At 39.8% G+C, this 72089-nt stretch overlaps 1 protein-coding gene across 1 annotated transcript; it reads right to left on the bottom strand.

Annotated features, from left to right (window-relative positions):
- Window positions 1-11412: 11412 nt before the first annotated feature.
- On the bottom strand, window positions 11413-14271 carry LOC147609024 (uncharacterized). Its single transcript, XM_086788606.1, has 2 exons — window positions 12924-14271; window positions 11413-12618 (listed from the first exon to the last, which is right to left on the bottom strand). The coding sequence occupies exons 1-2, from the start codon at window positions 13251-13253 to the stop codon at window positions 11818-11820; spliced, it is 1131 nt and encodes a 376-aa protein (XP_086644732.1). The 5' UTR covers window positions 13254-14271; the 3' UTR covers window positions 11413-11817.
- Window positions 14272-72089: the final 57818 nt, after the last annotated feature.

A 72089-nucleotide genomic window follows, 5' to 3' on the forward strand; every position in this document is an offset into this window, starting at 1 on the left:
TGAGGGTTTTTGGCCCATGTGGCTTGTCTTGGGGAGTCTCAGTCAGTTTGGGTGGTCGAGAGGGCATTAACTGACTTGGTTGTGGGGTCGAGGAAGTTTCCTTTTGTTTTCCCTTATTTAGGTACTCGCTTGATTCTCCTTCATTGAGCTCCCGAGTGGGTTCCTCCCTTAAGGTAGTGGCTTTGGTCCCCATGGTTTCTATTGAATCAGAATCATCTTCAGGATCATTCATATACACGGGGTCGTCTCCTGTCCCTATGTTAGTCTTTGAACTGGGCTTGGAGCTCGTGGCATTAAGCGATCTCTTTCGCCGTGTTTTCTTTTTCTTTGCCTGAGCGATTGATGCAGTATCCCTCTCTTCAAGAATGTAGTTTTGATTTTGAATCATTGACCGTGTAACTACATTCGCGGGTACAACAGGTGTGGTTCCTCGTGCTTGGTTGGTGACCTCAACCAAATTCAATGGCGTAATCTTGGGCGCATTAGGATTATGTGGACATTGAGCGATCAAATGATCTATGCCACAACGATTACATGTAAGTACCGGCATTCCCGATGTGCTCGCTTGATTTGGTTGCATCTGAGTAGAGATCTTCTGTAGCCTATTAGGGCACTCTGCTACACGATGTGGTCCACCACACTCGTAGCATTGAAGAGGTGGTCTCCTTGCCATGGTATTAAGGTTTTGCCCTCTAGTGGCGAGAGCAGCCGCTTGATATACAGGCTTGACTTGTCCGAAATGATCCTCCATGTAGTACTGGGGAATCATTTCAAACGTATCAATCCCGTATGGAGCAGTAGGGTCTATCTCCTCTTCATAATCCCCACATGCACTATGTGACTCACAACCCATCTGGTTTATTGGGGTAATCCTTGGATGTGGAGGTTGTGGTCCTAGCACTGGCGGTGGTAACGGCACAGGCTGGACTACATTCGGATTCCTTGGAACTATGTGCTGTGACGGTTGCTCGATAGGTTGTGCAGGCATTAGCGCGGGTACTTGAGGTGTGTTTGACCAAGCTAGTGGTGCCTGGTTTGCCAACATTCGCTTAAGTGTTAGGCAATCTTTAGATTGATGGCCATACTTACCACATGCATTGCAATTCCCATTGAATTTGACTCTGAATGTGGGACATTCACTCGTGCTATGTGGTCCTAAGCACACCGAACACCATTGTTGCTCTCTCCTTGGGTACATATGGCTATTCTGAGGAGCTCGATTACCCCTAAAGTATTCTTGGAGAGCCTTGGTAAGGTCGGTCACAGACATTTCAGATATCTTGGGCTCCTTTGCAATAGGTTTTACCGTCATTGGCTCGTGCCCAGATACTTGCGAACTAACGGATTTTGTCTCCGAAGACACCTTTTTACCTGCAATCATCAAGTTGTCTTCTAACTGGATTGCATTGGCAGTGACTGCTTCCCACGTTGTAAGACCTCTAATGACTAGGCCATTGTAAATGTCCTCGTGGCGCAATCCTCGGATGAATCTATCGAGGAGTTGGTTGTTATTGAAGCGTTCATCGGGAGTGCAGCGAGAATTTAGATGTTTCAATCGACTTATAAAGTCTCTCACTGACTCCCCTTCCTCGCGTTCAGCTTTTTGGAGTTGAGATGCTACCCCCCAAAGCACACCCTCACGTATGTATTCTTTCAAGAACAATCTCTTGAGAGTGGGGTAGTGAGTGCGCTCTTCAACCCTTAAGGTTCGATACCAATCTCCGGCCTTCCCACTCAAGGTTAAGCCTAAGGCTTTACACTTGTGCAGCTCATTGTGCTCTTCCAAGGAATCACACACGTGTTCAAAGACTTCAATGTGCTTCCTAACATCCTCGTTACCACTGAAGTTTTGAGTGAGCTTAGCCACTTGTACTGCCTTGCTTCTAGGTTCTCTCTCAGGCATACCCCGCATGTTTTCTGCAATGGATCGTCCGATCGTCTGAGCAAATGCTGCGAGATCACCTAAGTGAGCAGGCATAGTTGGTGGAGGCACTTCTGGGATAGCCTGGCTGATAGGAGTTGGCATTGGTCTGAGTAGGTTGGCAAATGACGTAGGATATGATATGTGGCTAGGTCTAGCTCCTCTTGGATAATGGTTATGATAAAGCGGTCTTGGAGCATACGCCATTGGCATACTAGGAGGCGTAGGAGCTACCTGAGCATGAGTAGCGATAGGTACATAGGGTCGATAGGCACTGGCACGCATTGTTGTAGGTACTGTTCCACTAGGTAGCGGCGTCGTACTAACTACAGCGGTAACAGGTGCACTTTCAGCTATGCTCATCATTGGGGTAGGCATTGCGGGTTCCCTAATGGAAAGTTGAGCCAAGGTTGGAAAGCTAAAGTTACTACTCGTGGGCTCAACCTGCATTGAGACTCCAGGCGAAACAACATATGAAGGGTCTATGGGACTCACCGAGGGAGTCTCCATTTGTGATAGGGTTGGTTGTTTGGCCTTGCCCGTATCCAAAAACCTCATAGGGCCAGTGGAAACTAAGTTCACTCCCCTATTTTGCCTCTCAATTTGGATAATTCTATGAATCACCTCACATATCATGTGTTGTTGCTCCTCTAGATTAGTGGCGCTAGATGTAGATCGTAGGACTTCTAACCAACCTACATGGTATGTGTAACCTGTGTATAGGTCAGTTAGAGTCTCTGTGTGTAGATCATATTCCCAATTTTCATTGAGAAATATCCCATCTAGACTTGGTGTGCCAAACGGCTCTCTTGAAGTGGACGCAATGTCACTTCTTATGGGTTGGCTTCTAGGGACCTCTACTTTAGGAAGAGCATCGGAAGTTGGTAGATCAGTAGGGCCCTCATTAAACGAAGTAGGTAGAATATCCACATGGACACTCTTTGGGAAGGTAGGGTCCACATAAGATGTGAATGGCGAATCTACTACCCCTCCTTCTTCATTTACTTCGCTTGCCGCATGTTCAGAGCGTGTAGCTCTACTAAAGGTCTCTATTAGACGACTAAACATGCTAGATCCGGGTTGTGGGGCCCACACTGGCATGTTTTGGCTTGTCTCCTCAGGGTTCTTGGTAGGGTGCCCTTCCATGGCTTCTGAGTCAGAGGACGAGTCACTATCCACTATTCGTGGATCTTGGGTTGCACTCCCTTGGGTTCCAGCCGAAGGCCAAGATGCCAACGTGGAGGGATGGTGTGAGCCTGCGTAAACTGAAACGCTTTCTAGTGGCTCAGGCTCTAGTACCCGACCAGAACGTAGATGCATGTGACGTGGGTACCCTACGTGCGTTGGTAACTACCCTTGAAACTCACACAAGTGGTTTCTTAGGTGTTTCGCACCCCGTTTTTACTTGTTTTTGTGTTGTTTTTAACCCGTTTTTGACCCCCTTACTTACGGTCGAACTTGGACTAGGGCGTATGATAGCTCGAAACGAGCGTATCGTTCAAAGGATCCTAGTGTGCTTTACAGCACCGCGTTCGCCTATCTAGAGCTCCTGTAGTCCTCAAAACAGTCCGTTTCCCTTGGGGGGAAAGGGCAAAAGCCTATTTGCTTGTGGAGGAAAGGGTGAGGGCTTTATCCCACATACTCACTTTACTCCTTGGGGAGTGGGCTACATATAGGGCACAACTTCCCATAAGCTCTCACTTGAGAGAAAGCTATGGAGGCTCACTCTCCTATATATATATATATCAAAAGACCGAGACCGAGGCCGGGGCCGGGGTCGTGGGTCGAGGGTCGAGGGTCGAGGGTCGATTGGGGTTCTTTCTTTTCAAAAATTTTTTCTCCAATTAGAAAATCTTTCCTCTCCACATGTTCGGTTCTTTCTTTGAAAATAAAATTTAATTTTTTGTTTTTTATTTTTTATAATTTTTTTTATTTTTTATTTTCTGTTTTTTTTTTGTGAGATAAGTTTTCTAGGGTTTCCTTAGGGTTCAGCCTTGGCCGCGGTGCAGTTCGCACACACAGCACAGATCTGGGAATTCAGAAATCCCTCTCACACGCGGAAACCAGATAACAGAATGCACGCCCACACACGGAGCGGAAAAATAACAAAAAAGAAACAGAAATGCAGAAGACAACTTGCAGAAACAGAGATTGAAAACCACAGAAACACCACAACAGCAACACAGACGCCTTTCTTACAGTAGTGTAAATTAAACTTCACGCAGCAGCAGCCGAGCTGCAAACTGGAGCTTGGTGCAGGGCAGCTCCCCGGCAGCGGCGCCAAAAATGTGCGCTTTTGCCGCACAGGTCGTAGCTGGGGACTTGCCGAACACCGTATGCGAGCCACGAATGGCTGCAAGCATACAACCAGGAAGGCAAGCTCAAAACAGAATGCAAAAGGTGTGTCACTCACCGCTTAACTGCCGCCTTGAAGGATTCCCGCGTCGCAGCCGTGAAGGAGGAGCCGCCGTCGCCGCTCTACCGCCTCTCCGCCGCCTCGCCGTGCCGCTACACAGTGCGCTCGATCGCTCTCTCACTCTCTCTCTCTCTCTCTCTCTCACACGCAGGAGAAGGAAACAAGGAGATAAGGCAAGAGCACTCTTCTATTCACAACACATGAGAATGAGGATTTTAGGGTTACATTTGACTCATATAGGTGACTTGGCCGTTCACACTTGGGTGCCCATACATGGCCGGCCGACCTTAACCCTTATCCTACTGATATCCAAGGTGCGCCTCTCATCGGCGATCACCCAATCCCTTTATCCTTAACATATGGTGCCGACAAGCCCGGCCCATGACTCAGAATATTTAAATTAATGACGTAAAACATAGTGCGTCCGCCATGGGTTAACAGATATTCACCCAGCCCAATCTCAACATGAGGCAAAGGAGGTGGATTGAGATTCTGCAAGAGTTTGATTTTGATATCAAATTTCGTCCTGGAAAGGATAATGTTGTAGCAGATGCCCTCAGTCGTCGCAAGTCCTTCCTAAGTGCAATCTCTATGCCAAATAATCCCGTCCTAGAGAAGGTAAAGCAGGTTTCACTTCATGACCCTGATTACCAAAAGTTAGTAAGCCTAGTTCACAAGGAGGCACCCACAGAAAAGGAAAATATATTGATCAAGGGATACACCCTCGATGATGAATGCCTCTACTTCATGCATAGGTTATGTATTCCCAAAGATCTTGCACTGAAGAAGATGATCTTGTATGAAGCTCATGATAGCCCCGTAGAGCAGGACATCCAGGTTATGCAAAAACCTTGAATGCCTTAAGGAGAAGTTACTTTTGGCCTGGAATGAAGAGAGATATCCTTCAATACATCAGACAATGCCTTTCATGTCAAAGGATTAAAGCTGAAAGAATCAAAATGCCCGGGAAACTCCAACCTCTGGACATTCCTCAGATGAAGTGGGAATGTATCAGTATGGATTTTGTCACAAGTCTTCCCACAACACAAGGAGGGTATGATTCTATTTTAGTGGTTGTGGATATGCTTACCAAAGTGACCCATATTATCCCAGTAAAGAAGACATTTAAATCTTCTGATATTGCCCGCCTTTTCATCAAGGAAATCTTTAGGCTTCATGGATTACCAAAAAGAATAGTCAGTGAAACCGGGACTCTGACTTCACTTCAAAGTTCTGGACATCATTATTCCAGGCTATTGGAACACAACTTTGTTTCAGTACAGCTTACCACCCAGAAACAGATGGTCAAACTGAGAGAGTTAATCAGGTTATAGAAGACATCCTAAGAGCCTATTGTGGGCGTGAACCAAAGAAGTGGATTCAGTATCTCCCTCTAGTGGAATTCTCTTACAATACATCCTATCACCAAAGCATAGGGATGTCACCATTCAAAGCTCTTTATGGTCAGGAATGTTTGTCTCCCCTAAATTTCTCTGACCCCACATTTAAGGTTGAAGCCTCCAGGATAATGCTTGAAGAAATGGAAGAACAAACCAAAGCTATTCGTAAGGATATTAAAGCCGCCCAGGATCGACAGAAGCATTATGTTGATACCAAAAGATCTGAAAGAATTTTTCAGCAACAAGGAGACAAAGTTTTTCTTCGAGTGCGGCCAAAGAGAAGTTCTTTATCTCTTGGAAAATTTAGGAAACTGAGTCCAAGGTATTGTGGGCCTTATGAAGTCATCAAATGTTTGGGAAAACATGCCTACAAACTTCGCCTCCCAACCCACCTCAAAATCCATGATGTATTCCATGTAAGCTTACTAAAGCCATATGTGCCTCATCCTGATCATGTTCTTAATGATGAACAAATTGTAATGCCAACTCAGGGAGTCCTTGAAATGAGACCTAATAGAATCATCGACTCTAGAGAAAGAGTGCTTCGCAATAGAATCCTTCGGGAACATTTAGTGGAATGGAAAGATTACCCTGAGGAGGATGCCACTTGGGAGGAAGAGTCAACCCTCCAAAAGAATTACCCAGAGTTCGTGCCGAGATGAGGACATCTCGAGTTCTTTTAGTAGGGAAGGATGTAACATACCCATTGTAAATAACAATGTACTTGCTTCAGAGTTAAAAAATATAACTTAGTTTGTCATTTTTACGATCAAAAAACTTCTATTTTTGGAAAATGAGCCATTTTTGCTTAGAAATTTATAATTTTGAATCCAAATTTGAAATCTACGCGTAATTTTACGCTTAAAATAGTTTTTTCTGAACTAAAAACGGGCACCCGGAATGGGTTTAATTAAGCTTTTAAGCCTTTAATCTGCGAACTTCCGACCAAAAATAGTAACTATCCAGGCGTCTAATCAACGAACGGAACACGCCCCCATGGTCACGGGGCAAGGCCGGACATTTCCGTCAAAAAATATTTTTGACCCCCCCGGACGACGGACGACGGCCGGCGTGGGCCCCACCACTTGCGCCGCCCGTGAAAAAAACCGACAATCCGCCCGAGACACCCAAGCGTGTACACGACCTAGACGCACCCTCCAGCACACCCCTACACGTACCCCCTCCTCCCAGAACCCTCTATCCACGGTGTCGCGCTCTCTCTCTCTTGGGGACACCTCCACCCCCATGTGTCACACTTTCTCTCTCCTCGAGACACCTCCACCCCCAGGTGTCTCACGCCCACACTCTCTCCCGGACACCTACACCGCCCAGGTGTCACCTTCTCGCACCCGGACGTCCACCCTCCAACACCTATAAAAGGACCCTCCCAGCCCCCTTCTCCAGACAAGCCCCCAGCAAGCCCCTACGCGCCAGCCCTCTCTCAAGCTCTAGGACATGTCCTACACTCTTCTCCCCCCCCGTGTGAATAGACTTAAAGTGTGCCTCTCCTCCAACCCTTGCCTTACTCTTCCCTAGGCCTCCCTAGACGTACACTCTTCTCAAGAGCTCTCCAAGTTAAGGACACCCTCTCAATTCCCCCCCCCCCATATGCGGCGACTTAAACTTAGGATAAGAGGTCGTTCCTGCCCATAAGCCCAACAAGCTTTTCCTACCCCAAACGGACTCCGTTTTCGAATCCGTTTGAACCAGTAGAATTCTCTCTTTTCTCTCCACGCTCCCAACCTCTTATATTCACCTCGTTTTCTCTCTATCCTCTTAAAACTCTAGTGCTCCTATGGCGCCGAAACGTCGTCGAATTGAAGAACCACGCGCTGCCCAAGGAGGGAATGAAGCGAATCGCGTCCCTGCAATCGACTTCGCCCCTCTTGAAGTGAATAGGCATGAAAACGATAACCAGGTTGGTCATTTAACAAGTTTAAGTAAAATTCTCTCTTATGAAGCTTAACGCAAAGATTCGAAATAATAGGAAAGGAACCAAGGTTAAACCCCTAGTATAGATGGCCTAAAGTACCTTATGGTTACTTTAAGTACCTTATGGTTACTTTTAAGTAAAGTTATAGGAAAATAATCTTGCTTTTGAATCATTGTCTTTCCAAAACGATGGTTTTTGTTAATGTGTGAATTCATTGAATAAAGGCTATGTCTCTTTTTATTGGATATACTGCTGGTTTATTGCTAACATGCAGGTACAGCTTCTCCCCCCCCTTAGCTAACTCCGTGCTTACCTGTGTAGCCGGGCGGAGGATATAGCGAGTCCGGGAGTCGGCCCAAGGCAATCCCCTCCTATGCCACTGGGAATTGGTTTTCACCACCAGGGTGATGTATATATGATGCCTAGTTCTGTGGGTCCAGGCTAGTGCGGTGACTTAACCCCCACCTCATGAGGAGACATCCCCTCCGAAGAGCGAGAGGGTTTGGTACAAGCGTCAGTACCTGAGGGGGTGACAGGACGGCTTGGCCCTCGTCGGCTCGCTGACGACGAGGGGAGACGGTCCGTGAGGTTTACCCAGCTGGTTGAGGCTGGAAGATCGAATTCTAGATCATCGATGTGGTTGTGGTTGTGACTGTGATTGGATTGTGGTTATGGTTATGGTTATGGTTTGGACATGAAGTTTGGATTGGGATATCGGCCCGGTTTCAGGGTCTTTGTAAATATTTTTCACTGTAAGTATGCTCGTTGATTTCAATGTTGTGCTAAGGAAGATTTTCTTTAAGGAATCAAGTGCAATTAATTAACAAAGGAATTTGTTTTTAAGTGTTTCACAGTGTGGTAGGACTTAATTAGGAAACAATTGAACGGGTGAGTGTGTGGAAAGTGGGAGAATGGATGCCCTGACGGTACCATTCTAAGGATGGGTGGACCCGATCAGTCGGGTAGCTTTCTACTAGTCGTAACCTACAATACTTAGGGAATAGTAGAGTCACGAACAAGACTTGTTTTAGGGGACCGAGCCAGTGGCCGTGCCTCATGAATACGGGGGAAAAAGGCGTTGGCTTCCTTGAACCAAGTGTGGGTCTTGTTCCATCTCTACGCACATTTCGTGCTGGGGATTAGAATTTCCTTTAGAATGACTACGCTTCCCTTGCGAGATAGAGTTAGGTCCGTCCGTTTGCTCGTAACCTCGTATTTCTACGAGATCGAGGTGACGTCAATCGGAAAATAACATGAGACTTGACCGCCTATCAAAAGGATTCCCCCGTCCTATGGGTCGAGGGCCTTACACGCCAGAGGTCTTCTTGTTAATAGTAATCTGCACATTGCTGCCATGCACCCAATTAGTTGAGTAGCTCTACTTTTTGAAGAGCTTCTTGTTGTCTTTCCTTGCCTTGCACCCAATTAGTTGAGTAGCTCCTGAAGAGCTTCCTGATGTCTTTCCTTGCCTTGCATAGTAAATGCGTAATCAACGTGACACTTGAGCAGCAGAACACACGCGTGAATGCATGCAAAGTACAAAAGTGGACATTCTTGAGTTCGAATGGAATAACAAGATTCCATTCGAGATCTCTCAAATGCCTGTTTGGCTCAGCTAGCATGTTAGCAGACAAGACACCACCAACCCAAGTGCCATCATTATCATTCATTGTGTCATTCTCATCATCTTGATTCTCTAGCTTCCTCTTCCTTCCTACCTTTTTCAATTTCTTTTCTCTCACCATTCTCATGCACCATGGACAAGGAGTTGGGGTGTTAGCACCTTGTGGACACCCAAGAAGGCACTTTATTGTCTTCAAGTCACCTCCTAAATGCCAGTTTATTGTATAAGTGTCCTTACCCTCCACTTCTAATTTTTTCTCCTGAATCTGTGCTTTGATGACATTGGTAATCCATGGTATCCTATCAAACATCCAAGCCATCACTTCATGTGTCTCCTTCGGTACTTTTAATGTCCCAAGCCATCATATCTCTCTCTCAGATTGGACACTAAAAGAGAGAAAAGTTGACTTGCAAACCCTCTCCCTATTGCTCATCTGATTGTCTGGGTTTTCATTAGAACCTTCCAAAGGTAACTCAGTCTCCTCAGTCATGTTGATCTCACTCTTTGTATATTCCATTACCTCATTCATAAGTGCGATACTTATTTGTTTTCTAACCTCTTACCTTTCACAATCTGACACTCATCCACTTTCAACACAAAACTTACCTTATCACCTTGCATGACAAACAAAAGTAGATAAGTTTTAGTACTTAAAAGATTTTTCTATTAGCTCACAAAGAATGTAAAAAATCACTTACATTGTTTAGGCAATCCATAAAATAAGGTCATATCTCTCTGAAGACGTTGTAGATCAACAAATATAATGTTAAACTCATTGTAGGGATACATGATCTTACCATTTGTGCCTCGCTTTTTACCCCAAACTCCAATGGTTAATGTATCATTGATGCAATAGTATTCTCCAATTTTGCGTTGCACATCATCATTGCATGTCCTCTTTACTAATCTTATCTTTCTGGGGACATGAAAAATATTCCTTGTGATGCCTTGTTTGTGGAGTGTATCTTTTAGCAATTGATGGAGGGCTTGATATCCTTTTGTGCTAATGTCCACCTCATCGCACGCATTCTAAACCTCCTCTTAGGCCCAAAAGTAGACGTCATAATGAGCTTTGTCTCCTTAAGCCTCAATAAAATATGTCTTAATTCCTTAAAATTAGGGATCTTTACAAGGCCCTTTTTATGCTCAAATGCCCCCTAATGTTGCAACCCACTTTAATTTGAGTATAAGAGTTGCTCTCTGGTATCTTACTTATAAATTTTTTTATTATAGGTTCCCTTGCAAAGGGACAACCACACTTGTGGGTGGACAACAATCTACCATGCCAAGCTTATTCTAGACCACTATTTCAAACAACCCTCGCTTGAAATGGTAAAATACATCAATTAGCAAAATTTATATAAAATGAATTGAATGAGAAAGTAAACATAAATCTTTTGTATTTCAGATGTCCATGAACTTTTACAATAAGGAAGATCTTCTGTCTTTCCAGTTAGACATGGTTTGAAATTTTCTTTCGAACTTGGATGCCTTAAGTTGGGAACAGCCAAACTTTCAAAATGTACCAAAAGAGGAGGAAGCTAGTGCGTCAAAATGTACCAAAAGAGGAAGAAGCTAGTGCGACAAACTTATTACAAAAATGTTTTCATCTCATAGAGTTGGCATACAAAGACTAGATTCTTAGGGTGTCCATGGACATTATTAAGGTCTTTCAACTTTTTAGCAAAATGTTTTAGTCTCATAGATTTAGCACAAAGACTATATTCTTAGTTGCTCTTTGAATATGACCGCACTTTACACACTCATACACATAAATACATATACACATACGTCTATATATGTACATATGTGGACACACACTCTGATACACATAAATATATGTTACACATCTATTACATATTAACCATGGACAACCAAGGCACAAACAGATGAGAGAAAAAAGAAATCCTAGATTTCTAAAAAATAAGAGAAAAAAATCCCTTTGATTGACCCTTTGTATTCCGATTGATCTTTTGTATTCGATTGACCCTTTGTATTCCGATTGACCCTTTGTATTCCTACTCTCATTCCTACTTTTTAATGTCTTTTACGTACCGTAGCAACGCACGGGTTGAGTACTAGTACATTTACATCGAAAGAGAGATGTACACAAGTGTGTGACAGGAGAGAGAGAGAGAGAGAGAGAGAGATGTACACACGTGTGTGACACAAGAGAGGAGGGGGCGCGTGGTTCACAGGCATATGGAAAAGTTCACAGGCAGTCTCTGCTTGTGTATTGCAGCAAACACTGCCCCTTTTCAACAATTCGTCATGAAACAAGAATGTACAAATGAGAGCGTAATTATGTTCCCATAAAAGGATCCACACCACAAAGAATACGTAGTACGACGTACATAATCATCTAAAAGCTCGACTAAAAAGCTCAGAATCGGATATTGAGGTTCTGGCAGGGAAAGGGTTTGTGAAACTTTGAGCGATTAATTGCGAGGTTACTAGTTGAACACCATCAGTCATGCTTTTGATCCTCTGCATTAATACGTAGACCATATCATTAAGGCAAGCTTAATGATTTCTGGGGGGAGGGGAGGGGGCGTTTCTTGCAGGAATCTCAGGATTAATGACAAAGCTTCCACACTTGGGGCATTTGGGCTCTGATTTCCTGCAAAGCATCACATACATGAGGCAGCAAGGGCAACCCACGATGACCATCATGTTGTTGTTGTTATTGTAGTGATGGTTATCTCCAACCTTATTGCTCTCGTTCTCATTCATGCAACTAATCGCTGATACAGAGTGATCATCTCTTGTTTGCAAGCTCCAAATTGATTGAGAAGAAGATCTGGATTCAGAAAAAAGGCTTACTTTCTGTGCCACCCTCCTCTCCACCATGTTATAACCATCCAAGTTAGGAGATTTCTCTTCTATCACTACACTCTTGAATGTTGGTAAGTTCAATTTAAGCTCCAACCCATTGTCGAAAAAAGCTTCATTTGTGGCTCTCTTCTCCGATGTGTCTACACTTCGCTTGCTATTACTGCAGGCAAGAGATGGTTTGGGACATTCAAGGCTAAGCTCCTCTTCACATTTGGGCTTGCTGTTGAGGTAGAGATCAGTAGTAGCTATGTGTGGTGCTATTGATGTCTCCATTGAAGGCTGCTTTAGGAAAGAATAGGGCAGCGAGCACAGATTCAAGTCATCTCTTTGTTTAGCGCTTGGATCCTTGTGTGCGCGGAAGAGGTTGTTGATCAGATCTGTGCAGGAGCTCGCTTTGGTGGTAGATGATGATGCAATTAGGGTCGACTCACGTGGATCATAGAGAGTTTTGGCTCCTGAGGTGGAGTTCATGTAATAAACAGCTCCAGTCTGCATAAATAAAGCTTCCTTTTATATCAAATCAGCACACTTACAATCCAGCCTTAATGATGGTGATTAGCACACCACTTATCCAAGCAAATCCATTCCTCTATGAAAGTTAATGATGGCTACTGGCACACCAGTTATTTCCATTCTCTATGAAAGAAGCTTCATAGAAAGAAGCTTCATAAACCAATTTTATCTAAGCAAGATAATCAATCACACAAATTAACATAGATACTTAATAACATAAACTACAAAGAAAGCAATATGAAGAACACAATGGAAGAGTTCAATTTGAGCCCACTAATTACCTTAAGGTCAAGGCATTTCTCCCATCCGCAAGGGAGAGGCCTGTCTGGCTCCAACTCTAGCAGCTCGAGGGGGGCAGAAGTAGAGGAAGAAAAGGAGGAGGTGGAGGAGGAGGAGGAGGAGGAGGAGCTACCAAGCAAATCTAGTGTCTGATCTTTCCTTGTCTCGAATTGGCCCATCATGAGCTGCAGCATCTCCTCCGAGTCCTCACTCCAAGGCCTCTTCCTCCCGCCACCATTCAGGCAATGAGAGGACTGTGGAGAGCCCGATCTTGCAGCAGTACTGCTTGTATTGTTAGGGCCATGCCACCCCACTCGCAGTGCAATCGCCATTGCAGCAGAGTTGCACTAAGAAGATGCTTGTAAGTTATATAGCCAGGAAGAAGATAATTGAAGCAAAAGAGATGGTTATGATTAAGGGGTTGTATGAATCAATGAGCATTGAGCACCCTAAGCCAATATCCAATCATGTCTACGTGTATTAATTTGATAGGGACACACACACACACACACACACACACACACACACATTTACACACAACACACACACACCTCTACATTAACATATGTGCATATAATGGCTGCAAGAAACAGATGAGAAAACAATCACCATTAAAGTGTTAGTATATGAGCTGCACAAATACAGAGAGATAGACAAGCAAGATGGTTTGTATCTGCGCCAAGGTAGAACCTAACAACACAAGCCAGTATACCTTGTGTAGGCCTATATATACTATATAGAAGCCATCTCACCACTGTTCTCTCTCTCTCTCTCTCTCAGACACACAGCTTGCTGCTTGATCATGTGTGTTTTCTCATAATTCAAGAAGTCTACTGGGGGTACTGCACATGACGCAATGATGAGCAACAAGACGGAAGAGTTAATTGATCTTCTCGAACACAAGACGTAAGAGCTTAGAGAGAGAGAGAGAGAGAGAGAGAGAGAGAGAGAGAGTGTGTGTGTGTGTGTGTGTAGGGCATCTTTTGTATGGCGATGGCAATTAACTACCTCTGAATCTCTGATCAGAAGGCAGCTGCAATGGGCATGCAGCTGCTGCAGTGTGCACTGTGCAGCCCCTCACTACCCGCATAAATTACAGCTTCATTTCTGCATCACTGCTGAGGTGATGGACACTCATGATTTGAGGCCGCAGTATATATATAATTATAAGTTATTTATTAGAATTTGCGCTCTCCATAAAAGCAATATATAATTAAAAGTGGTTTCATGATTTCAGTTAGATACAGAAGCAAAATCAGTTATTGCATCGCTTCACAACATTCACATGATGATACCTACTGGGTACTCTCTGTAAACAAGCTTTTTTTCCCTTACAGTTGGCCTGCTACTCACCTATATCTCATGTTATGTAGATGTGTACGTGCGTGCGTGTGTGTAGCACAGTGCACGCATAATCTACACACATATTAATTGTCATATTTTGGTCAATATTTCTGGTGTCATGACGTCATTAGTACGTGTTATTATACATCTGTATCTGACATGCAATATACACATGCATGCGCAGATGCTTACATAGTACGTACATGAAAATCATTCAGCATGTCGTCACATATGTCAACTAAAAGACACTTGTCATGATGGCGTCCATTTGCTATGTTATTCTCATAAAAACAATATTATTACTACATGGCTAATTACACATAATAATAATTATGTGCTGTTAGCCTATAATAGTAATCCTATATACGTATATATAGGATTACTATTATATAGAGAGAGAGAGAGATGTGTGATCATGCAGTGGCCAAATTGAGGGGCAAAATTACATGAGTACGTCAACTGATTATCGATCACAAGAGATGCTCATGAAGAAAGTGAGTTTTGAAAAAATAAAAAACATAAAATTTTTTTAAGCTCACATTTTTGTCTTGTTGTGTGTGTGTGTTGCCTTTTTGTTTGTGTGTGTGTGTGGTGGGGGGGGGGGGGGGGGGGGGGGAAGGGGGGGATTATAAGGTGAAAAGCATTGACAGTATAATAAGTTCTTCCAATAGATAATAGAATCATTCAATTCAATTCAACTGAATGTGGCCATCACCCATAGAATTTGTGATGCTAGTAAACGTGGAAACTACCCCTCAATTAAAGCCTCTCTTTTTTTTTTTTTGGCGTACTTTCAAGCGGACAGTTGAAACTGAAGCTAGAGAGAAGAGAGACACAAACTAGAGAGAGGAGGGAGAGAGAGAGACAGAGAGAGAGGGGGGGGGGAGAGAGGAAAGGGTAGGTGAATCTTCATAAACACAACTTTACACAAGAAGCCCGTCATCTCCTGCGGCAGTTGTTGTTGACGAATTCACACTTGGACCATAGCTCTTTCACACGCATCTTCATCAACCGTCCTCACGGTCAGTTTCACACCACACTATTCTTGAGCTATGCCACTTCAATTCTTCAATTTACTTAGACTTTGTAACATTTTTCTTTTTAGCAGATTATATTAAGAGAGCAGAAAAAAGATTTAACAAAATGACTAGTATTAGTTTCAGGTCATTATCATGTCCCACGAACAAATCAATGTATTTGATTTGAGATGCATGGTTCCAGTGTACCAAATCTTGTCTATGCATATAAGCAAGCTCCTAGATCTCACACACACACACACACACACACACATGTACGTGCACACGCACACGCACACATGCAAGCATGTATGCTTGCACATTGCTAAAGGTTCTTATGGACATTGCTTCAAGAGTAAGTGTGTATTCAATACTATTGAGACTATTAAAAATCAAATGAAAGGAGAGGAAAGACCTCCACCTACAATGAGTGTGAGGTGATAATTTAATTTCATAACAAGAGAAAGCGTTGGGAAAACCATAAATTAATTGTTAATGTCATATGGACTTCAAGAATTGCCTACATGTTTTTACTATCGTGGATGGAGGTTCATTCATACATGTCATCTAGCCGAGCATGGAAGGCAAATGATTTAGTTGTAAGCTTGTCGCTCAAGTGAGAGCCAAAACCTTGGGATTTCTAGACAATTTCCCATCATTGTAGATCTATTAAAGTTCACAATCATGATCACAGTCAGGGAGATTCTCCCTTCATGATGGCATGCTAATCTTTATCGAAAGTTAGTTCAATAATATTCATGTGTCATGGGTTAATGCGTATCCATACATAAATATAAAGGTTAGCCCACTTCAAAGCATCAACTTAGGTGTTTATTATGTTCATAAATAAAAAATTTCACCATATATATGTTCTTCTAGGTTATGTATGCCTCTTTATTTCAGCATTTTAAAGGACTTCAAATATACTCTTATGTTTTTTTTAACATGCAATGTTTTGGGCATATTATATGGAAATTTCCCCAGTCGAACCCTTTAGATTAGCCCTTAGACTAAAATCCCCTAATTTTTTGCCCTTGTTTCCTATCCTTTATTAGTAATGTGTATAGGTTGGAATACCTTGAAATTTGATGAAATCAAGAATCAAATCGATGAGAATACAAAAAATAGCAAAGAAAAATAGGGGTTAAGAGAAAGAGAGAGAGATAAATATAGAGATAGAGAGAGTTCACATAAAATAATCACACAAACCCCAAATATTACTTAGGAATACGTAAGGTATCACACATCATGAGTTCAATCTAAGGAGATTTTCTTATCACAAACTTACATATCACACACACACGTCCATGCATGCACAGGCGCACATGCACACACATGCACTCATGTATGCACATGCACGTGCGTGTGCACGCTTGCACACACACACACACACACACACAACACTGAGAATGGTACCATAACTTTCATACTTTCTATAAAGATTATAAGTTTTTTCTTTATAAAAGTACAATCTTTGATTATAGAAGTAATGACTTGGTTTGGTTTCTATATTACTCAAGATACTTTTGAATTTTCCAAACTTTGGGCTATGAGTAATTTCTAGGTTTTAAGAGCAAACAATCCATTTTGAAGGATGGTGGATCAAAGCTAATCATAGACAAGACATGAATCTAATACATGGATAAGACGCCATAGTAGAAAAGTAGCAAGTGTGTGAACTACTACCATGATCATTATGCATGATTTTCCTCTTTTCAAATACACCCAAGAATCTATAAATAACTCAAAGTCTGTATAGGAAGTTTTTCTTGAAGTACACTATGATAGTGTCTTGATAGTGCCAAGTAGGGTTTTCTTTAGTTTTGTGAAACTCACTTGGTGTTGTTGACAAATGTTGTGTTAATATTGGTAAATAACTCATGAATTGCAACATATTGAAAGAAGATGTAGAAATCACAATAGATTTTTTTTTAATAGTGAAACATTGCATAGAACTTGTATGAACACTTCATTCCAAGGAAAAGTATATATATATCTCTTGTGTAGCATATAGCTTTTAATATTTCACATTAGTGTCATGTGATTACATGATTAAGGAACAATACATTCTTTTCTAGGCCTAAGACACCATGTACTCCAAACATTTGGCAAATGATTTGTATGTTTTATAGTAATAGATAGGTGAAGCATGTTCAATTAGTATTTTAGGTTCTTTTGTATTAAATGGGCATAGAGTTCCACAAGCAAAAAACAAAGTTTGAAATCCATATAATTTTGCATAAGTAGTGTCTTTACATCATCAAAAAATACAAAACCCATCTCTAATCCATTCTCATTTTTTCAACCTAAAATGTGTATGACATTGGCTTCTTCATAGTAGAGACTAAATAAATAGATGCGTGTTCCTTGGTAAATAAATACAATATTGACAAGTTGTGGTAATCTACACGTTTGTCTTTATTGACTTGATTTACAAGGAAGGGAGCTCATAGTGTCCCACACCTTTAATTTCCTTAGTAAATAAATACAATATTGGCAAGTTGTGGTAATCCACACGTTTTGTCTTGATTAACTTGATTTACAAGGAAGGGAGCTCATAATGTCCCACTATGAATTTTTTTATATGTACAATATTTATGTATGTCCTTAATTCTATCATATGTACTTGTGGTTGGGATATCTAGTTTTTACATGTGTCCATAATTATGTCACATGTACTTAATTAGGATTTCTAGTATTTACTTTTAGTGGTTGGTTGTAGTATTTTGCTAGTTTATGATACATATTTTAAGTATGTGGTCCTACTTCAAGTATCTTCAAGCTATATAGTGTATTACTCACTCCTAGTCCACTAAACACTCTTCTATTAACCTCCATGTGCCATTGCTACTATAAAAAATGGAAAATGCATGCATATTGTGAATCTCCTTAGGTAGTATTCTAACATATACTTGCACATGTACTTGTGTTATACACATTGCATACATCCATACATGCACTTAAGTATGTAACCATATACATGTATGCATGCATAAATATGTGTGTGCACATGTGTATACATGCATGTATGTGTGTGTATATATGTATGCATATGGATGCATGCATGTTCATATGTAAGTTTTTTCTTATGTATATGTACACACATGTGTGCACGTGTGCACGTGCGCGCACACACACACACACACACACACACACACAAGACACAGGGAGAGAGAAGGTACACACTTGTATTATACACATTGCATACATCCATACATGCACTCAAGTTTGTAAGCATATACTTGTATGCATGCGTGAATATGTGTGTGCACATATGTATGCATGTATGCAAGTATGTATGTGTGTGCACATACATGCATGCATGTATGTGCGTGTATATATGTGTGCATATGGATGCATGCATGTCCATATGCAAGTATTTTTTTGTATATATGTACACATATGCGTGCACACATACACGTGCATGCACACACCAAAAAGGAGAGAGAAGGTACACACATGCACTCATGCATGCACACATAGCCTAGTTGCAAGTTTCAACCTCATGGTATGTGAAGGCTCTTTTACTTGCCATAAACCTTTGCCTGAAGTTTGTTATGTCTTGTGAACCCTTATATGTGACAAAAAGGCAATGGCATTGAAACTTAATAACATATTAGCACTCAAGAAACCACAAACAAGCCATTGGGATTCTTCCTAGCCTCTGCTTATATGGAAAAGGTCTCTAAAGTCTATCCCTCGTAGGGCCCATTTGTGCTCGGTTTAAAACGTGCAACCCATTATTGATTTTACACTCGAGTACCCCTTTCAGTGCCCAAAGGTTGCAAATTGGTGGCCTAGTGATTTTTTGCATATGTGGCATGTTCCCATTCGTTCCGCACCTCTAACGTCTCCTATCATGGCTTTAACTGCATCAAAATTTTGATTTTTGAAATTCTCGCATGAGTTGAAAATAAGCTAGCTAGATACCATCCAGACGACAACTGTCCTTTGTGCATGTGAATAGGCCTTTTGATGCCCACTAGGCTTTAAAGGCTTCAAATTTTAGCACTGGCCAGCTGCGTGGAGTGCACACAAGTGGGATCATAGTTGCTTTTTGACAAGCGCATCACACCCGTTTTTGAGCATTTTGGCCATAAAATACTGACAAAATTTGAAATGCACGTCAAAAAAATAAACTAAAATAGAAAGAAAAAAACTTGCTATATTTCACCAAAGCCAACAATTTTGACGGGCCAGGGACCTGCAGGCTGGGGTGTGACATGCCCGGGGGGGAGGGGGGGGGGGGGGGTCATTCAACGTTCAAAGGAGAGAAACTGCGGGCCCCATCCGGCCTTCGCCAATTGAATGAGCCAGACTCCATGCAGGTGGTCCTGACGTCAACACCGGATAGCCTCTGCGCTGTGCGCTCATTTACACCCACTGGACCACTTTTTCGTTAAGTTGACCATGCACGGCCCCATCCTTGAATAGCCTCCTTATTGCATAATTTCACATTCATGTACACTGCACACCACATATAAAGGCATGGCATCATGTGCATACTTTCCAAGTGGGTCCCCTCCCCACTCAAAAGCCTTGAATTCTCCATCCCCCCTTTAGGTTAACGTATAATAGGAGGTCTTCCCACACAAAATAATTAGCATTGTTCAAAATGGCCCAAGTCATCGAGTGACCACGTTCTCCAGGGTGCTCGTCAAATTTGAAGGGAACAGGGATGAGACTTCCAAGTATTTCACCACTTACATATAAATTATATAATTTATGATGGTTGAAGAATATTTTTGCAAATTTTTTTACATCCGAAATACCCAAAAACGTTCATAATGCTCGTCTCAAAAATCAAGCCTGCAACAACCAATGGACTGACGGAGAACTAGCATTAACTGCACCTATCTTTTATTTTTTTAAAGACTTAAGAATTTATTTTTTTAAGACTTAAGAAGTCTTTTTTTAAAGACTTAGGAAGTCTACACGGGACTAAGGAGTAATTGGGCCGTACAAGTTGCCCTTGCATTGCATGTTTGTAGCTTTCCACACTATTTAGCTAGCATATCATTTTGATGTTTTTGGCCAGGTTGAAAATGCAATTCTTAATCATGTCAATTTTAGCACAATTAGAGCCAAGTCTTCTGACACACCCCAACCCTAGTTAATTGGGTGTGGGAAAGGCTTGTAAACCCTCTCTTTTTTTCACACAACCCCTCTTTGGTTCCTCGGGCATGTTTTTCTAAGCCCTAAGCTAGAAAGTTCGAAAATGCAACATCATGCATGGTAGCTCTAAATTCATGTTTAACTGCCATAAACAACATTGAGGACCTGAGTAATTGATGTGAAATACGCAACATGTTTTGCAAGTAGTTTCAAGTGTTACACGTGGTTTTCTAGGTGGTTTTGCAACTGATATGCCTTGTTGTAGCGCCTACATGTAATCATATATATGTCCTCACTGCCAAAGTGGCCAAGTTAATAGCTAAACTTGGTAAGATGAGGTACATTGTGCACTTAGGTAGGTGGCTACCATATGAGCATCACTTGACCACCATGCAACATAAAAGAAACATAAGAGAGCAAGCCTCTTAAGGGCCAACTTGCATGTATAGTGCTTCTAAGAAATAGATGGACTATATGAGATCTATGGTGGGCCTATTCAGGTGCAGATCTTGTACTCAAGGACAAGAGGGACTTAATACTCAACTATTCGCCCAATTTAGCTTTGATTGTAGTGATCATCCATTACTATGACAATATAAGATCAGAATAACAATCATTTATTTTAACTAGTATTAAACTTTTCACGATTCATTATTCCCAATTAAACACAGTGCACACCCAACTCTTGTTCACACTATTTATGATGAACATCTTTGGGTGGAACTTACATATAACACTAAAAAAAAGTGTATGATATCATTATGTGCATGAACTTTGGGTGGAATAATTTTGGTTAAAACTTATATCTATTTTCATTAAATATTTAGTAGTACTACTTGTAAGCTCATGCACTTATGCCATGGGCACTTTTGTCCCATTGCGAACAGGAACCTTAGGTTTAGCTAGTATATAAGTAACCTCATCCTCAATTTTTATACTTCATTGTACCTTGAGTTCTTACTCCTAGTGAAGTAGCATTCTACTCCCTCTCTCCCTTGTGTCTATCCCCTTTGATCTGTGAACATTGAGTGAGTGAGTGTTTACAGTTCTGCCTCCATCAAAGCTAACAATGATATCAAAGCAAGACTTTTCCATAGCTTGGTTTTTTATTTTCTCTAGACTACTGTGTTCAAGCTTTCCATAGCTTGCTCTCTCATTAGGCAAAATTGGGATTCAAAAAGAGCCCTCTAAGAAATGCCATGTAAGCTTTTTCTAATAAAATGGGCTAATGGCTAAGTTTTATAAATCAAATCAAATTTTTCAGAGATTTTAGATTGGGAATCTACTTTTTGAGAACTTTCAGTAGAAAGCTTGTTTCTTTTGGTCCTTATCAGCTAAATACATCTCAAGTTGAAGCTCTTTAGTGGTGGTGCAACCTTAAGTTTTCCATTGAAGCTTTACTTTCTCTGTGAAAGTGAAGAAGGCTTCCTTATCTTGAATCGACTCCTCTACTTCAAGTAATAGCTTCATTATAGGTGCAACCTTAAGTTTTCCATTAAAGCTTTACTTTCTCTGTGAAAAGTGAAGAAGGCTTCCTTACCTTGAATCAACTCCTCTACTTCAAGTAATAGCTTCATTATTTGCAGGTGTTTTTAATCATTGATTTAACTCATTCATAAGCGACTCTAACATTGCTACAGTCAGTTCCATTCTTCACAGTCAGATATAATCAAACCATTTTGACGAAGCGATCCAATCTCACTTTCCAGCGCTTCACCTGGCACTCGACATGTGTGGCAGATTGAATCACCCATTCTTGGATCGTTTTCATGTTGGGTAGAATCATCTTGATTCTACAATTGTTCATGGTTTCTATGATCGGTTGATCTTACAGGTCGGATCGACCGATTCAACCTTTTAGTCAATTCCACTTTTTTGGCAAACTCTACTTTTCGATCGATTCTACTTTTCATTCGATTCCACTTTCTTTGGCGATCCTACCTCGACCGATTCCATGTTTGGGATCTTTCGATTATACTTTTTGGGATCGACCAATTCCACTTTTCGATCTCCTGATTAAACTTTTCAGATCAAATGACTCAATTTTCTTGAATCGCACGACTACTTTCAAAGATCATATGATTCCACTTTCTTGGATCGTCCAATTCCACCTTCAAGGATAAAATTCCACTTGTTTGGCAAATTCTACTTTTCGATCAATTCTACTTTTTATTGATTTCACTTTCCACCTTTTTCGGTGATTCCACTTTCTTTTGGTGATTCTACCTCGACCGATTCCATGTTTAGGATCGTTCGATTCTACTTTTTGGGATCGACCAATTCCACTTTTCGATCTCCTAATTTAACTTTTCAAATCAAATGACTCTATTTTCTTGAATCGCACGACTCTACTTTCAAGGATCATCTGGTCCACTTTCTTGGATGGTCCAATTCCACCTTCAAAAGGATCATCCGATTCTACTGTTAATTTTCAGTAGTTTGTAGATTGTTAACATTAGTTCAAGCTTTATTTTAACATCTTTCCTTCTCACATTCAAGTAGTCAAGTATGGCTAACAAATGCCTCTTACCGTATCAAAGGTAGTAGTGAGATAGTCCTCTTACCCTGTCAAAGGTAGTAGTGAGATAGTCCTCTTACCCTGTCAAAGGTAGTAGTGAGATATTCCTCATCACTACTGCAAGTGGTGAGGATCTTTATCTTCAAAACGTTAATTTTGTTCTAGGTATTAAAAATAATCTACTTTCTATGCCCACTCTAGCAAGGGGGGTCTTAATGTTAAATTTGCATATCATAAATGCATTGTTCGTGTGACATATAACATGATGATTAACTAATTGTGCTTAACGGATCTTTAACCAAAAATGTTTTGTACAAATTGGACATGTATGACAAGTGTGATGTTGCTTGTCTGGCGACGGCGGGCAGACACTTCTAATGTAATGAAAGATGCCCAATTGTGGCCTGCCACTCCTATTGGTGGTTTGATGCTTTTGCAATAACATGGGATGTTGATGTTTCTCAGCTTGATCCACCACCAAGACATGTTTGTGAAGAATGCATCCTTAGCAAACTTACTTTTGCCAACCTTTCGTAAAGAATGCAATAGATAGAGTTGATCACAAATTGCAGTTTTTACATAGTGATCTAAAAACTACAATAGATAGAGTTGATCACAAATTGTAGTTTTTACATAGTGATAGATAGAGTTGATCACAAAAATTTTGTAGTTTTTACATAGTGATGTATGTGGTCCAATGCGGACTACTTTGGGAGGAAACTTATATTTTGTTACATTCATTGATGATTACATCAAGTACAACTGGTCTTACCCCATGAAGGAAAAATCAAAGGTATTTTCTCATTTTCAACACTTGTTGCTATGGTTGAAAGTGAAACTATCTTAAAATTTCAAACTCTCTGTCTAGAAAAAGGGCGGGAATATATGTCCAATGCATTCAAATATTTTGGGCACAAAAAGGCATTAAGCATCAATGTATAACTCCTTATTCACCATAGCAAAATGGTGTTTCTGAGAGACGAGACATGGCTCTCATGAAGATGGTTAGATGCATGGTTGCTATATGAGGTTTACTTGACCTGATGTTTTGTACACACCATCTAGTGGGATGCCCAACTTCTTGTGCTTATGCAAAAGGAACTATATGAGATTTTCTTAAATCAACATTTTATACACACCATATAGTGGGATGCCCAACTTCATCCACTGTGGTGTTCAACCTTGGGAGGTTCACTTAGAAATATGTAATTATATCACATGTGTTCTCAATAGAAGAAGTTTTTGAGAGTTTTTTATTCATGATTTTGGGGCAAGTTTATAGAAATGTACTTACATAAGGGATTTAACTTGAAGTTTCAATAGAAAAAGAGGTTTAGATAAGGAATTTTAAAATACCCCTTGAATGCATGGGTTTTGTATAAAGTAAACCCCATAAGTTTTTAGTATTGGTTCAATCCAAATCAAGGAAAAAAATTGGGACTAATCTTCACCAATTGGCTATTTTTTGGGTTTTTTTTGCAAAATAATTCGCATGGTATCTTAAAACATTCACCCAAATTTTGGCTGTTTTGGGTTTTAGAAAATATTCGCCCAATTTTAGACATTTTAGGGCATTAAAACATTCACCCCATTTTCTATGATTTTAAATTTATATATGAGGAATAATCACCAACCCACCTACATTTATATATTCATGGAGGCATCTTATTTTCTACCCCCTGATCAAATCAACATGGTTTTGTAGCTTTTAAAATTGACAACATTCATTGGTTTGGTGGACTCCATCGTGGTAGCCTCACATTCTTTGTGAGCCTTTTGGATCACCTTGGTGGCCTTGTATTTATTCGCCACCACTAGGCCTATATAGGAACAACCCCTATTCTAGGCAAAAGACAATAACCATGCAATCCACAACTATGTTGTAACTAGGTCTTAAATAAAGAGGCCGAGTACAATACAAAATCTCTTACAAACCCACTAGGATGGAGGCAATCCATACTTTATCAGGAAATCCTATAAGCTACAATAACAACAACTACCAGTTTGGAAGAATACAATGTATGCAAATTGACACTAAAATTTGGAGTTTCTTAGCTTGTTCTTGATTCTTTAGTTCTATCGATTGCCCTAATAATATGAACTTAATAAGAACCATAAATTAAGTTACAATAATGATATATGCTATTAAAACCCACGAGTGTTAACACCAAGATTGACTAACACAAGAAAATGACAAATAATGCAACCCAGCTTGTGATACTAAACAAAGGGCTATATACTTATCGATGTGAAAAGGGATGTAGACTTATTGATGTGAAAATTAAAGTCAAGATTTGTATCTCAAATTAGTGAGAACCCTTAGAACTTTCTTTTCTTTCACAAGTTAAGTATTACACTCTACCTACATTCTCCTATGTTTCTAAAAGGCCTCATTTTCTTAGTTGTGTTATTTCTTTAATTTCTCCTTTTCTTAACAAGACCATGGAAAGGTTTGCTTTAAACTTCCTTCATTCATAAGTCTCTTTCTAGCTTTCATCTAGTTTGTGATGCATAAATTTCAAGTTGGAGTCACCTTTGATGTTCTTATACTAAACTTACTAATGAAATTTATGGCAATGTAATGGAGTTAATCAACATTCAAAAATTGCAAGCATAGATGATAACATAGCACAAGCATAGATGATAACATAGCACAAACATAGATGATAACATAGCACAAACACACACAACACAAAGTCTAAACTTTAAAAATTGCAAGCATAGATGATAACATAGCACAAACACACACAACACAAAGTCTAAACTTTAGAAATAGTAGTACAATAATAATAAAAATATCTATGCAAATTGGTCATGAGAGATCACACATACATTTTTTACAAATAGGTTAAGTAGCCTCATTTGTAGGTGTATCACACATAGATATGTGATCATGGAGCCTCTAGGAGATACTATGTTGAAGTAGAAAACATGCCTTTGGAGGGTTAAGTAGTCTCATTTGTAGGTGTATCACACATAGATATGTGATCATGGAGCCTTTAGGAGATACTATGTTGAAGTAGAAAACATGCCTTTAGAGGGTCCCTCTAACACACCTAACTTCCTTAGGCATATTTTTTCTAGCCTTTATCCATTCTACATACCTTCTACGATCAACAATTAAAGATCTCTCTCTCTCTCTCTCTCTCTCTCTCTCTCTCTCTCTCTCTCTCTCTTTGAGGTACACAAAAACACAAGGAAAATCATAAAATTAGCAAGAGACTCTTGTGGGCTCCTTGTTCCTACATGCATAATGACATGTGAGAAGCACAATTTTGCTTCAAGATACTAACTGATATATAAAATTTAACTTATTATTAAAGCATAATAGCTTTAATAATAAGTAGAATTTTATATATCATTATCTTAAAGCAAAGATGTTATTCTCAACATGCCATTATTCATGTAGAGACAAGAGTACCCAAAAGTATCTTTCTAAATTTGGGGACCTCCTTGTGTTTATATATATTTATGAGCTATACATATAAACACAAGGAGAGCTATTACTCTTGTCTCTACATGAATAATGGCATGTTGAGAATCACATCTTTGCTTTAAGATAATGATATATAAAATTCTACTTATTATTAAAGCTTGATAACGACCCCATAGCTTGTGCACCCTAGTACCTACCCCTCATCCACCTAATAATACTACCTACTTTATCATACCTTCCTAGCCTACATACCTGCCTTGCATTTAGTCATTATTGTTATAAATTACTCCCATTATCACCTTATCTTTCATTACAAATAATTTCTATACTAGCATCGTTGCACATGAAAATGTAAAACCACCATAAGCTTACTAGACATTTAATCCCTATATCTCTTAGCATTCTACTCTTTAATATCTTCCCAACTTGCTCTAAAAGGCACCAAACGTGCAATTGTTGATTGTGAATTTACCCAAAAAAAAATTCAACCACCCCTATCTTGACACGTTAGAATGTTGCTACTTATGGGAAAGATAACCAAATAATGGAGTTATACCATAAATTATCATGTGGTGACAGTGCTTCATTTCCTTACAAGTAGTATCGATGTAGCAGCAACATTATGTTTTTGCAAAAATTCCATGAGCACCCCATATACTCAAACAAAATACCCACCTTAATGACACATATGCTAATCTTCTTGAAGACACTTCACAATTTGTTAACTTTTTTGGCAAGAACGCATTTTTAAAAGCCTAGCACTTCAGTCCCTAGATTAGCATCTTCATTCCCCCTAGCACTTCAATCCCTACATTAGATTCATCATCCCCTCTAGCACTTGAGTCCCTACATTAGCTTCCTCATTCCCTCTAGCACAAAAGAACACAAACTATACATCTAGAGCCTAGAATTCATGAACCATTAACACTACATAGATTGAGTTCACTCACTTTCAATAGTAATTTTTTTATTGTAGTCCTATTCTTCTTATAAGCATGTGTGGGATGTCTTCTTTTTATACAACTATTCCTTATATTTTGAAGATTATGCTAAGGATTTTTACAAATATTAAACAACCAATGGTTTTTTGGGGTGAATTCAAAATAATTAGCTATAAAATAGTCGTTCTCCTAAGTTTTGCCTAAATTAATATCATAAAACTACCCCCAAATGATACTAGCTTCCTAGGGTCACTACCAAAAGGTAACATTGACCATACATGATGTGGCCAAACCTTCTTCTTTGGTGACATTTAAGAACCTACTTTTCTAGGGTTACTCGAGGTTATAATGCATAAATTATACTAGTTAATGTATGATCACAAGTGTATTTCTATAGCCTTAATGAAGTATCATGAATGACTTTTTAGCATTTTTATCCAAGGACGTGAAAATATTTGAGCAAAGATGCTTTTTTGGTAATGATGTCCAATGTTTGAAAGGTTGGAAGGATTTCCCAAGTAATCTATTAGGGGAGTTGGAAAAGAAAAACATCGGGGACAACTTCATTACAAAGAATCGATCAACACTCTTAAAATGGTTCATGCACATCCAACTAGGGTAGAAAAGGATTTAGGTAAGTCTTCTTGTTTTTACTATAAGGTTAACAAACTTATAGATTATGAAATATCACACTCGTGCCACCACCCATACCTAACACCAACCACAAGAAATTTAAAAGAACATGAATCAACTTATGATGTGTGATTTTCTTTCTAATTAAACAAGCACTAAAAATCCATAATTAATTTAATAAACAAGCCCTAACTATCCATAAAGGTATTAAATACCATTTATTATTTTAGTATCAATAACATTTATTATGTTAGTATCACAATTTCGTAAAGTTTTTTAAAATTTACAAAAAGTAACCATATTACAATGTTTGTGCTAATATAAAAATAGTTTAAGAATCTCTTTAAAATAAGGCTTTGAAGTAACTTCAAGTATACAATTAATTGAGAATGATTCATATGATATCCTTTATTTAACTAAATTTTCGAAGTCATAAAGTATCACAAAAGTTGTGCATACTCAATGTTGTAATTACAAAAGAGAAGGTGCATTTATGGAAGGTTATGTATTTTGCTTCTCTTTCATTCAAGTTCCTTTCATTGCCTTTATGATTGGTTACCTTACTTTCAAGAAGGTAGACATCTCATAAATGATAAGATACAATGCAATTTACTATGATCACATTCAATGTCCTAAAAGTTTTGAGGACTTCTTTATATTGTTCTTTTTGGAGGTGCATTTTCCATGTAGTGTATTTAATAAAAGTCACATTGAATGCTAATGTACATGCTTTTGACATGAAAAGGTATCTTTCTCTTCCTTATACTAATGAGCTATACATTATATCCTTGAGTTGATACGCATTGTAGTACTCTCATCCTTTGATATTTTTCTTGCCCACTAGGAGTTTGTTTAAAGTAGTCATTTTTCAAATGCAAAGGAGTCAAATTTAACACCTTATTAATGATTTTCTTTGAAAATCAAACTATGCCATTTACTATTTGCATCCTTTAATATTTTTCTTACCCACCACTAGGAGTTTATTTAAAGTCATCATTTTTCAAACACAAACGAGTAAATTCAACTCCTTATTAATAAACATGTTTTCTTTGAAAATTCAACTCCTTATTAATAAACATGTTTTCTTTGAAAATCAAACTATGCCATTTTTCAAACACAAACGAGTAAATTCAACTCCTTATTAATAAACATGTTTTCTTTGAAAATAAAACTTTGCCATTTTCCAAACACAAAGGAGTCAATTCAACACACACACATTTTCTTTGAAAATCAAACTATGCTACACATTCGTGAGTACCATTGAGCAAAGTCTCCATATCAATTATTATCCATACATTAGTGAGTACCATTGAGAAAAATCTCCATATCAATTGTTCTCCTTTTCAATGTGGCTTTAATTTTGCATTTAATAATAATAATTAAATCTCATTAGAATAGCCATTAAACCCTTGAGAATGTTTCATTTTTTAGAAAAGTATCCATATCAATTAGACTCCTTTTCAATGGGACTCTAATTTTCCATTCAATACTAATATTTAAAGCTAATGAGAATAGCCACTAAATCCTTGAAAGTTTTTCATTTCATATTTTAAAGTATGAAGAATGAAAATGATTCTAATTTGACATATGTTTAATAAATAAGTTCCTCACAACTTGATAAGTTATAATGACAATAAAGTAGATTCAAAATATAAAGTCATAAAACTTAGGAACATAGCTTTTTATTAACACTAATATGTAGTAAAGATAAAAATAGATCGCACTGCTCTAGCTCTTTAGATTATTTTATGATAAGAATCATTAGAACATGTTGCATTAATGGACCAAATTGAGAGTATTCTTAAAAAATTTTAAGATAACTATATGTTAAAGCACATCTAGCTGTAATCCCTTGTCTTTCGGCAGTTATTATAATTTTATCTTTTCCTTTCTTTTATTAATATAAAACTCACATTATAAAAAAAAGATAACCATATGTTATTAGTTAACATATCCATTGACATCATATTTTGGCCTCCAAGATTTTTGTAAAGTGTGGTCACACAACAATGCAAAGAGCTTTATCATATAGTGCTTGATGTAGAAAGAGAATGTAACAAAGGGATTCTAGGATGCACATGCACAGGCACATGGGGATGGGCATATGGGGCTTAGGGGAATTTACACATATGGTATTAAGGCATGCGGACCTTGGGACTATAAAAGGCACCAACCCTAGGACTATTGTACCCTTTTAATAAACATTATGATCTTTTTACTATTATGTCATTTCTTGGAGCGTATGCCTGGCAAGCTTTGTTGATTCATGGTAATCTTTCTATGTCTAGGTGCTACTCTCTATGATGAGTGGGACATGTGTGCTACTCTCTATGATGAGTGGGACATGGTAATCTCTTTATGATGAGTGGGACATGTGTGTACTATGATAATGAGTGAAATCCCTTAGGTCCCTTCATTGCATTAGTATCAAAGCTCTTAGCTTAGATATTGATGTTTTGATTAGGGAGTGGTTAGTGCTTAATCTATTTTTGGATTAGTGCTTTTACACAGTTTTCAGATTTTGCTTTTTTTCATTTTGAGAGGATTAGGAATGAGATTAATACTTAACCATTTTTCAAGTTTATGCTAATCACCATTTTTAGAAACCCTAATCTACACAGTTGCTTGATAATCTTCTTGATTAGTTTTTCTTTAATTTCTACATTTCTTGATTTTCTTAAAAAAATTCTTACTTTTCTTGAAATCTTTCAAGATTAGAGGCTCTTTCACTAAACCTACTAAATCTTTCTCTATCCTTGCTTAGGTCCATAGGATTCTGTACACTTTAGAGATTTAAGTTTTTATACAGGTTTTGCTAAAATTTTCATCAAGAAAGCAGTGCAAATTTTGCAACTGTTGCAGAAATTATCAAAAATTACTATGTAGTATTACTGTGCAGAGTTCAAATCTGTTTACAAATTGATTGCTGCCATTTTTTATCAAGAAAAATGAAGTATTGTTGGATTTCAATGCAATTTTTAGTTTAGTTTACAGAATATTACTGAGTTGTCATGCTGATTGTAGTATTATCGTAGATTTGTAGATTTGTAGTATTATTGTAGTATTATTGTAGATTTGTGTAGATTTGCTATGTAGACTACATTATTATTGTAGATTTGTGTAGAGTATTATTACATATTTATGAAAAGTTTACTGCGCAGAGTAAAGTTTTCAAGATCTTGGTGATGTGTTCAAGATTCATCATAGTTTGTGCAAACTTACAAAAGTAAGAGTTAACTTTACCCTTGCTTAATTTTACATTTTCTTGAATTTTTATACAAGAAATCTTGCTCAACAAGAAATAGTTACAAAGAAAGTGTATTAATGCATATTTGTGTAGATTTACTATGCAGAGTGCAGTATTATTGCAGATTTGTGTAGATCTCTAGTACAAAGTGCAGTATTGTTACATATTTATGCAAAGTTTACTATGCAAGAGTAAAGTTTTCAAGATCTTGGTTCTGTGTTCAAGATTCATCCAAGTTTGTGCAAACTTATAAAAGTGAGAGGTAACTTTATGTTAATCTTGCTTCATTTTACATTTTTTTGAATTTTTATACAAGAAATCTTGCTCTCAGCAAGAATAGATACAAAGAAAGTGTAAGTTTGTAAACAAAGAAGTAAAACAATTGCGAAGATCTAGTGCCATAGAAAGAACGTAGGGAACAACCCAATGTCTTGGGGCTTTTCCCAACAACGACACTCGAGAGCATAAACATCTCGACCGAGAAACCAGTTCACCATGGTGCCCTAGTAAACAAATACACAGTCGAGGTGTGTCACTCACCTCGTGAAAGCTGGTTGCTTGGGATTCTTGTAGGAGACAATGTTACTACACAGCCACGCTTGAAAGCTCCACTCCATTATCGTACTCCAATGGAAGCTCGGCCCTCCTCACCACTTTATCTTACACACTCACTCTCTCACACACATGCAAGCACATATAAGAGCTCAAACAAGCATAAGGCAAGCAAGCAAGTAATAGTATAGGAGAGTAGAGAAGAAGAACAATCTATTAGTTTATGCATAAAAGGATGAGTGGTGAGAGTTACATTTTAGGTTTTGTTGGTGACCTCTAGGGTTCACACTCTTGGGCTGAAAGTTAAAAGTCTGGTTCCTCAGGCTCATTTGGCCACTCTAACTAAACATCTATTCTAAAGCTAGCATTCTCCACTTAGGACTCGTGGTGTGCCTTTAATAGACAAGCAACGATCACACATGTAAAATATACAATACATGGTTTTCCAATGAATTTCGGCCATTCCGATGCCTGTGGCCCAAAGGAGGTGAAAATAATATGGTGGTCGACATCGACACCATAGTGGGCTCCAGAGCAAGGATTAACATACCCCCCTTCCTGATGTAGATTTCATTCTCGAAATATGTCAATGAAAATGCATCGAGGTTGTATACTAGATGCATGTTGTCATTGGAAATGTTGGAGGTCTTATAAGGTCTGCAAGGCAACATGTTATAATCAGTAAGGTGTTCCTGTGGAAAATAACTAAAATTTAAGTAAGATGCACACACCTAATCAAGCAGTGAGGAAATATTATTGTGACTAGTCAAATTTTTCTAGTTCTGACAAGACTAATATTAAGGTTGGTCCAAATTTGATCTAAACTAAGATGGATCAAAGAGCATGCCTTGGGATATGACCCTAGTCCCTACACAACACTATCACTTTTGTGAAACCATCTCTAGCTAGTATCTAGCCTCATAAATGAAACTGCTAAAGTGATTTATTACAAGCTTTCATCTTTGATTTTTTTTTTTTTTTAATAAGAAATTATAATTTTTAATTCTAAGATAAAAATGTAAAAGTGGGGCGCCACCTTGCGAAGACCCAAGGAATGGTCCATAGACCCCACACAAGAGTATCTAAGAACTACAACATTGATGGTTTTTCAGTCCTTTTATTGTTTTTTGCCCATAAGGTCTCATCCCATGAAGCTCAAGGCTACAATACCAAGGCTCTATCACTAAGAACCGAAAGTCCTACCAAGATATCCCATGGTGATGGTTATCTTCTTGGGCCTTTTTTTAAATTTTTTTTTTATTTTTTTCTTTTACTACTTCCACTTTCACAATTCGCCTAGAAGGCTCTACTCTAACTAAAGAGGGCACATTAAGAAAGGCATACTCCTTTAGCATACTTTAAAGTCGATCTAAGTAAGGATTGAACTAGGACCAAATCTTTAATGGTTATCCAAGTAATAAATAGAAAAGTTATAGAACGATGCAAGAAAGCACTTAAACAAACATTGAAATCGAGAATTGTAAAAAATATTGAAATTGAAAACAATAGCAAGGGTTTAGAATACACCTAGTTAGTTATATGATTGGCATTAGGAGACCTTTGGACATCTTTTGGGCCTTGTAAGGATTCCTAATTTTTAGGAATTAAGGCTAATTTTGTGCTTTCTTAAGGAGACAAGGTCAATCAAGAGAACTACTTGGAACCTATAATTTGAGCTTTCTAGCCCATAACTCCTCTACAAAAATAGGGTCTAATGTCATTCTCTCTCCTCTTCTCTTTCTAGCAAACTCGTAACTGGGGGGGGGAATGGACCAAAAAAAATCCATTTTGCAAGTTTTATACTTTGAAACTGACCCCATACTCATATATATGTATAAAATTCAATTTTTAACCTTGATTTCCCCCTAAAACCCACTCTATCTCATCATTGAATGCCTCCACCTTTTTCTCCTTCATTAAATGCCTCCATTTCTCCACCAAATCAGAGATCTCTTGTCACTTTCCACATCATCAGTCTTGCAACTAAGAGGGGGCCAAAAATAGTGGGAAAAAAATTCTCTCATTTTTGGACTTTTTTGCTTTAAAAGTTATCCCAAACCCATATATATGTCAAAAAATCAAATTTCAATCTTTTCCCCCCCCCCCAAAATTGAACCAACTCTCTCTCTCTCTCTCTCTCTCTCTCTCTCTCTCTCTCTCTCTCTCTCTACTATGAGCTTGGCCTCACTCTATCCCTCTCTCTACAATCCTCTCAAGACTACTCTCCACTCTCCCTTTCTCTCTACAATCCTCTCAAGGCTACTCTCCACTCTCCACTCTCCCTTTCTCTCTTTACTGTGAGCTAATGGACTGCAAACACTCTCTCTCTCTCTCTCTCTCTCTCTCTCTCTCTCTCTCTCTCTCCAGTGAGTGCATCCTCCCTCTCTCTAATCTCAACTCCTTGGAAGGTTATGGCATACACTTACTTCCTCTAATCTCAACTCCTCTCTCTCTCTCTCTCTCTCTCTCTCTCTCTCTCTCTCTCTCTCTCTCTCTCTCTCTCTCTCTCCAGTGGACTGACTGCATCCTCCCTCTCTCTAATCTCAACTCCTTGGAAGGTTATGGCATACACTTACTCCCTCTAATCTCAACTCTCTCTCTCTCTCTCTCTCTCTCTCTCTCTCTCTCTCTCTCTCTCTCTCTCTCTCTCTCTCTCTCTCTCTCTCTCTCTCTCTCTCTCTCTCTACTACGATCTTAGGGCCTCCCTCTTCTTTTCCACTATCAACTCCTTCTAAGCATGGCATTGCGTGAAATCACTAACACTAATGTGCCATTGAATCGACGTAAGGTGGATTTGCATATGCGAGTTTTGGAAGAGTATGCAACTTCGGGCAAGGTTCATCTCACAGAATAGGAGAGGAATGTATGCAGACAAGGGGGTCACACTAATCTCGATCTATGGGTTGATGGGAGTCTATACCAAACTAACCCAATAGTGCATTACCCACCCACTTTCAATGACTTACCATCATTTATTCAGTATGTGGGAGATGGTGAGAATGGGATGCTCTGCTACTGCAAGAGATTAGCAACAATTGACACTGGTAGAGTCTTCTAATTCTCATCGCAGTTGCATATGCTCCAAGTTAACCTTACTAGTGTACACCAAGGCCTTCCTTAGGCTCAAGCAAAAATTAAGGAGCTTGAGGGTGTAAATCAAGAGAGAGCAGTGTGTGTGGAAAAGCTTATGCAGACCATCTCCCACATGAAAATCACTCCTATTGGAGCTAGGGAGCGTAAGAGGCCACTCAACCACATCAAAACGCTTGCCGTTAGAGGGGGCGCTCGCGCAAGCGAAGAATTCAAGCAGCTTGGTATGGCTCCTCTTTCTTATTCTCTAGCACTTTCAATTCAAAATGCCAATGTAAATCAAGTGTGCAATTGTGTAATGTCAATGTAATTTTGCTAGTTTTTAGAGTATTCCTTCAAGATGCCACAGGTTCTAATCAAACCGGGGATTGTAATGAGCTCTTGTTCTCTTTCACAATGAGGGAGCATGTGCTTAAAATGATTAGGGATCCCCGTTTGCAAGAAGATACGTATGGTCCAATGAAATCATACAAGAGGTTTCCCAAAGTATTAGCAGTGTTGATGTTGTAAATGCATACGATGAGATAGGCATTAGCACGAAGGGCTACAAGGCTCTTCATCAATTTGCTAGGAGACACCCTTCGTAAGAAAGGTATCATGCACAACCTTTTTCTGCCATGAAAGAGGGTTTGTCTAGTGAGCAATGAAGATGTAAAATGCAGGATTGGGGATTACTACCACATCAATGATACACTTACCATTGCAGCATGGGGAAAGAAGAAGACTACATGGTAATGTTTCATTCGAATTCAATGAGTTCAACAACATTTTTGTTGAAATGTGAAAACTCCAAAAAGGTAATGATATTATTCTATGGGTTGCCTTCTAGATGTAAGTATCACAAGTAACCTTGTACGCATTAGGTCTGTGCTCATTTACAGGGACAACTTAACATTTTGTTTGATTTTTTTGTTTTTTAGGTTCCAACGTCTTCTTCATGCTGACATTGAACGAGTGCCTGATTGTGAAGGGAAGAAGGCTGGAGAGAATGAAGGTCACACTCATGAACCACGCTATGGTGGTAGCCTTTAAGTCTCCATCTGCTACCACTTTTGCAGAAGGGCCCAATGATGAGGTAGAGAGCACAGTTGATTTTCAAAAGCAAGGGCATGACAATATTTCACACACTAAACTATCGTTCAATGTTCAATCAGAGAAAGATATATGGTGGTTAGGAGAATTTGAGGTTCCCACCTCACAGAGACATGCTTCATTGACCAATCAATCATACATCTAGCACCCTTCACCCATGTTCGACCAAGTATTATCAGTTCAGATAATGTTGCAGGCATAACTAGGAAGTGTTCCACCAAGTGCTTATTGCTATCATAATATGTTTCTATTTGTAGTAGCCCAAGAACCTTGGTATTCCTACCATGGATACCTTTCACCTTTAAAGAGGCGCTAGGAGTTAAGGTTTTCCCAACTGGTTCCATGCATTAAAATAAATTAAATTATGATTAGTCCTCGTATCAAGCAATGAATTGTAGAGAACTGTACCATAAGGGCTAGGTAATTGAATGGATGTTTATAGAGGTGCTATGTGCTCCTCTATGTCTCCTTCAGCTGGGCTTAAACTTCTCCCACACAAAGGCTTGTATGCATAATCTTTGAAGAGTGTAGGCCACCAATATCCCAATTGGAGTATTATTCTTATAGTAATATCTATTAACAAGTGCCCACCAGCTACCCCTTGGTATGCTTGTTTGATGATGTATAAGTATTCATCCTCCCTGGGGCAGTGCCTTAATATGTCATCCTTACCTCTTCTATAAAGAGTTCCAGCAATCAATGGTAAGGTTATACTTCTTTAAACAGCTTCCTTTCTAGATCTTTCCTTAGCTTCTTTGCCTCTAGAAAACCATTAGCTAGAAAGTTAACAATTTTCTCACTTCACTCAAGTATAGTCTCAACATTAAATAGTGTAGTGTGAGGTAGATCATCGTCTATTCTAGTTGGTGCTACTTCACCATTAGGTACACAAGATAGATGATGAGCCATGACATGTTTCTTGCCAAGTCTTACCACCACTTGAGAAGAAGTAACCACCACACCTAGTGATTCTTCGTATGGAGCAAGGTTTATTGACAAGGTATAGCAAGGCTTAATGAGCAACAAAGAAAAAACAATTATTAGCTAGAAGGTGATGTTGGAGTTTCTTCATAGCATATACCACTCCTAAACCTTCACACTCCGTGGTGGTACAATTTATGTCATCCTCGCACAACTATCAACTGGCAAAACTTATGGGGTAGTCCAGTTTGTGTTCACCTGGCTGGGCTAGGATGCATCCAATTGCAAAGTTAAAAGCATCAATATGCACATGGAAGATAACATCCCAATTTAGTATGGAAGCACTAGATAAAGCTTTCTTTAACATTGTGTGGTGGCTGGGCTGATGGCCTCTACTACACCACCTACAAGCACACAAGAAGAAGACACAATGGGATCAGAACTGGTTTGGGGGACACTGAAATCCCAGCTCCAAGGACACCAATCAACCTAGATGCTATCCCCAACCCTCCAACCTAACTCAATGGGACACCTCAACACCCTCCCAACCTCCCTGTAGATCTGATGTAGCTGCCTCCTCCAGCTATCCTCCCTGGACACTAACCTCCAAAACCTCTAACCATCCAACTACACACCTCTCCTAATCACAGCTAACATCTAGGTGACCAATTTCACTCCCAGCTGACACAAAATAGATTGATTATGTCTCCAAAATCCTCCACTAGTCCCTAGGCAAAAATCTATCCGCTTAACTCACAGATTGTCCTCCACTATCAGCCAACCTCAAAGCCTTGGTCCAGAGCTTCACCTACCTTATCGACTCTCCTCTACTAACTCGTTGTTAACCTTCTGACCTGGATACAACCCAGCTGATCCATAATTGTCCAAATTTTGACGTAGAATGCTTACTCCTCTTCGTCCCAGATACTTGTCTTCTAGGCTCTCCAACCTTCCTCCAACATCATCTAACCTTAAGCTCTGAACCTCTCTGGACTAGCCACCTACCATAATTCTTCATCCGAGTGTGATCTGACATCACCAAACCCTCAGGCACCTCAGAACTCACCAAGAGCCAACTCTACAAACCCTCAATTGACAACAGCTGACTCACAGATGCCACGGAAGCCTTCAACCCACTAGCCCTTCTGACTGCTTATTACTTATAGCCTTCAACCCACTAGCCCTTCTGATTGCTTATTACTTATAGCCTTCAACCCACTAGCCCTTCTGATTGTTTATTACTTATAGCCCAGACTCTCATACCAACTTCCAAATAGGATCCTCCCATCCCAAACAAACTAGTTCTTACCTTCTACTCACCCAGCTGACAAGATCTGACACCTAACTGACTCAATCTGACTCTGTAGATTAAAGACTTGCACTCGCAGGTATTCCTTCTCCATAATCTCAATCAAGACCACACAATCAAGGTACCATGGCACAAGAACTCATCAAATCTCTCTGAATTCAATCTCCACTCACTCTATTCTTCATTGAAACAAAACAAACAATCTCAATATCCCTGAGACTTGGGGTTCCAAGAAAAAAGAAGAAAAACATAGAAAACTATCAGGGTCCTCCACTGGTAGACGTCAGCAAAACAACTTCAAAGCTTCATCTTCATTCACAAACAAACCATCATCTAGTTGTCAAGCAATAGCTACAATTGAGCAAACATAGTTTGAACCAAGTATCTAACAGAGGAGATACACATAGACCCTAGGGAACACTCCTCTTAGCTAGTTCTCTGGACTACAACTCTACCTCTACTCTAATTCAAACAACCTTCTCACACTGTGATGTCCCTTTCCTCTAAAAACTTGAACAAAAATAGTAGATTCTCTAGCCTACAACTCTCGACAGTAGACCACTCAATTGTGATTTGGGTTCTTCTCTCTCTCCTATGGTAACATGAACCACCTCAACTTGGAGAGTCCTTTTCAAACAAGCTCAATTGTGCCTCTTGAACCTCATCACCGCCTTGCTCTCTTCCAGAACCTTATGCCGCCATGATCTTACGTTGGCCCATGCACTTTCTTTTCTCATCCTCGCACACCTGTGCAAATTCACCACGCTGCCATGCCGTTTTGGCCACCTTGGATTCATCCCATGCTATCATATTTACACTATATCTACCTTTACATTGTGCTTTGGTCGGACTCAAGAATCCCCTCCACAACGTGTCATAAGGCTTGTTGGAATTCTTTTTTCCACTCAAATATAATGAGAAGTTTGCACAAGGGTCATGTAATCTTGGTATAGAAGAAGATGAATCACCTGTAGAGTAACCTACATGTCCCATAAACCTTTGGACTTCCTTGTAGTTCGTGGTGGGGGTAATTTGTTATGGCTCACCCAAACCCCCTTTGAAACACATCTAACAAAAAGATTACCTAGTGAACCGCAACTGTCGTGGGGATCTTTCCATTGGCCAAGCTCGTAACCCTTGAGGTCTCCAAGCTCCACAACTCCTTGAGAGGCAATTGCACCGTGCCTCCCCTGCAAGTGTTGTCACACCATCGCATTGCACATGTACTCGTCTCTCCTCTCACCTCCCTTCACTCACACACACTCACTAGCATGCATTGGAGAGAGATTAGCAAGATCAAGATTCTATTGTACAATGGGAGAGTTTTTTGTATTATGAGAGATTTTCACTTATATGCATGGCCATAAGTGTTCACACTCACTTAAACTATGGCTGCCCGAGCACTTTAGGCTCGTAAGAGACCTAATGCTATTACAATGACTCTCATAATATATCCATGAAGTATATCACTTGGGACTTCATCCTAACTTGCTACCACATACTCTTGAAGCGAAAATCTCCATAAGTATTCCATCGGACCATTACAACGGGCGCCCGTCCAAGTTGTAGCTTTGGACACCACTGCTTTATATCTTGAATGTATGACCTTTTAGTGTATCTACCTTGACTCTTTGATATAAGATACTGGCAGTAGCTCTTGCTAACCCTAGAAATGGGTTGACATTCCCCCCTTCCTGATGTTGATCGCGTCCTGATGATCACATAAAGACCTTTGTGTGGGAAAAATTGACAAGCTTTGTTGATGGCTTTTGATGTTGAGTGACAGTCAATGATCCTTATTCCTCCGAAAGGAATAAGAAAGGCTAGTTAGTAAATGAAAAGGTTATAGATTAGAAAAAATTCCTAACGGGGTGGGGGTGGTGGGGGTTTTTGCGAGTGATTGCATTTTATATTTTTGTGAGCATTTTTAGGTAATCTTTTTGCTCACTTTGTTTTTGGCAATCAAAAATAGAGCTACATGGTATTGGTGTTATTGGGGAATTTAAGAGATGTTAATAATGGGGGATAAGAGAAGGAAGGATCTGGAGGAACGTAGATAAAATCATCAAAATGAGATTGTGATTCTCAATTTCTCATCTAATTCATTAAAGCGACATTCATCAATTGAAGAATTTGGCCTTCGGATGATGTCCCTTTTTGTGGCAAGAGTTTTGTCAAATGTTGTTGAGTAGGACTTGTTCTTGCATGCTTCTTCCCATGTTCTTTATGCTTTTATGTATATTCAATTATTCTATGAAATAGATATACATGAAGTGGTCCCTAAAGAACGTGCATAGGCACCCAAGGGAAATCTAACCATACCATATAGAATCTTCAAGTGGAACCATGGAAGTTTCAGTTTTTGTTTCAAATTCAATTCTCGTTTTAGTTTCATATTCCCATTCACTTTCTTCCTCTTCTTGGCTCTCAGCTTTTTCAAGAGTGCCCAATGTGTACAATGGTACCTCGGGTCTACTGCTGACCACTTTAACTGAGGTCTGTTTGAAAACCTGAGAATCCTTGCAATCATGTTCTATATGTAGCTCTTGATATCTTGGTATAACTCATGGTTAGCCTTTAAAGGTGCAAGGGATGAAACTATGCTAGAAGAGCACTCCTCCAAATGAGGATTTGAGAGACTGCTTAAATTTTGTAAAGGATTCATCGAATTCCTCACATGCTTTTTTAACTGCATCATTCTTGCAATCTTCCTTTGATGACTCTTCTTGGCATGAGGAGTCCATTTCAGTAGAGAGTACGTCTTCCTCTCTTGAAAAGGGAAGCGATACTCCTCCAGTTTTTGTATTTTGGTTGCTTTTTTAGGTTTGACATTATGAGATTCATTCACAACCGATGATCCTGTATGACACTCAACAATGCTAAGCATGCTCTCCTGAGCTTGATTTTTGCATTTCTATATGTCATGTGATCATAATTTTCAATTCGGGGTGGCTGGGTGAGTTCTAGTTTCTTGATTTGATTGTGAGGTTCACCAAGTGACGAATCAGAACTTGTTTCATCCTCACTAAGTAGAACTTGTTTCATCTTTTGACTTTCTTTGGATCATCTTGTTTTCATTATATTTGCCCATGCAATGAGAACAACTTTCTTATCATGTGTCGCTCATGTGGGTTTTTTGGTTTCAGGAGTAGCCTTTGAGGTGGATGCATTCACATCATGTGTAGCTTTTGGCTCTTTTGGAGTTAGGACCTCCATAGACTCCTTTCCCCTGCCTCTTATTTCAACCTTGGTTTCTACAATTTGTTGGCCCTTTCTTTCTTGGGTTTTGAAGGGTTTACTTCTGTTTTTGGCTTCTATTTTAAAACATGCTCTTCTACCCATCTCGAAGTGTGATCTTTTGGATTCTTTTTTACTGTTTCTCGTTCCTTGGTGGCTTGCAAGCGTGTAAGCACATTCAAGGGTACCATGGTCAATTGCCCATTTTGCACACTCAAGATATTAAGAGTTATATTCTATGAGACAAGTTGCATTGATGCAACTCATTTTGGGAAATCTTGGAATATGTGATCGATGCCACATCGTTCAAATATGGGTTGCAAGGTGTCAATGACTATGGGCATGGAAGTATTCCAAACTATGCAATCTAACACTTTGTGCAGTCCATGACAATAGAAACAGTGAAGTGTTTGCTTAACTGCTTCCTGAGAATTTTCTACCCTTTGAACTGTGTTTGTTTAGGGCACGGGAGACTGAGGTTTTGAGGTAATTTTAGGTGTGAATAGGGACAATGGGGTGTGTCGTGACCAAAGGTTTTGCAATGTATGTAGTACAAAAAGATAGGCCTAGGATACGCACATTGAGGATTGGGATGAATGTAGTGATGGCAATGAACACAAGGCATTTCTCTCATCACTTTGAGAGGCATTAAGGATGTTTTATTTTGAGGGAGCTCATCCTCTCTTGGAGATTTTGGTTTAAAGCTGTTAAGCAAGGCTATGTAGAATTCAGGAAATGACAATTCCGAGATCAATTTTTCTTTAGCCTTTACTTCACTTGGTTTAGATAAGAAACATCTCATGTCATGATCATCCTCCATCATGTTGTCATCTAAACATATTGCTTCTTTACAACATTTTTCAAATGTTTATGGATTAGATATAATGATGAAGTTGTGTAAGTTGTTTTTCTTTATGCCCATCATGAAACGTCTCTTCAATTGAGCATCGTTTAGTTTCTCCCATGGCTCACATCGTGAGTCCAAGATTTTTATCCAAAGGATAAAATCTCTAATGGTTTCATTTTGTTTTTGCTCAATCGAATAGAATTCTCTTGCTGCACTCCACTGATCACCTTGTCTTGAAAATCCGTGGATAAAGGTTGTTTTCAAGGTCCTACAATTTGCCTTAATCGCAGGCATCAATGTGATGAACCATCAACTAGCCTTTCCCACTAAGCAAAGGTTCAATGCATGTACCTTGGTGGGGCAGTTTGGATTTTCAAAGGCTTCACATCTCTGTTCAGATATTTGCATGAATTGAACAGGATCAATCATTCCATCATGATTTTGGAAATCTGAACGGTCGTGTTCTTAGATGAGCTGTGTGTGGGTGCTAATGTGGTTAGGACCTCATTTAATCATTAGGCAACCCCCCTTCCTAGATTAGTCAATATGTCTCAGGTTTGGGAATTTAGGGGTTGCAAAGGGTTGATACGTAGCACTTCTAAAGGTTTAGGACTTGTGGTAGTACTAGGAAAGGGACCAAATCCTACAGGGATTCATGTGACAAGGGGTGTAAAACCTGATGCCATGCTTATTGTCGGCATGGAAAATGGTATTGGGAGGTGCATTTGGGGCATAGATCTCAATGGCTTGAAGATTTCAGCCATTGGGTTCAGTTTAGGTGTGGTCCCACATAATCCCTCTATCGTTGCCATATCTTGAAGTTGCCAATTACTCCTTAATGAGCAAGCGCACGTGTTTTTTTTTTTTGCTTTTTAGGTTTTCTTATAGCGCGTTACAACCTTAGGAGGCCTGGCACACCCTTCTCTAGGTCAAACAAGGGTCCATTTGCCTTAATTTGCTAAGTCGCTAAACGTACGTGAACGATCTCTTAGAGATATTTTTTCAAAAAAAGTGCATGCTAGTGGTGTCTTAGATGGAAGATGAGGTCTTCACAGCACATGTGAATGCTCTATTGGGATGAAATTTTTCAAAAAAAGTGTGCTAGTAGCATCCCAGATGAAAGAGGAGGTCTCAAAACCTATTTTCCATCACTGTCTCAAGATGACATTCTTTTCGGAAAGATTTTTCCTCTTTCACAGCCCGTTTTTTAATATGTTCAAAAAGGAATTTGAAAAAATGTTGTATGAGAGAGTTGTAGTATTTTTGGACTACTACAACTTTGTTTCTTTGATTTTTTTGTGATTTTTTCGTTTACACACTCAAACAATAGCCCAAATATTCGATCTTTTTTTAGCTATTTTGGGTGATTTTTAGTGCTTAGGCCCGTTTTTTGCCTCGATTTTTGGGTCAAATTTTGAGGCTGCTGAGGCCAAAATGATAGATTTTGCCCTCGGACGCTCAAGACCATCAATGTGGACAGGAAGCCAGGTCCTCCACACTCCACCAAGAGCAACTCCTCCCACTATCACTTCCAACCACTGTCACCACCGACACCGGCGCCCTCCGACATCTCTGACTGTTGTCACCGCCAGTTCCCTTCGACATCTCCGACCCATCGGGTCCTCCGACTACCAATGGCACTTATGACATGAATGGCCAACTCCGAGAGTACTCTCGAGGGAGCACCCCTCTCCCTTTCCCAAGGCAAGGCAAGATCCTCTTTGAGCACCATCTCCCTTTTTCCGACAGAAAATCTTCCCTTTACACAACATGCTGAGGGGTTGGGACTTCAAGGAGGAGGACACCCAAGGAGGAGTTAAGGGGAGCACTCTCTCTACAGTGCAAGACATTCTCGGGTGTAGCTCATTCTCGATTGCAGTGCAAGACATTCTCAGGTGTAGCTCATTCTCTCTTGTAGAACATTCTCTCAATGTATGACATTCTCTCTTGGAGCATAGTCTCTCTTGTATCATTCTTTTCCACATTTTTGGTATACAGTGTTATTCTCTTGTGGTGTTTTGTCGATCTCTCTATGCATGTGAGGTAAGTGAGTGGTCTCTCTTATATCATTCTTTTCCACATTTTTTGTATACAGTGTTATTCTCTTGTGTTTTGTCGATCTCTTTGTGTGTGTGAGGTAAGTGAGTGGTCAATGGTGGTGAGTGTGTGGCGTGAGTGAGTGAGTGGATTGTGGGGATACTGCGGTGCTAGGAGGTGGTTGGAGAGCACAGTAGATAGTGTAGAGCATAGGTCTTGCATGTCTAGCCAGCGAGGGGTCGACTCATCCTTGGCGGGTATACTTCATTGAGAGGATCCATGCTCCCTTTTCCCCAACCCTAGTGTTTGTGTCAGTAGTGCACGAGTTCCCAGTGAGGACCGACGGAGCCATCCACACTTAAAACAAAATATGGCGATCATGGAAAGACTCTCCTAGAGGTCAAGGATAGTCCTCAAAAAAATTTACTTTTCTTTTTTGGTAATTTTTGTTCATAGTGAGAGGAGCATTGTGTATGCCCCCGCCGAAGACTAGAGATTCTGGAGGTGATTCACCCCTTTGTTCTCCTCTTCAAACTAGTCATCGTAGGGTTCTTCCTCGTTCGCTTACTCTTTCCTCAACATCTTCCTCTTCTAACCCTATGGCAGCTCCACCAGGGCACCAGAGCCATTGGCTACTGTCCTTAACCACATGTAAGTTAAACTACCAACCTTTAAATATACCATCACTGAATATGTAGAAGACCATGTGTGGCGGTTCCTCACTATGTGTGACTCAGAGGGCTCAATCGAGATGATGCACGCTTGGTCTTGTTCCCAAAAATAGTGGAAGAAAGTGTAAACTGGTGGTACAGTCGATTCCTCGCCAACCACTTCCCAAATTGGGCCACCCACAAGCTACAGTTCTTGGCTACCTTTCAACCTAGGAACTGCTTCGACCTCATTACTCAAGATCTCAACCAACTCTCCATGAAGGTGGGGGAGTCAGGGGCCCAACTTGTCACAAGAGCAAAAGTTTTGGTCGCTCGGCTACCTCGAGATCCTAGAAACTACATGCTACAACAATGGGTGCTTTGCGCACTCCCTACTCAAACAGTGATGAAGATGAGAGAGACCTTTCCACCCCAAGTCACCCTCCAAGACTTCCACGACAGAGCTACACAACTAGGGAATGCTTGCCTCATGGCAAAGCGCAGTACCTCTTGGTCCCCACTTATCCTTGGCATGTCTTCTGCTCCTCCTATGGTTCCTCTAGCCCCGGCGGTAGCTTCTACATCCGCTTCCCTAGATGAGCTATCCAAGCTTAAGAAGGACCTTAAATATTTCAAAAGGTCACAGCAAGAGGAAGCAGCCGTGGCAGCACTAAGGAAGGAGATCAAAAAAAATTGGATTATGGTCCAATTAAGGTTCCTATGGGCCAATAGGATCAATCCAAGTGTGGGGAAGAGATAAATCCAATTTATAAAAGAAAAACCCCCAAAAATGAGTAAATGCTCACATAAGATGAAGAGTTGACTAAGGACAAGGTTTATTAGTAAAAAAACTGAGTATTACTAGAAAAAAATGAGATATTTTGGGTATAATGATTCAATTTTGACACCTTGGTAAGGAGAAGGGGGATCTTTAAGGAGGTGCCTATTTCACATGTGTGGTGGAGTTTTAAACTCAAAAATATTGTGATATTTTTATCTCTCCTCTCTCTTGGATCAAACCAAATCAAAAGGGAGCCAAACTAGGTCCAAATCTTGTCCAAATTCAGCCAAACTGAACCTGAAAAATTCTAGAAACTAGTTGGACTTGGTTAGAGGCCTCCCTCACCTATAAATAGATCCTTAGCCCTTCGTAAAAAAATATGAGAACTATACCATGCCAGTATTGTACTGAAATAATGATATTTTTATCTCTCCTCTCTCTTGGATCAAACCAAATCAAAAGGGAGCCAAACTAAGTCCAAATCTTGTCCAAATTCAGCCAAATTCAGCCAAACTGAACCTGAAAATTTCTAGAAACTAGTTGGACTTGGTTAGAGTCCTCCCTCACCTATAAATAGATCCTTAGTCCTTTGTAAAAAAATATAAGAACTATACCATGCCAGTATTATACTGAAATAATGATATTTTCTATTATCCTCTAAAAACCCTCTACAAATTGAAGAGATTGGAGCTTCTCTCGCTCTTCAATCTTCCTTGGTGACTCCAACAACATACCAAACCAATTGATTGGTTGGGGGCCTCTATTGTGATCAAAGAATCAAGTAATTTAGGAGGTAAAGTGTGGATTATTGTCTTCTTTTTCTTAAATCTCCAAATGTTTCTCTTCTCAACCCCTCTCAAGCTTGAGAAGCATTAATTTGAATGGCTTTTGAATACTATTGAAGTTCTTTAATGTATTGTAATGAAGAAATACATAAATTTCTAGTTATGCTTAATTTAGAATGGTTTTAAGCATTTCTCTCTCTCCCCCAATGAATGGTCATTCCTATGACCTATTCTCAATTCAAATGAAGCTTCTCATGAAGCATTTCTCTAATCTAAAAGTAATTTCTATGCTTGTCTAATTGGAGGCCAAAATAATAGCTTTTAATACTTTTATGCTATTTAATTTATGGTAAAACTAAGAATCAATCCATAATTGGATAATGATCCAATTAGTGGTTATTCTAGTCACATGAATAATACTAAGTTTTATTCTTTCAAATTTATTGAGAATTATCAGTAATAGCAACGAAGCTATGGCAAAATTTTTAAAAAATAAACACATAAATCATTTTCATTCATAATATGAAAAAAGGACTTCCTACCATATTCTAGGATTAATCATCCTAGATTAATTGAATGATTCTCATTATAATCATGAAAATTTTGATTTTTATGTTTATGCATAAATAGTAATTAGCAAAAGAGAAATTTTTAGTAATTCATTTTTAATGTTAAAAAAGGAATTCCTATGACATTTGGAATTCCATCATTGAGATGGGAAAAGAGAAATTCCTAGCATATTGGAATTAATGAATATTTTAATTAAATTCAAAGATGAAATTTAGATAAATTTATTTTATCTATGAGAAATATTTAAATGTTAAAAGAGGAATTCCTATGACATTTGGAATTCCATCATTTAGATGGAAAAAGAGAAATTCCTAGAATATTGGAACTATTGGATAATTCATTTAAATTCAAAGATAAATTTTAGATAAATTTATTTTATCTATGAGAAATATTTAAATGTTAAAAGAGGAATTCCTATGACACTTGGAATTCCATCATTTAGATGGGAAAAGAGAAATTCCTAGCATATTGGAATTATTGGATAATTCATTTAAATTCAAAGATGAATTTTAGATAAATTTATTTATCTATGAGAAATATTTAAATGTTAAAAGAGGAATTCCTATGACATTTGGAATTCCATCATTTATATGGGAAAAGAGAAATTCCTAGCATATTGAAATAATGGATATTTTATTTTAGATGAATTTATTTTATGAGAAATAATTGACGAAAAAAGAGAAATTCCCATGACATTGGAATGTAAATAATCAAATGCAAAAAGAGGAATTCCCATGGTAATTGAGATCCAAGAAATTAAATGGGAAGAAGAGGAAATTTTAGTATAATTCAATTTATGATTATTTACCAAAAGTGAAAATATGGGTAGAATTGATTTCTACAAATCCCATGAATTCTTTTATTCAAAAGAGGAATATTGAATATAATTTAATTGAGGAATTGAGAAGGAATATGAAAATAGTCGTCGAGAAAAAGAACCTTTGATTAGGCCAAACAATTGGTAAAAATTTAGAAAAGGTCCCATTATCGGTATCAAACTAAAAAAATCTATTAAATAGGAATAGCATATGAATGGATGTGATAAGATGTGTATGGGATGTGATAGGATGTGAATGGATGTGATAAGATGTGTATGGGATGCGATAGGATGTGAATGAATGTGATAAGATGAAAATAGGATGTGATAAGATGTGATGTAATGAAATGGATGTGGATGTGGATGAGCATGTGGAAGAATGGATGTGGATGTGTATGTGAAAGAATGAATGTGGATGTGTATGTGAAAGAATGGATGTGGATGTATGGATGTGGATGTGTATGTGGATGTATGGATGTGGATGTGTATGTGGAAGAATGAATGTGGATGTGTATGTGAAAGAATGGATGTGGATGTATGGATGTGGATGTGTATGTGGTGGAAGAATGGATGTGTATGTGTATGTGGAAGAATGGATGTGGATGTATGGATGTGGATGTATGGATATGGATGTGTATGTAGAAGAATGAATGTGGATATGTATGTGGATGAATGGATGTGGATGTATGGATATGGATGTGTATGTGGAAGAATGGATGTGGATGTGTATATAGATATATGGATGTGGATGTGTATGTGGAAGAATGAATGTGGATGTATATGTGGAAGAATGGATGTGGATGTATGGATGTGGATATATATGTGGAAGAATGAATGGATGTGGATGTGTATGTGTATGTGGAAGAATGAATGTGGATGTGTATGTGGAAGAATGGATGTGGATGTATGGATGTGGATGTGTATGTGGATGTATGGATGTGGATGTGCATGTGCATGTGCATGTGGAAGAATGAATATGGATGTATGGATGTGGATGTGCATGTGAGAGGATGTGATGTTGATGTGAGTAAATGGATGAGATGTGATGTCATGTGAATCGGGTTAAATGGTGAGCTTCCGGTACGGTGGATGAGGGACCAAGGAAGCAGCCTATGAGTGAAGCGCTAGGTAAGGAAGATATTGGAACAAGGAGTAAGAGTTATTTTCTGAAACCGGGCATGGATCTGGTTGATTGACCTTGCTAGTCCTCAACGGATGAGTCCATGGCTCTTTTATATGGATCTGTTGGTTGACCTTGCTGATCTTCAACGTAGATTCCATCTTGATTTTTATAAGTGAATATATTGTCGGGTACTATAAGCTAGGAACTATCGAAAAGGCCCCTGAGGGGACAGGTGGTGAGTGTTCTGGTTGCCAATGATACCATAGGTATACCGATGAAGGAATGATTGGAAATTAGGATTCAACCGGATATGTTGGAGGATTATGATCAATGACACTATGGTTTCATTAAATGATTGTTTTAAAGATAGCTGAATCTGTGAAAAAGGCAATTTCATATTGGGTGTGTAAGTGGTGTGTGACTGGCGTTAAATTTGCATGAATATTCGGCTAGAGGGCCTGGGAACTCTTTTCTCCCTGGTACCCGGGCTGGACTGATGGATCCGTAAAATGAGATTCAATTCTGTTATAGTACGATAGATGAAGTAATTCCCGGATAGTAATTGTTCTATGGAAAAAGAATCAACGGTTGTGCCTCTCGATGGGGAAAAAAGCATTGGTTTCTATGATCCAAGTGCAAGTTTCTTCCTTGATTTGACCAAGTGACTCACAGGTTCGATCAGATCAATTTGGTCAGTAATGACCCTGACTACGTTAGAGTACAAATATTTTGGAGGAATCGCCCGTGCTTTACGGTAGGGGGAAGTTTTTCCGGATTCGGTTTTTGAAGAACCAAGGGATTAGTCTCTTGTCCGGATATCCATGGGCGAGGCCCCGAGTGAGGGCTGCCCCGTGCAAGAAGTGCTACTTCCGTTGTGCTAGCACCCCCGAATCCGTTGCGTGGAGGAGGCAGGGATCTTTCAAATCACTAGCCTTGCCATCTAGTGTAAGGCTAAAGGTGTTAGTCTTTGGAAGCTCATTCCTCTCACCTAAGGCCTCATAAACTTGATCGAAGACCTTGAGATGTCTTCTAGGATTGCCCTCTCCATTGAACTTATGCATGAGCTTTGCGATTTGTGTAGCCTTTCCAGAGCTAATTCGCCCATTCTCTCTCATGCTTGATCTTATATTTGTGGCCACTGCTCTCCCCAATGCTTGCACAAAGGCTATTAAATCACTTGGGAGAGGGATGTTGTTGGTGGAAGTACTGGTACAATAGGGGCAACATGTGGTACAAGGGGTGCTACCTACGGGCGGCGAGCGTAATGGAGTAACATGAGTTCTATAGGTGGGGGTTCGTACAGGAATTCCTATATAGTAGGTACAGATGACATATAACCCAAGGGTGCCACTAGTCTAGTCACTTGTGAGAGGATGTCCCCCTTGCTCTAGGCTGCATTGGCAAAGTAGAGAAAGATGCAAGGAATTGAGGATGTTGGGTGAAGGTTCTTCCTTTCGTGGCCCTAGCAAATGATATGGATGTGTTAACTAGGCCTAGAGCCATTGTTGTAGGGACTTTTGCAACCGTGGTTACCATAGTTGTGATCGGGGGCATGAAACTAATGGGCAATGTTGCATGATTGGTCACAAGTGGTGCCATTATGAGTGGTGTAGCACCCAATACCATAGAGTCTGGAATTGTGCTAAACATCTTGAGTGGGTACCTCTCTACTATGGTCTCAGAATGTGAAGCCTGTGATAGCAGACTCTTGGAGTCCTATGTAACCTTGAGGAACAGTAGTAGCAGTCTAAGCTTGGTCCATCGTGTAGCCAAGTGTCACTATATACGTGGGATCGGTAGGGCTTATTAATGGTGTCTCCATCTCACTCAAGGTAGGGCCTTGTGCATTGCTTGTCCCAACCTATGCTAGAGGAAGTCATGTGGGCATGGTGATTCTCTATCTAAGCCTCTCTTGCTCTACAATAACCTAAATACATTTCATGACCATCCAAAGTCACTCTTCCTCATCTGTGAAAGTAGAGACGGCTTGCTTCAACTAACAACATATGTAGGGCCCATAGCCAGGTTTGTCAAGGTTTCTTGGGTTACATCAAATTTCTAGCTCTCAGTTTGCAGTAATGAGTCTAAGAATCTTACACCTAGATCCACCTTGGATATAAATTCATGTGGTTTGGTGCTCTCTAGGCTATCAATCACTTGAGCAATCGATGAGGCTGGGGTGGCTTACCCACTTGGGCTGTTAATCATTGTTGGGCTCAGTGTAAGGTCTCTTCCACTTTCACCCTAGCAGCTTGGATTAGGGATTCTACTTATTGCACCTACTCTTCGATCATGCCATCTAGCAGTTAGGTTTGGGCAAGGTTTTGGTTTGTAGGCATCAGGTTCCCAATCAAGATTAGTCCCATGTGGACAAGGATTTCCACATGCATGGGGCCTGTGTGTGTAAGGTAATATATAACATGTTTAGCCTTGGAGCTAGCCTCCACTCCCTCATCCCCAATTTGATATGCCCCTTGGTTAGGTGTAGAGATTGCAATCGAAGTCGAACCCCTGAAGTAATTAGTCATGATGCCTATTAAGCTAGTGGTGGCCAGTCTAGCGTTTATTGTTTAAGTGGGGTTTTCTCTCCCATTATCTGGTATCCTTTCCATCAATTCAAGATTGGAGGAAGTGTCACTACTTGTTGAGAGTGTTAGGCCCTGTACCACACTGCATCTCGTTCCTAAAGAGGGTCTCGAGATAAAGGTGGGTTGATAAGAGCCTACTTTGGTTGATGTGGTTTCCTCAAAATCCATCTCTAAAATATGCCCAAATTGCACCTGCATATCATTGCATGCTATTTTAGGGCTAGAGGTATGTTTCAAATAGTTTTTAAATATTTTAAAAAAAATATGTTAGAGAAACTTGCCCAAAATGGATTTCGGATCATTCTAAACACTTTAGGAAGGGTTGTGCACTTTTTTCAAGCCAACCAAAGTTTCCTATAGTTGGGTCCCTTAATTATGGGAAATTACTTTTGTAGTTTATGGTTTTCAGTTTGTGGTTTTTGGTTTTTGGTTTTTGGTTTGTGGTTTATGAATTATGGTTTTCGGTTTCACAACTACCCGAAAACGGGTGGTCAAGGTTTTTGGAGTTTTCTAAGATTCCCTTTTTGACTTGGGGCCTAAATCCTACAAGCATTAAATGCGGCCCGCGAAAAGACTTGTGCCCCAAATTACAAGTGGATTAAGTTATGTTAATCAGCATAATTTTCACTAATGCAAAAAAATGGTAAAAACCTGCAAAACACAAATGATTCTGTTTACAAATCTTGTCCCAAATTGTTGTTTCTAACCTAATTTCTCCATGTAAGGAGTCCAAACTGGGGTAAACCCTATGTCCCAAAACCAATTTTAAGATCTATTTCACCTAATTCCTTAAATTTAAAGGCCGATTTACTATTTTTTGTGTGCAAAATTAAAAAATAATAGAGAACAAAAAGTGCAAAAATTTACCCAAAAACTTAAATTGCAGAAATGAAAGAACACATAATTTCAAGAAAACATGAAAAATTGAACACATAATTCCAAAGATAACAAATAATGCAACAAAAATAAGAATATGTAGCAAAATCAAAGTGATTTCCTATCTACTCTTTTCTTACAAAAACCAAATATTTGATCAATTCAACCATTCAAAATGCATTGTTACTATGCAGTGGAGCTATTCCTTGGTAGCAATGCCACTTATGGAAAGCCCTGGTGCCATAGAAAGAACACACGGAACAACCCAATGTCATGGGACTTTGTCCAACCACACTCGAAAGCACAAAAAGCTCAATCAAGAAACTAGTTTACCATGGCCTAGCAAGCAAATGCAAAGCCAAGGTGTGTCACTCATCTCATGAAATCTCATTACCTGGGTGGGATTCTCGTAGGAGACAATGTTGCCACGTAGCTTCACCCGAAAGCTCCACTTTGTTTGCTGTTGCAGTCCAATAGAAGGGACAAGGAGTCGGTAACATTATTTCATAGAATAACAGTGTAAGTGTGTAATCTCTTGCCCTTCTCACCTGCTCTAAAAGCTGTCTATGCATTCCTTATTTGATAGGGTCCTCCCACTGTGTAAAGTACACTCATGTCATCATGTCATTGTGGGTGGGTTCTCTCCTACCATGGACTATAAGAGTCATGTCCCATAGCATTCAAAATAAGTTCTTAGTGCCAACATAAGTAGGATGTTGCATGCAACATGCAACTCTCATAGCTAAGACATAGGCCGAGGGGATGAAAGTGTAGGTAGAATAGATCCATAAAGGTGGCTCCACAACATTGCTCCCCTAGTGGTGCATAAAAATATCGTGAGTGGGGTTGGAAAGGAGGAATACTTATCTACTCTTTATAGTACCAATCTAAACAATGCGGGTCTAGGATAGGGTCGCTCATATTAATCCATGAAGAGTCCATGCTCATAGCTTGTAGTAATAGTAGAGACGTACTTCATTCTCTTATTTTAATATGTGCTCTTTCTCATCATCTTTTTTAATTTTTATTATTAGTTACATGTTTAGTATGTGTATAGGTGTTGTGTTGTTGTACATGTTGGTGTAAGCTATATTATCATGGGTTAGCTTTTTCCAATAGGCTTCCTACTAATATAGACATGAAATTTATCAAGGAGCAGAACATGGGGTTAAAAGTGATGATATTGGCATAAGTCTCCCCTTCCTGCTTCCTATCATACCTTGACTTCGTAGAAGGTATTGTAGGTTTTTTGTAACCATCCCTTCCAACTTTGCTCCATCAGTGCTTATTGGCTAGGAGCACCCTTTGTTACTTGTCAACATATCAGTCTCCAGCTTTAAAGGTGGTAAAGGGATTTCATAAGACCAAATGAAGCTTATGGATTCTCCCTTATTGAGCAACGGAGTTGACACTTATGGCAAGACTTTTGTTACTTGCATAGTGGGTCACTTTAGGGAAACCAATGGGGTTGGGGCTAGGATAGCCAAAAATGGTTTTGTAACATTTTGTGATATAGAAGCTTAAGCATCAATCACCATGTCTCGTGTAATAGGGTTTCTCTTTAGGATCCAGACTTGTTTGGGTGTTGGTGGTGAAGGTTTCCCTACAATAGTCTTCCCTTTGTTGGAATCTGAGCTACTTAAGCTTTTGTCCATCATGAGGAGACTTGGAAATTTATAAGTGGTGGCAATGAGGCTAGTGGTATACATTTATGTTTTGGTATCCAAATACAATGGTTACTCTCATAGTAGCCTTGAGCTTTCAATAAGCATTTGGGTATCCATTTTGGGATAGCTTGTAATTTGGACTTCTTATGCCAATTATTATGTTGCGGCCTTATTTACTTTGTTGGTTGAGGTGGTATAGATGGAGAAATCTTGGGAACCCATTTCACGGTAGATTTAGGTGGTTGTATATGTTCATCCTTCTTACATGGAGGTGTTTTCTGTGTGGAGGTAAAAGACTCGAGAGTTCCTTAAATAGTGGACAATGAAGTGGAGGGGGTTTCCTTAGATTTTGTGGATGTTGAAGCATCCTCCTCATTGCGAATCTCAACAAGAATAAGAGGTGGCAAGGGGTTAGTAGAATGTTTCACCTCACAGAGAGACACGCTCCGTTGACCAATCAATCATACATCTAGCACCTTCATCCATGTGCGACCAAGTATTATTGGTTTAGGTAATGTTGCAGGCATGACTAGGAAGTCTCCCACCATGTGCCATATTGCTATCACAATATGTTTCTATTTGTAGTAGTCCAAGAACCTTGGTGTTCCTACCATGGATACCTTTCACCTTTAAAGAGACTAAGAGTTGAGGTTTTCCCAATTGGTTGCATGCATTAAAGGAAATTAAATTGTGATTAGCCCCCATATCAAGCAATGCATTGTTGAGCACTTTACCATGAGGGGGCTAGGAAATCGAATGGATGTTCATAGAGGTGCTATGTGCTCCTCTATTTCTCCTTTAACTTCTCTCACAAAGGCTTGTACAGATCCAAGGATAGCTTCTTGTTATTGCTGCCATCAGATTTGCCTTTTTTTAGCCTCTTATCGAGCTTGAGCTTTTTTTAGTTCCACTTTTTCCTTGGCTACCTTCTTATCATGTGCAACCCACAAGGCTTCCCCGGTGTAAGAGGACCATAATATTTTTGAATTTACTATCATTAGGAACTATGGTTTCAACCCCGTCAAGGGTTTCAAGGTGTTATTTTGTAGACTTGAAATGGTCCTTTTCCGGTATTCAACCCCGTCAAGGGTGTTAACCCCGTCTCAAGGGTACCTCAAGGTGTTATTTTGTAGACTTGAAATGGTCCTTTTCCGGTATACTTTAGTTTCTTTTTTTCGTTTGCGGACTTCATACATAAGTATAAGGTCTCCCTCATTGATTTCCTATCCTTGAGGTTATTATCAAACCATTTTTTTTGTCGATCCTTTTCTATTAAATTGTTTAAGAATAAATAGTTGGTCGGCCAACATGTTACCCTCAACTCTCTCAATCACACCTACCCTTAAGCTAGGTATCATGAATTCCTAAGGCATTACCGCCTCAACACCGTATACCATCTTAAATGGTGTGTAACTAATTGCAACCTTGTAAGAGGTTCGGTTAGCCCATAAAGTTGTTGTGAGCTTGAATTCCCCAATCATTACATCTAGCTTCAATAGTTTCTGTTAATATGGAGATCAGGACTTCGTTGGTGCTCTCAGCTCTCGAGGGATTCACTCTTAGAAAATGTATGATATCACGTGAGTGTACAAGAGGGGGGTTTTTTGAAATGAGGCATAAGCTTATAAGACAAGGGTAAGGCCATGTATTTAGTTGAATACTAAATCTTAAATTTAAGTTAGGGGAGGTGATTTATGGTGATTATTTCCTAGTACTTAACATCTATCTCTTGGTAGAATGCATGAAGTATTTATGTTCACTCAATAAGGTTCAAAGTAACATACTTTAATCTAAGGAGAGGGGATGTGTAAATGCTAGAGAAAAAATATAGATATAAGGAAGGGGGTGACATAGTCATTTTTAAAAGTATCCTTATACGCTTAAATAGGGGGTATTATCATCTTATAAGCATTATATATAGGGGGTTTTCTTGAGGTTCATGCACGTAGGTGACATCCCCCTTTATTGCGGTGAATCCCCTAAGTCTTAGAGCCTGACCATTTGCTTACGGGTAGTATGGAGTGGACTTGCAGTGTGAGATCATGAACGTTGTGGTGAGATGTTGGATTACATCATTTATAAAAATGTTTCCCTTAGTCACTCACCAGCTCAAAAGGATAACCAAAGCGAGTAGTGATATTCTCATAAAGAAACTTAATTGATGCCATAGCATCCACTTTTCTTCAAGCTCTTGCTTCAGTCCATTTTGTGACATAATCCATAGCTGTTAAAATGTACCTTGCTTGGGTGCTATGTATAGTCGAAATAATGGGTCCCACAAAATCAATGCTCTATTTCATAAGCAGTTCTAGAACTTTAATAGGGTGCAAGCGCATGATGTCCTTCTTTTGTGGTTTAGCACATTGTTGGCACTTGTCACATCCTCTAACAAATAGTGCAAAATCTTTGAAGAGTGTCGGCCACTAATATCCCGATGATTGAAGTATTTTTCTTGCAGTAATATGTATTGAAAAGTGCCCACCAGAGGGGGATTTTTTTTGCGAGCTTTTCCTAGTGAGCTTTTTGGTCAAATTTGCGAGCTTTTTGGGCTCATGGTATAAACCATCTATATTTTCCATCTCTTTGGTGGGTAAAGAGGATACATAAAGCCAATAGAAGATAAGGTAACCTTGTTGTTTTCGGATTTTGGTACACACGTGCACTCTCATGTGAAAGCCAATAGAAGATAAGCTAATCTTGTTCTTTTCGGATTTTGCAAGCTTTTTTGGCATCCTTTCACTTTGGCACCTATGTGAACATAGTATCGACCATATCGATGGGGATGGTCCAAAGTGAGATCCAATAAGCCAAAAATTTTCAAGGAGGTGTCCTCAGCATGCCTACAAAGCCCCATCTTAATCGGAGTCCATTTGCTCCAAGTACCCCCCCTCCCGCATGTCATCCGACCACCAAGAGAATCTGCTTGGGCATCCTCGCTCCGGAGCCAACTTTGGCAGCGCACCATTTGAAGGGCATAAAATATTTCGGTAGGCCATCTAGATAGGGAGGTAGACCATACAAAGGAATACCCTCGTGCGGAGCATTGGCCTCATCAGACCTTTCCTCCATGGTTTCCCAACAACCCGAAAACGGCTCCATGCCACTTTTTCCAACTTGTCGCCTCTACAACGGCAATGGATAATGGTCGAGCATCGTAACGATGTCGGACTCCATCCGTCCAAAAAGGTAAAGTGCCTGGTTTTTATTGAGGATTAGAGCCGTGTGGTCCCATCTGGCATAAACATCGAGGATTATCTAGCTGGAGGATCTTTGCCTCGACGACGTAGTTCCTGGTGGCCTGAGATGGGCAGATTCTCTAATCAGGGCCTAATTCAACCTATCCATGTCCAAACCCAAAATGACCTAGCACATGCACTGGTAATGGTACATTCATAGAGGATCCAAGGCTCCATCCCCATCTGACATCGTTTAACAGGTTTGCGCAGGGCCACAACGGCTTCTAGCACCTTGTCGCTTTGGGACCTGCACGGACACAGTATCGGCCATATCTCTTGGGTGGATAGTCCAAAGTGAGATCCAATGGGCCAAAAAGTTTCAAGGAGGTATCCTCCACATGCGTGTGAAGCCCCATCTTAATCAAAGTACATTTGCTCTAAGTACCTCTCGGGCATGTCATCCAACCACCAAGAGAATCTGCTTGGGCATCCTCGCTCTCAGAGCCAACTTTAGCAATGCACCATTTGAAGGGTATAAAAGATTTTGGTAGGCCATCTACATAGAGAGGTAGACCATACCGAGGACTACCCTACACAGAGCATTGGCCTCATCGGACCTTTCCTCCATGGTTTCCCAATAGCTCGAAAACGGCTCCAGGCCACTTTTTCCAACTTGTCGCTCGCCCCGAACACCAACGGATAATGGTCGAGCATCAACGATGTCGGACTCCATCCATCCAAAAAGGTAAAGTGCCTAGTTTTTCTTGAGGATTGCATCTGTGTGGTCCCACCTAGCATAAACATCGAGGATTATCCATAACCGAAGAATCTTTGCCTCGATGGCGTAGTTCGTGGTGGCTTGAGATGGGTAGATTCTCTAATCAAGGCCTAATTGGATTTGTCTGTGTCCAAACCCAAAACAGCTTGGCACATGCACTGGTAATGGTATGTTCATAGAGGATCCAAGGCTCCGCCCCCATATGACATTGTTTGATAGGTTTGCGCAGGGCCGCAACAACGGCTTCTAGCATCCTGTCGCTTTGGCACCTGCATGAACACAATATCGGCCATATCTCTTGGGTGGATGGTCCAAAGTGAGATCCAATACGTCAAAAAGTTTCAAGAGGTTTCCTTCGCATTCTTGCAAAGCCCCATCTTAATTAGAGTCATTTTCTCCAAGTATCCCCCTGGCATGTCAGTCAACCACCAAGAGAATCTGCTTAGGCATCCTCGCTCCGAAGCCAACTTTGGTATCGCACCATTTGAAGGGCATAAAAGATTTCGGTAGGCCGTTTGGAGGACAGGGAGGTAGACCATACTAAGGGCTCCCTAAGCGCAGAGCACAAGCCTCATCGGACCTTTCCTCCATGGTTTCCTAACAACAACTCCATGCCACCTTTTCCAACTTGTCACCCGCGATGGCAACGGATAATAGTCGAGCATCGTAACAATGTCAGAATCCATCCGTCCAAAAAGGTAAAGTGCTTGGCTTTTCTCAAAAATTTCAGCCATGCATTCCCATTAGGCATAAACATTGAGGATTACCCATGGCCGGAGGATCTTTGCCTTGACACGTAGTTCCTGGTGGCCCAAAATGGACAGATTCTCTAATCAAGGCCTAATTCGACCTGTCCACGTCCAAACCCAAAACGGCTTGGCACATGCACTGGTAATGGTACATTCATAGAGGATCCAGGGCTCCATCCCCATACGATATCATTTGATAGGTTTGTGTAGGGCTACAAAGAGTTTTGGCATCCCGTCGCTTTGGCACCTGCGCGGACACAGTATCGGCCATATCTCTTGGGTGGATGGTCCAAAGTGAGATCCAATGGGCCTGAAGCTTATGCAAAACTTGTTCATACTAGAAACACAATTGTCACAAGTTTGTCCATAATACTAGAAACATATCATGCCCATAAATCATACAATATCCATAGAGCCAATATTCAAATAAGATGCTCATGGGAAACTACAAGATTGCCAAACCATATGCATGTGACAAATCATGCATATTTGCCAAATTTCAAGTCACCATATAAATGTGAAAAATCATATATGCATACCAAAACAAAAAAAAAAGTTTCTGGAGTACAAAACAGGTATGATGTACGCATGCCAATACAAAAAAATAAAAACAAAAGTTTCTAGGGTCTAAGTTCAAAAACATGTATGATCACTCTACATCAAAAGCGCATGCGTAACATCTACGAGAATAGCGTGATAGAGGTTGTGGTCCTTTTCAATGCAAAGGCAATGCTACTGCATCCTACACTCATCTTGCCTAGTCCACCACACCCTGCAAATAGGTCAATCACACTATCCCCTACATCTATGAGCGTGGTGAGCAACCACCGTCAATGTCAACAAAGACATCAAGATCAAAGTTACAGTGTTGTCCTCAAGAAGCGACCCTTCAAGTTACATTTAGCTACATTTGAAAATCATGAATACTTACTTTTGTGGAACGACTCAGATCGCTTAGCTCCTCCCTGCACATATGACCATGCGATGAGTGTTCTATCTGCTAGGAGTCTTTCATTTCCCTCCCTCAACAAGCTCAAGTTATGTGGAAACAACTTCATATTTATAGCTTGTCCTGTTTCTCTATCAATCTTTGGAGGGGAACAATCTTTCCTGGTAAACACCCCTATGGTCAAGTCATGAACCTACACTCACATGCAAACCACAGATAGCAACACATGGTAAGTTATTGTGAAGCGCCATAAAATACTTACTAGCAAAATTCAAATGCCAAGAATGCAAAATAAATTTGCTTACTTTCTCTCTATCATCTTGAATATACCCAGCATCACACAAGAGAGTGAAGGTCCATCCTTACTTTCTCTCACTTCACTCCATCCCCACATGTCACAAACCATCCTTCATCAACTACGAAGGATGATGCCAACCTTACTATGTTCCAAGATAGCTCTCAGGTAAACACATTCCACTCAGGGCACTCAGTGGAATCCAGTAGCTCTACAGCCAATCCTGTGGGAAAGTCAACCCAGAGTAGGTTGACCACCTCAATGCATTGAAATCCATTATGAGAAAGACCTTTTGCATTCACTTTGCCAAGCCAATCCAAAATCCTAAAATTTATCAATAAATGCATTGAATCATACATTTATCAATAAATGCATTGAATCATACATCAATTTATTATGATTTTCAACATAATGAATTAGTACACAAGGGATTTTAGGAATGAGCAACTTACAATTTCCCGAGCTCATCGAGACCAAAACAAGAAAGTCATTGATAATGACATCCACATATGTGTGGTACTCAACTCCTACATCAAGATATTGTAGGCAGTTGATATGTGTACAAAGACATCCATGCTTTTATGGATTTGTGTAATGGATAAGATCTTACCAGCTCCTCGTGTTGTCTGATGCTTAGAACTTATCTTGACTAAAATCAAGAGAAGCCTTGCTCTTCCGTTTTCTCTTCGACGATGGTTTTGGCTGTGAAGATTCTATTCACAAGATCCATAGATGCTATTGAGCTTCACTATACACCACACCTAATTTCTAAAAATTCACATTAGGATAGCTCACTACCTCACATCTTCACTGCAAACCGCTCCTCATGTTGATCGCCTTATGCATGGGTATCATCCTCCATCCAATATTCTCCTCTCGTGTTTTCTATAAATGCTATACACCAAGAAATCTATGAGAACTACAAAGCCTTCAATGAAGCGAAAATAGATAAATGTAGAAAAGGCATGTTTATACAACTCACCAACATAGCGAGCCTCCTTACAAGATGGCATTGCCGTGGTTCTTTATAGTGGGCATCAAACCCGACAAGGAGATCCAATCCTTGGTTGTTACATAAATCATCAATGATCTGGAGTCCCTGCTCATATATGTAGTGCAAGTACATCTCCTTCTTGAGATGAAGTCTCAGCTTATGTGTGTCTCCAAGCTTGGCAGATGCCACGGGATCCTTGCTATTGGCAGATATCATCTTGTACAAGATCTCCCTTTTTTTGTTGAGACACAAACCATTGTAGATAGGACTATTTTATAGTATTACTGTATACTAAAAATATACCAACTAAACATTAATATGCTGGCATGTTGAATGTTAAAAATATGTATATAATACCTATTTGGTGGAAGCCTACTCAAGGCTAGCGTGTAGACTTTATCCTTTATTAGAGAACCTTTCTTGTTTGACCAATCATAGCTATACAATAGTTGAAAAAACCTATCACCATTAGCAAGGTTAGCAACTAATTGAATCTTGTATGCACGATCCCTTAAAGAGGTCTCCATTGTTTTAACTGCCTTGGTGTATGCAATTGTGTACTCTTCCATAGTCATGCTATGCATGTCCAAGGTGGCCATTGCCTTCTTCAGTGAATTCCTCCTACAAAGGCCCAAGCACAATAGTGCCACTTACAATAGCATTGTATGACGTAAAAGACATTAAGTAGAGGGTAATTTACCTTCCACACAACCTGAGCAAGCACACTGCAGGTGCAGTATACCAAGGACAACTATTCTTCCTCTCTAAGGCCATCTCCACCTCGACCCATTTCTTATTCCTCATCACTCAAGAGATCAAGCAAGGAAGTCTTATCTACCATTCCAAACTTCTAAAACAAGAACAGCTCATGTGCATAGGTTGGCATAACATGTGACTGAGTAATCTTGTACATAGCGTAGACATACAAAGTACAAGATAGAATAATAATAATATAATTCATTCGATTTTACATCAATTCCAATTATAGAATTAAGTGATTGTTACTTACTTATTTGTTGATTTCAATGCCAATAGTTGTTCCCCTTCCCTTTGTCGATCCACCTCAATGAACTCACAATTTACACATATGTGTCGAGAAGGGTAATTTTCAAAAGCTACACACAACAAAGAAATCTAGATTTGTAACAAGAACTCACACAATAATAAATTTCATGCTAGGTCAAATGATGAGAGGTTGACTTTGTTGAATAAGAGAATACCAAGCTTTTAATCTATTATTTCCATCCCACACCAAGAACTTCCTTCCCGTCAAGTCTTGCCAATCATTATTTAGCTCATTGTCAAACTTTTCACTCACAAAATTCCAAGGGACCCACTCGTGGCAGTCCATGTCCGTCACAGGCATATACTCTATACTCCCTGGCCTCCGCATAGACACCGAAAAGGGTGCACTTATAGAAGACACATAACCTCACAGCTCCTTTACATCACTTGAAGCCATGCGAATAGCCCCATTTGCCACAAGCTTGCATAGGGGAATTGGCAGTGACCTTGTTGCTCGTCGTATGCAAAATTTCTCAAAGAGATCTGAGAGGAGCTCAACTCGAATCTCTTTGCCAAGTATCCGAGGCATGAGATGGCTATTTTTCCTTCTGTGCTTTCTCTTGTTCATTCCCTTCTTTGTCTTCCTCTTGTTGTGTCACATCTTCTTGTGCGACATCTTGTCCTTGACCTTGGGAGACCCCTGGAACATTCTCTCCTTCTATGTTCTCTCCTTCTTTGGTCACCTCAATCTGTCTTGTAACCTCTGTCTATACTATATGTTCCCCTTTGTTTCAAGAAGTGCACTCCTTATATTAACTATTCTCCAAGTAGCACCTAATCGCAACTCATAACTCCTGAACATCTGTGAGAACAACACTAAGTATATACCACAACAACTCAATGTTGAAATAAATTCTTCAAAAGCTATAAATTCATGAAGGTACATACCTCTTGGAGTCGATATTTTCTTTCCCTTTAGTGTCGTCCCTTGATAAACCCCTAATCAATCTTCATGAAAAGAAACATGTGTCAATCAATTTAGTAAAAATCATATAAATGACACTTGGATTAAAAGCAAGTGCTTTCTCTGTGCTTATAGCCATGGGCAAAAAAAAGGGGGGGGCTAGAGCCCCCTTAGACTCTGTGCTAGGTTTAAGGGGGCTCTGGGCCCCCCCTTTTTTGCCCATGGGCTGCAAACAAGCGTAGAGAGAGAACTTGGTGTAAGATTCATGCATGATCACAATGATGATAGAAAATGTGCTTACCTATAGATCTCTATAGGTCTGATTGTGGTTTGCAATCCTCTGAGCGTGCATGACCTTGAAGGCCATGAAGGCAACCAACCATGGCCATCATGGATTACAAAGAGCTTCACAGATGAGAGACCTACCTTGTTTGGGACTGTGCACTGCACTCGTCTTCACAAGCGAAAGCCTTCACAAAACTTGGTCTTCACAATACTGAGAGAGAGAGAGAGAGAGAGAGAGAGAGAGAGAGAGAGAGAGAGAGAGAGAGAGAGAGAGAGAGAGAGAGAGATCTTTTAGGGATCAATAAATTAAATTTTGAGTTTAAAATTAGAAAAAGAGAAAATTTTGATGAAGGAAATTAAAACAAATAGATAAAAGAAAAATAAAGGAAAAAAAGAAAAATAAATACAAGTAATTCTATTTTATTTTAAATTTAAACTAAGAAAAAAGGAAAGGAAAAGGCAAACAAAAGGGTGAGGAGGAGTGATTTTTATTTAGTATTTTTTTCACTTAATTACACTTTCTAACCTGGCAGAACAAAAATATTTTTTTAATTATAAAACACAAAAATGAGATCATTTTTAAAACACAAAATTAAAGAAAATAGAGGGAAAATGGATTTTTCCACAATGAAAATATTAAAAGAAGAAAACGGGGGTCCCTTCTAAACAATCTGAGAGAAGGGTAGGCACTCACACACATTATACATTATATACATTACACATTATAAACACACACACACACACACACATATTTTAAATATAAATAAACATGTACCCACTAAGTGCCTATCATTATTATTAGATATAGCTAGTGATAAAGTGATTTTAATGTATAGGATTTGGTAGAATTCCAACAAACAAACTATCAATTTAATTATGGATTCGTCCTCACATTCTTTATTCTCTGTTTCCTCCCCTTTCATGCTCACTATGCAAAATTCACATTAAGTCATTCTCTTCTTAGAATGGAAGGAGCCTTGATTGAGTGGCGAAGTGATAAGCTAATTCTCTCAATGATAGTTAGCTTAGACAATGGAAAACTAGCTAATCCTCTTCCAACTCGTGCTCACATGTCAAGTTTTAATGCAGCTTTAGATGGGGAAGATGGAACATCTATGCTTGTTCCCATGCGAAGTCAAACAGACATAGAAAGAAATATTCACTATGTTTTGGATGCAAGCTTATCCAAGACATATATTGTCCAAGCAACTTTCAATAAGCCAACACAAACAGGTAGCACCTTGTATGTTGTGGATTTAGAAAGCCCATCGAATCAACCACATTTCTCATCTGTTGGTGACGCTATTATCAATCTTGATAACGAAAGTGATGACTACATCCTTAAAGATATTGAATCATTCCGCTATGTGGAAATGACAAAAAGGGCAAGGAAGTTCCATAGAATAAGAGTGCAGTGCCCATGACATAAAGACATGGAAGTTCTACAAAATATAAGTGCAATATCCAAAATATTGAATCACAGTGGAACTAACATTCTTAAAGCACATTTGTCCAACATAGACAAGTACTTCAATGTAACAAAGTTGCCACGATACTATAATGGGAATCTGGTTTTTGAGTTTCCACCTATATATGGAAAGGTTAAATCTACTGATAGTATAATAGAAGAACAAACCTAGCTAAAAGCATGCATGGTATAATAGAAGAACAAACCTGGCTAAAAGCATGCATGGGAGATGGCTAGCCAGTGAAGGCTATAAGCACAAAATAACCCTATACGATGCTTGTGTGTCAAACATGGCCAATGCACTGATGCAAAGTGCCAAACAATATGCATAAATGATTGGAAGACGTGGGTGATGGGCCTAACTTGGAAACATTGCTCAACGGGGATGCGGCTAGAAAATTACCGGCTAAAGTGGCACATGTTATTCATACTATTGTTGCTGGCACTCCAATGTATGAGAAAGCTTGCCCATTACATGGAGATAGAGAAACAATGTAATGAAAATGACATCAAAGTGTAGTGATTAATGTAGATTATGATGATTGCCATCGACCAAGGTTTGTGATAAAAAATAGGGACCGAAAAGAATCTTGACTTCTCTACTCTAGACCGTAGAAAAAGCAAGGGGCCTTTGAGAGATTGCGTCCGTTACAATGAAATGGAAGCACCTACAAATAACTCTCAAAATGAAGTTCCAAATAGGATTTGTATTTTTGAACAAGAGGTCAACCCTACATTCTAGGCCATACGTCGAACCCCACCCAAATCTAGATTGAAATTTCTTGGATGGACAACAGAGAAGTTCAAATGCAATCATTATATCCAAAGCTCATCAAAAGGAGTAGTGGCTCCTTCATTTTATTCTAAGAGACGACATCCTAGTTGGGGTGGTGCAAAGGCACAATTTATGTGGTTCTGCAATGATGATGTTACCCACACTTGGCATACAAATCACAATATAAATCATGTGCCCTCGCTGCCTTCTGTTTGGCCTGTGTAAATTGGAACAAATATTACCCATGCGCAGTGAGGAATAATGCTTCGCTTCATAGAAAGTGCAAGCAATGCATGTGCATGTGCATCTCTTCCATCTCATCTCATTTGAGTAGCAGTGGTGGTGGTACGTGTGGAGGAGCCACATCTGTATCAGATTCTACTTCAAATGTACCTGCAGCACCTAGTTGCACGGGTAGTTGTGAAACAAGACGAGTTTCACTACCACTAACCACATTCCAAAGGCCTTTAGCAACCAATATATGCCTCATCATATAGGACCACAATGGGTAGTTAGTCCCATCAAGTTTGTCCTCACAGCAGACATGTTAAATATCTCACTACTACTAGCCATGAATTTCTACCAAATGCAAAATCTTTTAACACACTGCATTCATTGAATGCAACCTCGAGTGTATGAAAATTAGTGTTACTGGCGAAAGTATGATGGTCGATGTTGTTAAAGAACTGTAGATGCTGCTGCACACCAGTTACACAGTCCAAACACCCAAAATTGAGCAAAACCAACCCAAAATGACCTCTCCAAAACTTCTGCACCAAAACTTCTGCAGCAGAAACCTTGCAGTGCTCAAAACGCGCCCGAAACGCGCTCGAATCGTGCCACGGACCCTAAAAATTTTGTATACTTCAGGGTATCTCAATCGGAGAACACTATAGTATACACCTTCTTCTCCTAAGAGGGAATCTCAATCGGAGACAGAAAAATAGGGTCGTGAGAGGAGGGAGGCAGACTACTAGATCGTGTCAAAGAAGCTGGCTCTGATACCAGTTATTGAAATTAGGGTTAGGGTTGCAACAGTGCACACACACAAGATAGAGAAGCTTGAGAGAAAACAAACTCACTAGATTAGAATGAACAAATGTGTGCCAGATACAAAAGATAAGTACACACCCCAAAATGAGTAGATAAGAGGGTGTACATATGCACGGGGGAAAAAACCTCCTAGTGAGGGAAAATGTGCCCTGGTGGTCCTAAGTGTATTCACACATATCACCACCATATAATGCTACAAACACACCCATGTGCACTACCCTACAACAACACCAACTCACTAGTTGGAGTTGGAAAGACAAAGCTCAATCAAGTGTGCCAACAAATCCAATGGTAGTTACATTAAGGCTTTCGTCACATGAATGGGCAAGTGACTCTCCGTCTTCGCTTAATGAGGCCACACAAAATAAGTCAAAACCTAAAAACCTTGTTGTACACATATGTATATGTTAAGGCTCACCCTAACCCTCCTTGAAACACATCCAAAAAAAGATTACTTGGTGAACCGCAATTGTCGTGAGGATCTTTCCAATGGCCGAGCTCGTAACCCTCAAGGTCTCTAAGCTCTACAGCTCCTTGAGAAGCAATTCCATCGCGTCTCCCGCGAGCGTTGTCACACCGCCGCGTTGCACTACGGGTCCTCGTCCCTCCTCTCACCTCACTTCACTTACACACTCATTCGCATGCATTAGGGAGAGAGATTAACAAGAGGATTAGCAAGAGCAAGACTCAGTTGCACTACGGGTCCTCGTCCCTCCTCTCACTTCACTTCACTTCACTACGGGTCCTCGTCCCTCCTCTCACCTCACTTCACTTACACTCATTCGCATGCATTAGGGAGAGAGATTAACAAGAGGATTAGCAAGAGCAAGACTCAGTTGCACAATGGGAGAGTCCCTTGAATTATGAGAAAAATTCACTTATATACATGGCCATAAGTGTTCACACTCACTTAAACTATGGCCGGCCGGGCACTTTAGGCTCATAAGAGGCCTAATGCTATTACAATGACTACTCTCATAATATATCCATGAAGTACATCACTTAGGACTTCATCCTAACTTGCTACCACACACTCTTGAAGTGGATATCACCACATAAATACTCCGTCACACCATTACGGGTGCCTATCCAAGCTGTAGCTTTGGACACTATTGCTTGATATCTTGAATGTATGACCCTTTGGTGTATCTATCGTGACTCCTTGATGTAAGAAAATGGTGGTAGCTCTTGTTAATCCTAGAATTGGATTAACATTCCCTCCTTCCTGAATGACGATCGCGTCCTCGTGATCACGTTGAAGACCTTTGTGTGGGGAGAATGAACAAGCTTTGTCGATGGCTTTGATCTTGAATGACGTTCAATGGTCTGTGTTCCTCTGGAAGGAATAAGAAAAGCTAAATAATGAATGAAGAGGTTAGTGGTGTATTGGGGATTCCTAACGGGGTGGGGGGTTATTGCGAATGATTGCATTTTTATATTTGTGTGAGTGGTTTTTTTTTTGCTCACTTTGTTTTTGGCAGTCATCGCTCGCGACAAGGTTACATGTGATTTTTGTTAATGGGGGCACTAAGAGATGTTAATAATGGGAGAGGAGAGGGAAGGATCCGGAGGAACGTAGACTTAATCATCAGAACGAGATGGTGATTCTCAGTTCCTCATTTGATTCATTGAAGCGACATTCATCATTTGAGGTATGTGGCTTGTGATGATGTCCCTTTGTGTGTGGCAGGATTCTTGTCAAATGTTGTTGAGTAGGACCTAATGCTGTCTTCTTCTACCCATGTGCTTTTTATGTTTTTATATATATTTCAGTGCCCTTAGAAGCAGATTTTTATGAAGTACAAGAATTGAGTCATATAGACTCATATTGAGCTGTTCTGTGTTGAAGTAGCCACTTATTGGTGAGGATTGAAGGAATTACGTCGACTTGTGAGGCTAATATAGATACTTTACTAAGGATTGAAGATCATTTATTTGTGAAGATGGTGGCATCGTTTGGAGAGGTTTATAATTTGAAGGAAAATTCCAGGCGATGGGTTGTACCATTGACCAGGCTTTCACCCACCATGGCCCCTTCATCCAGAGATGTACGTAGAAGTTGTTAATGGTGAGGCATTGGTGCAAATGTTCTCAAGTGCATGACTATGGATTCATACTCATGCAGCAGCTACTACATTAATTTTGCCCAAAGAATAGTAAGCAATAAGCTTAACAAATATATAGTGGCTATTGTGTGATATGGCTTAATCCATGATGAGACTTAAATCGTGTAAGTGCACGTTCTTAAGCCTTGAGATGGAACTCCTTGAATTTGCAACTATTGATTTTTTTATTTTTTATTTTACGTGAACTGTAAGATGTGAAACACTAAGGCGTGAAAGACCAGACGTGAAACTGTAAGATGTGAAACACTAAGGCATGAAAGACCAGACGTGAAACTGCAGACGTGAAAGTCATCACGTGAAGATCTAAGACGTGAAAGTATAGACATAAAGACATGACATGAAATAGCAGACGTGAAAGTCATGACATGAAGTTACAGACGTGAAAGTCATGACGTAAAGTTGAAGACATGAAAGTCATGACGTGAAGTTGCAGAGACTGACATGGGCCGTGACTTTACAACTATGTTTGCACTTTGCTTAGGATGGATCATTTATCATTTCCAGAGGGGTGACAAGAGCATTGTTATTTTGTTCTTGATGTGCTCTTAAGTCTCCGTATTTGATCTTGAATTTGTTGCTGAAATGATGTCAAGGCAGTAGGGAAGACTGCTGATTGTTTGCTTGAACAGACAAGCTCTTGTGTTGGTGTTGGATGCACGAGAGTGGTTGAGGGATTTGCTTACTGTTCTTGGGCCTCCATTCTTGTCTAACTATAGGTGAAGTTGTTGGGGTTGAAGTCGGTGGTGAGGTTTTCTTCACATTGTTCGATTTTGGCAACCATATGATGGACTTACCATCATAGTATTCTTGTTGTTGAAGTACATGCACAGGCACCCATCTTTGATGAACAGTGTAATTTGGTTGCCAATGTGCTGGGTGTTGAGGCTTCCTTCTTTGTGCAAGCTTAGGGGACTTTGTGATGCACTCAGAGACCCACGCTTTGGTATTTCTTTGGTAGTACCCTTGTACTTGCAGCAATGTTTTTGGTACCCACACTTGCTGCATTGGTGGAGTTCTTTGAGGAACTCGCATAGGCTTTTGTGGATGGTGTTGTGGAGTACTCTTGTTCTTCCTTTGCTTTCGAGTGTTGCGTTGAGGAAGAGGTTTTGACTGTCGAGGCACCCAAATTTGATTGGCACCTTCATACTATCCTTGAGCTACAAGTAGCTGCTTTTCCACCCTCATTTTGATACTATTAAGATATCTTGATTGTGGTTGTCGTGGGGTGGAGTTTTCTTTTGGTGTGATGTGGAAGGTTTGGGGACCTCCTTGACTTTGGTTGGCATTGAGGCTGCAGGTTTAAGACTCATTGGCATTGTTGATGATGAGGTTAGAGTCTCTTGTGGAGTGGTTTTCGATGAGTGACGAGGCCTTTGAGCATGTGGTTGTCTCCTTTGGTGAGGTTTGTCTCGGCGATGAAGATGCATAGGAGCCGGGGCCTTTCCTTTGAGTTCCCTATTAGAGTTAGATGATTGGGCTCTGGGAAATTCTTCAAGAATAGCCTGCTGATTGTTGCGAGGTTTTGGCATCGAACTTCGTAGGTGAGGATGGGGTTGATGGAGTAGAGGCTTTATCAGAGTTGGTTGTTGATGCAGATGGTAGGTCATTGTGTAAAGGGGCTTTTGTGAAAGAGGCTTGTATCCTTATGCGTTCAGCATCATAGATATCCATTAAAGTTGGATCCTCTTCCTCGCAGTATGGTATTGTCAACTTCTTGTCGTTGATCATCATGATGACTCTATCGTTAGCAAAGCACAGTGGTGCTTGGGCAACAGCAGTCCATTTATGCCCCAAGATCAAATCTTCTTCCAACACATACTCAACCACAAAAAACTTGCAAGTGAGGGGAGGGGGTTAGTGTCAATATACATTGTATGTTTAAAGTACCCCAGACATGGCATGGTCAATTCTTATATAAAGGTAATCCTTTCAAGATGTGCCGTGAGTGTTGGTTGACCTAACAAATCCCATAGCTCGAGGTAATCCTTTCAGGATGTGCCGTGAGTGTTGGTTGACCTAACAAATCCCATAGCTCGAGGGTCATGAGATTGTGTTCTCGTTTTGGATAAAGTTGTGCTTGAGTTGTGGTGATTTCATTTGAAATTTTCAATCCAACTAAAATTCTAGGGATATTTGTAGTAAGATATGTTGGAAGTTCCAGCTCCTGCAAGGTTTCTTTCTCCCGTATAGCAATTGTACAGTGCTTGCAGGAGTGTTCAAGGTGACTATTTGCATGGATTCATCTAGTGAATACACCGATTCACTTATCCAAGATCCGCCAATGATGACATCATACTCAAGGAAATTTAGGGTGACATGAAATGTAAATTCCATATCGTCATCGGTTTGTTCGAGTAGTGTATCTGAAGTAACCTAAAACTTCAATGTTTTGTTCATTGGTTCCTTTTGCAAGACTATTGCTTGTAAGGGTGAGTTTAGGTTGTCCCAATGACACCCAAGTGTCTATTGTCATGATGTTATGACTTGCTCGAGGGCTAATCAATGCGTGCTTGCGCTGAACATCATTGCCTGTAGGGAAATCCAACCATATCATGATAGAATCTTCCAAAGGAACCATGGGTATTTCAGTTAGTGTTTCAGCTTCAGAACCTGTGTCTATTTCATATTCCCATTCACTTTCATTCTCTGTTTGGGTCTCAGCTTTTTCAAAAGTACCCAGTGCGTACAATGGCACACTGGGCCTTGACAATTCTTAATGAGGGTTGTCTGGAAACTTGCAAATCCTGACAATCCTGTTTTATGTAGTTCGTTATGTCCTTGTCTAACTCAGGTTAATCCATTAAAGGTGCAAGTGTTGATATGATTCTGGCTTTATCATGAGAGAAGAGGGTGTACATACGCACAGGGGAAAAAACCTCATAGTGAGGGAAAAAGTACCCCAGCAGTCCTAAGTGTGTTCACACATATCACTACTATATAATGCTACAAATCACCCCTAGAGTGATAATGAAAACATGTACAGGGTATGGCTGATCAATCCTGAAAAGGCAATAATCCCAAAGCTTTACGAAAAGCTTCAAACTTTTCACGAGGAAGAGCCTTAAAATCCCTTCGACACAACTTCATGTACAATTAGAAAAGCTGAAGAATTCAAAGCATGTGTGCATACTTACCTAAGGATGTCATGGTGTTTGTGGTGGATTTTGTGAAGATCTACGCATTTAAGGAGCAGAATGAGATACAATATGTTAAAACCCTAAGATCTCTCTAGATAATTGTTATGCATAAACATGCATAAATCAGGCATAAACTCAACCACCCAACCACCCCCGAGCCCAAGGGATGCACACATGAATAATAATGAAATACATCATACCTCTACCTTGATGTCCCATACC

The sequence above is a fragment of the Cibotium barometz genome, chromosome 52, assembly GCF_041138505.1.
Source record: "Cibotium barometz isolate CiBa-2024 chromosome 52, ASM4113850v1, whole genome shotgun sequence".
Taxonomy (NCBI): Eukaryota; Viridiplantae; Streptophyta; class Polypodiopsida; order Cyatheales; family Cibotiaceae; genus Cibotium; species Cibotium barometz.

Bases quoted from the DNA above. Each gene is read 5' to 3' on its own strand.
- LOC147609024 (XM_086788606.1), bottom strand. From the start codon at position 13,253: ATGGCGATTGCACTGCGAGTGGGGTGGCATGGCCCTAACAATACAAGC. The intron at 12,619-12,923 runs GTAATTAGTGGG...TTATTTATGCAG, and splicing joins AGAAATGCCTTGACCTTAAG to ACTGGAGCTGTTTATTACAT.